Consider the following 72089-nt stretch of genomic DNA (forward strand, 5'->3'; position numbering starts at 1 on the left):
ATTTCAAAACCAAAACCAAACCAAACCAAACCAAACCGTAAATTCAGTTTTTACAAAAAGATAAAGCCAAAACCGTCGTTTTTTTTGTTCGGTTTTTTCGGTTTCATGCACTCCCTATGAAGTATAATAGTTTAATTTATGTCTATCTGATGCATTTGTTTCCATTTTTGAACATTTGCAGTATTATCCAAGTTTAAATAGGTCAAGATGTTGTTCTAAAGGAATTTGTACCGGTAAATATTGTGTGATTTGAATCTAATTGTGAACCGAATGATTAATTACAATATCTGAAGTTGTTAATATTGTTGTTGTTGAATCAGAGTGTTTCTTGCAGATGAAGACGCCTAATTCAACACGTCCTACGCAGTATCCTTATCGGTGTATTGTATTGAGAATAATATGATTAATTGATTATGATATTTGGTTTAATGTTAATGTTTTCTTGACAAAATTTAAGATGTCCGTTTTGCAAAACGTTAAACTACGCGGTCGAGTATAGAGGCGTGAAAACGAAAGAAGAAAAGGGGCAGGAGCAAATTGTAAGCATTAAACTCGCTTATTTTATACTTGTTAGGCCTGTGATAGAACCGAACATTTAGTGAACAGTACCGGCTGCTGTTTGGCGGGCAGTTCGTTTACGTATGCCTGTTTAATAAAGGAACGAATATGAACAAATTTTTTTTTCATTTGGTTAAACGAATGAACATGAACACATGTCTAGTTTGCTCATTTACGTTTGTGAACGCAATTACGTTCGTTCATTTACATCCATTTTTGTTCATTAGTTAACGTTTGCTTAAGTTCGTTTGTTCATGTTCATTAATACTTTCATTTAATTTTCTTTTGGTCATCACAACTTAGTGTAGATTTAATAAATTTTTAGGCCTGATACATTGTTCTACACCTTACATTTAACTAGTTTTAGCTTAGTTATGTTCATTCATTTATGTTCAGCTCGTACACGTTCGTGAACCGTTCGTTTATACTGTTAATGAACATACGAACATGCTCCTTTTCTTTTCGAACGAACACAATTACACAAACAAGAAAACCCCGCTTGTTTAATTGTTCGTGTTCTAGCGTTTGTTAGGTTAAAGTTAAATGAACGAACATGAACATGCTCGGCTTGTGTACGTTCGGTTCGCTTGCAAGCCTACTCGGTCTATTGCTGCATTTTGAAATTATTATTATTATTATTATTATTATTATTATTTTTTTTTTTGCGTATTCTTGTTTTGTTTACAGGAAGAGCAAAGAGTGATAGAAGCAAAAATAAGAATGAGACAACAAGAAATTCAAGATGAAGAGGAAAGAATGTTAAAAAGGCAAGAAACGGGTTCTTCAAACAGGGTCGTTGAATCAAGGGAGACTGAATATTATTCTAGAGGAGGTATGAAACCAGATATATAATTAAATGTCAGTTTAAATTGGTTATCGTTTACCTTTTGTTCGTCTTTCAATTTAGTATAAGAAGTTTTAATGTTTTATATATGCAGCAGCCTCTTCTTCTGAAGGTGAGGAAATTGTTTCCGCTTCAAATCCTGCAACCATCAGACATCCTACACGTTATAGGGAGAACAGGTGCGTGATCTTTTATTTATTTATTTTATTTTTTAATTTTTTTAGTGCATGGTTGCATTTATATTTTAAGTTGCATGCGAGCTTTGAAAATTGGTATTGTTATACCTGCATATATTGTTCGACCCAACGTCCTTGACGAGTTTAACGCTTAAAATTGGCTTGTACTATGAATAGCATATACCAGTCTTGTTTCTTTATAGCACTCACAAAAAGGCTAAAACTTTCAGAAAGTTTTTATATAAGTTAACCAGTTTTCAGATATAGGAATAATGTCAACATGGTCAACATCAGAACACATAATTTCCCATTTCATTATTTTGATCGCATAACTAGGGCTGCCCCTGAGAATCGTTAAATAATTTTGGTCCGAAGGCGAGAAAAAAATTTAGGCCTTAAGTAAAAGGTGTTTTTTTTTTAATTTTATTGGGTTTAAATAATTAAATTCTTAAATGGGCTTATTAGGTTGTGCAAAAAGTTTTTTTTTTCTTTTTTTAAAATAAAAATGGGCTTAAATGAATTGGGTAAGCTGGTTTAAAATTTAAATATTAAGAATACATATTTTTTTTCAAAATAAAATATTAATGTTTTTAAAAAAATTTTCGGACCTACCGGGGTGATCATGTGATCTTCGCTAGGTTTTCAATTTTCTTGCTTTACCAACATAGCATCTTGAAAGCTTTAGATAAATTTCGAACATTAATTTTAAGTATATTTAAAATGCCACCATAGATACAAACACACCTTAAATATTATTTGGTCTGTGTGATTTGACTGCAGAGATGACGAGTTTGATCTTGATCCTGAAAACATAATGCTCATGGAAGCCATCTGGTTGTCTTTTCAGGTACTTTTACGAGTATCGTTTACACTTTCATCGTTGTTTACAGTTGTAAATTTCTTATATATAAGTTCCAAAATGGGTAAACCGGGCGGGTCAACTGGTCAAAACAAATAAATTTTGTACTGGGTCAAAGCGATTTGTCAAAAGTATATAACTTTATCATAACATGATAACAACTCAATGATAATAGTTATTAAGTGTGTTTATGGTTATAGGAGGATAACAAGCACAAACACGATAACCATAATTACGGTGATGCCACCCAATTAGCAAAATACGCAACCGAAGTTCGTCTTTTAGCATCCATGGCCCCACAAGCCGAATACTCCGCTTCGTCGTCTTCGCCTTCCGGCGGACTCGCATGCGCGATAGCCGCCCTCGCCGAACGCCAGCAAACGGGAGGCGAGTCATCAACAAATTACAACGCTTATAGCGTGAGTTTATCAAGATACAACGCGCATCCGAACCATAGTCATCAATCAATATCACTTAATAACCATTTGCAATTTAATCATGACAATAGTTCAGAACATATGGGAGAAACCGGGTACGGGTATAATGGTAATTTGAGCCTGAGGAGAGTGGATGATAATAATATAAGCAGAGGGCATTATGGTCAATTCGATGAGGTGGAAAATGTTAATGGGAGTATAGTTCCTGAGAGCTTTGAAGAGCAGATGATGTTGGCCATGGCGGTTTCGTTGGCCGAGGCTCGGGCTAGGGCGAACAGTGCACCCGAAGTCGCGTGGATTTAGTGTATGTGTGTGTGTGTTAAGGTGTATTTGTGTTGTGGTATACAGTAATGTAAAACATGAAAAAAAGAAAAATGAAATGTAGATTTGTGGGTAGAGGTTTGAACCATGAATGCATACAAGACGGATAATCACAACCCCTTTTTGTTTTTGAAGTGTTGTATGATTGTTGTTATGGGGTTATTCAGATTTGTTGTTTGGAATCAAATTTGATTTCTTGTTTTTTTTTTTGTTTATATTTGGTTTTTATGCAATGTTGAGCCAAATTGTTTTTCGGGTTTTGGGTTTTTCGGATTTTAAAGTTTTAAATCTTGACCCGAAACCTAACACAAATCTCTCACGGTTTTTTAGGTTCGGATTATTTCGGATTGGATTAATCGGGTTTCGAGTATACCAGAAACTAATAACAAAAAACAATTTTTTTTAAAAAAAAAACTACAATGTTAAAATTAAAACATAATCTTTAGTGCTCGTGACACAAATAATCAAATAATAAACCAACATAACTTGATAAAACTATTCAAAAGAAGAGTAAATCATACTTGAACCACAATCGTCTTCAATCAGACGTGATTTGGTTGTTCGATTACGGTTGCTAATAGTAATAAACAGAAACTTAAATTAACCATAAACAATCGATACATAATAACTGCTAAGATTTAGCCTATTATAACTAAAAATATTCTTAATTTAAAAACTAAAAGTTTATTCGGGTTTACCAAGAACTTATAAATTAAACCCAATAACTAACCCGAATTACTTCGGTTCGGGTTCGGGTTTTTTGGGTCGGGTTAGTTCGGGTCCGGGTATGAATTTTCTCGGGCTGGGTTTTGGTAAAAGTGACGCCCGTGACCCGTATGCTGGAGTATTGGTCCAACTGTCTAAATAAAAAGCCCAACTGGACCGAGGGTAGGGACAAATCTAAGAGATTCAAGACTGAATCATACTATATTATCATATCAATGTCATGTTTTTGTGGTGGATTTAGAAGTAAATTTAAGAGGTATTTCAAAAATATTTGGACTCAGAGGAATTCTAATATTTGCTTAGGTGTATCCGAATACGTAAAATGGAGAAAAAAAAATTGTGATTAACTTTGCATATTGCCAAGAAAGTTGAGAATGCTACATTCGCCACTAGGCTTAATGCATGGTTAGGGGTGTAAACGGGCTGAGCCGAGCTTTGACTTGATTAGTTTGGAGCCCGGCTCGTTCAACTTACTAGAGCTTGAGCATGAGCTTGTCTCATTTTGAGCTAAATTTTAAAAATTCGAGCTTGGCTCATGACTTTTTTTTTATTATTTTTTATTATTTTTTTGCACTGGGTGCTCGTATATTAGTCATTCACCTACAAAGTTATTTTTTATATACCTTTATTTTTTTTTATATATGTCACAGTATATATTATCTAGTTATTTTATCATAAGTTTATACATAAAGATTATTATTATACAAATATATATTTAAAGAATTAAATACAAATTATATAGATAGGAGGAGTCTTTGAGCTCACGAGCTAGCTCGGCCTTGATAAGTAAAGCTTGAGGTTGGGCTCGTTTACTAAATAAGATTATTTTTAGGCTCGAGCTCATTTAAGCTTGACTCGTTTTTAGTTTTTTACGAGCCTATCTTGAGTAACTCATCGACAGTTTGGCTCATTTACACCCCTATATGTACGGCCATAATCCCTATAAATTACAAGTTGTTTTAAAAATATATATGTAATTAAAATGTAAAAATAACCATTCACTTTTATAACAATAAGCAAATACCTTTAATGAATTACAAAAATCACCAATAACATAGCACATAGACATAAGTCACATAACAAACACATCTCTACATAATATTACAAGTAGCATGAGTGTTTTCATCACTAAAAGCAGCACCAGTCTGGTGTCTAATCAAACCCGAAGACTGGACCGGATTATAAACATGGTGATCATCATAACCGTGTTTGTAGTAGTTGTAGGATGAAGCCGAAGATGGCTGTCGGGTGTAGAATGTCGCGGAGGGGGCTGGACCCGAAGCACCATTTTGTTGTTGTTGAGCATATTGGTTAACATTGTAGTTATGTGTTCGGATATCAGGGTTATAGGGTATGTTCCATATCTCGGCTCGCCTGCCAGTTTTTCTAACCTTCTTTAACACTTTCTTCTCATCGGCGATTCCGGTGACTGTTACCTTTTGTAAACCCATGTCTATGTCTACATTCTCCACCCCTGTGTATGTTTAGAGTTTGTTACAAAAATAAGTTATTCAAGTTATTAGTCTTTTTTAAGCAATTAGTGAAAATTAATGTTTTTTTCTTGTTCCATATAACATACTTCTAAGTTGTAACTTTTATTATTATTAATATATATGTAATCATGTATAACAAGTAAATGTGTGACATAACACACTACTAAACAACGGAGTATCAATGACGGATACCATTCGTTGATATTTATTAACGGAATATAGATGGATCTAGAGGGAGAGTTTGGATTTGGTTGTTTATGATGGGAAAAGTATCCCCGTAGATTAATTCATGAATTACTTAGGGGCTGTTTAGTTCATTCAGATATGAATGAGTCAGATCTGAATGAGACTCTATCCCATTCAGCAACAACAATAAGTCTGAATGATTCAGACCAAATTCCATTATGATGTTTTTCTGTTTGGAACCAAACAGTCTGAAGTCTGAATTAGATGTTTACATCTGAATGATTCCATTCAGATGTAAACAAACAGCCCGTTAGTCAAAATCGATCTACCGTTTTCACAAATTATTCATAAGCAGGAGAAGAAATGAAACATAGAATTGATAGAAAAAACACAATAAAAAAATCAAATTGAAATAATGAAAAAAATAAAAAGAATAATGGAGAATAACCCCCAAAAATTTCGGAAAATATTAAAAATAAAGCATATTGAATTAATAGTTTCGAGGATAAAAGTTTGGATTGAATTCCAACCTAGGTTTTTCAGTTGTTGAATGGTGTGGGGTTGATTATCAACGAACACGCCGTTGGTAATCTACCACGAATAAGAAGCTATTTTGATTTTATTCTCGCTCAGTCTTTTCTCAGTGTGGGCCGTTTGCAACAATGTAAAACTTTCTATAAATAGAACTACAAGCTTAGTGTGCCACCGTCGGCCTTCCAAGCCTAAAAGTGACACCTTTCTTGTATTTTAAATAAGACCGCTCATTGGTTGTGCGCACCATGTCATCAAATTACGTCGGTAACCTTGTTGAAAATGAGATCACCCACAGAGGTCTTTTCGACAAATTTTGCGTGGTAAAAGTCTAATCGACCGATTGCCAACAGAATCATCCGTTAGTGATACTCCTTGTTTTTTAGTAACACCGTTACGACTACCAAAACTTGTGTCATTTATCATTGTTGTAAAGTTACTTAAGACATAGTAAAAACTAATGCAACTTACAATAAGAAAGCAAAATATTTCCTTCTTTAATAACAGACGGTTTAAAAAATCAAATAACGTCCCCTAAATTTATACCCTCTTCGGTCCCATTAAAAGTGTTCACATTTCCTTTTTTAGTTGTCTCATTACAAATGTCAATTCTCAAAATTTATTAGCCAATTTCCAAGTTACTCTTAAACACACACAACTAACATTAATAAACAATATTGATGGACCCAATTTCTAAGGACATTATTGTCATTTGGTAAGCAAATAAAATAATAATTTAATCTACCTTAAACTTTGTGTTTTTCAAACTAAGACACTTTAACCGAGACTGAAGGAGTATATATTACCTTTGAGTCTTTGAAGAGCTTTTCGGATCTTGTTCTCACACCCGGGGCAATCTACATGAACTCGCATTTCTATGATCTACATGTTCAAGAAACCAAGAATTACTCGTTGATCGATATTACAACCTTTTTAATGGTGGAAATATATATATATATATACACGTACCGCCATCGTGGAATATGTTATGTTTGATCGATTGTTTGTGATGTTACGAGCAGATTTATTTATAAGACACTTTGTGCTTAAATTGATCTTGATTATATGCTTGCATGATATACATGTTAAGTTATATACATGCATATGTGCATGTGTATGGCCCTTGATGTGTGGTACACCGACTTGTTCCTTGTCTTTCGTTTGTAGAAACCATAATAATGGTTAAAGCAGATTAAAACTTGATTCTCAAGGTATCTTCACGGTGTTCACGTGCTACCTAAGCAAGAAACATATTAAATCAATGCTAGAGTATTTACATCCCAGGCTTTATATTGACATTTATCTCTATAATATAATAGAAAATATATATATAGTTTTCACTTATTTAGTTTCCATGTATCATTCTTCAAACTTGAAAGTATATAGCAAAGATTAATAGTAATTCTATACATATAGAAGAGACTATTTATCATTCTTGGAATAGAATGTATAGCAAAGAAAAAAATAATTAAATAAGTGTTTGTAAGTAAGAAACAAAAAATTTGAAGATGTTATAAAAGTACATACAAAATTTAGAGAAGAGGTGTGTTTTTAGTTTAGTTATATATAGAGAGATGACAAAGAGATGTTAGTGCTCTAAGAGCATTCACAACCCGCTCACTATATTTTGTGAGGAGGTTTTACAAATTGTAGGATGTGGTTGGGATTGGTTGTGAGTAGAAGAGAAAAAAATGTTATGAGGAAAGTCATATTTGAGAATACACTATTCATTCAATTCCGGACAATTTTTTAAGCTTCGCCCTTGCTATTGTAAAACTCGTTTGTAATGATATTTAGCTTGGTTACATATCTAAATGACTCATAGAGCCTCATAATGGTTAAATTTCAATTACACGCTAAATGATTAAGAGACAGTCTCTTAATCAGTCACACATCTTATTAATCAACACTTAATTGTCAAACAACCCCTTAATGTGAACTGTTTATTGTTGTAGACTAAATTACTGCGAGGACAAAAAGAAGAAACATAAATCGTTTAATTTTTCTACCAATGGTTAATATTTTAATAAAACATTTCCTTTTTAATACAAAATCGTATGTTATTTACATAGAAAATCATTAACTAGTTAATTTGTTCATATTTATGTCTACGAGACCATGGGCGAATTTAATATGAGTTCACCAGGTTCATAAAAACTCATTGATTTTTAAATTTACGTTAAAATGATATATAAAAAGGTTTAGGGAACTCATAAGTTTTTTAAAAATGAACTCATGACAAAACGTTAAAGATGGTACATTGGTAAATTCCTTTACCCTAAGGCACTTCCAATCTTGGAAGATGTAAAGTTCAAGTCTTCTAAAACCAATTTTGGTAACTTATTATTATTAATTATTATTATTATTATGATTATTATTATTATTATTAACTTTTGGTAGACCATCACTGTGTTACAGGGGTGAGTGGAAAACCGAAGTAACCGAACCGAAACCGAATTAGCTGAAAAACCGAACCGACGCATTGACCGACGTTTAACTTTTTGTTTTTTTGAAAGACCGAGTTTTCGATTTCGATTCAGTTATCCATTTAAAAAAAACCGAAAAAAGCGAACCGATTGATGGTGATAAAAATTATCAAGATAATAAGGAATAGACTAAACTTTGAAGATAAATAAGATGATAAATGAAGACGTGCACAAAATTATAATGCATTTTAATTAAAAACTTTGTTAAATTTTAAACTCTATTTAACAACTTTGTATTCGTAAAGTTTCACGTAACACGTGCCTATTTTTGTTTTTTGAATTCAATATATTTGTAGTACTCTAATACGTCTATACAAGCTATTAATATGCATTTTCATTTTTTATTTTTTATGCAATGTCTACACAATGAAAAAAACCCGAAAATAACCGAACCTAAAACGAAAATAACCGGAAAACCGAAAAATCGAAAACCGAATGGTTTGTATATTCAAATAACCGATTACTTCGATTTCAGTTTGGGTTTCCCCTAATAACCGAACCGAACCGAACTGTGCTCAGCCCTACTCTGTTATTAATTGAGATTTTAAATAGCTAAAAAAGAGCATTTTAACTTCTGATTCTTCTCATTCTTATCGACCTTGTACTTTTATTTAGTGTTTTTTAAATGAACATATTGTTTTATTATAATATCATATTATATAATATTCTTTGAGCCGACCCGTCCATAAAATTTGACGTTTGGTTGCATTTTAATTTGTACACCGAAAATATGTAAACCCGTAGGAAAAAAATTCCTGAATCCTTACGCATGGAATATATAACCTAAACACAGTAAACAAATGTTGTTAGTTTTTTCAGATTGTTAAAAGATATGAATGTACACGGTATTTTAATATATTTTTTGTATTTTATTATTTTTTTAAATAATTCAAAAGGTATAGAGTTACTTATAATATAATTATATTATGTAATAGTAGTAATGCGCAAGTTATGATCGTTGACTAGATCGAAAATTTAGATGTTCATTAAGCATGAGAGGATCTTACACTATGATCCCACTTTTAATTTGCTTCTTTATTAACGTTTCTTTTGGCAAGAAAGAACCAGGGCCGGCCTAAAGGCATGGTTGGGTAGTTGACGGCTACAGGTCCGACATCTGCTAGGCCCGGTTTTTATTTTCAAACTTTTTTTATGTATTTTTACCAAAAAAAATATATATAATCAATGTTTCAACACAATTACATAACCACTAGTTTGGTCCAGTGGTAAAAGGGGATGACATTTAACCAGAAGGTTGTGGTAGCTAGTCTTATTTGAAACAATTTTAAATTTATTTTTATACAAAAGTTTATTACACAACTCAAATAATAATCAAGTAAGCTCATTTAAAATTAAATTGCTTAAACCAACAAAATGTTTTTTTTACTTAAAGTTCAAAAAGATTTTCGTCTTTGACCCACAATTTATTTCGTCTTTTCGAAGCCGGCCTGGAAAGAACACACTAATTTAAGATTGGAGGGATGCTAAAAAGGACTACATGGCCATATTGGTGGTTACATATTGATGCAAAACGGAAACGCAAACAAATAGTTATCAAGAACACATGGTTGAAATCCAGATCGATAATTCTTAATCGAAAGCTTTGATTACATTCTTAAAAGAGAAAAGCACATTTATAAAAGGAAACAAGATAAAGTAATCATAAAAAATCGATTTAATTAAAAAAAAAAGAGATAAATGAGTCATGCCCTCTTAACCATGTCCGATCCTAACCGTTTTCCTTATCGTCCAATTCTACATACCCATTTTCACGTCACATAAGATCATTAGATACATCGAGGAAGTCGACCTGATCGACAAAATACCCCAAGGGTTTCTCATTGTCATTCAACTCTTAATCGACCAGCGTCTCTACTCGGTTCCTTTGTTTAATCACTATGTAGCTCTATCTCCCTAATCTGTTCCTACATATGTATATACACGACACGTGGATCATGGTTGTTTTTACACAGGGGGCGACCTATGGCACGCCCAACCATTTGTTGATGCAAATGAAAGTGCAAACAAATTGTTACCAAGAACAAATAGTTGAAAACCAAGTGATTCTTGAAAGCTTCGAATTCTTGAACGATATAACTTAACTAGTTTTTATCCATCGTATTACAGAAGTTGTTTTATATTATTTGTGCCTAATATTTATTTATATCTTGAATTTTAATTTTTTTATTGTATAAAAGTTAATAATATACTCATGACTTGATAATAAATTGTTTTACACATAAATGAGATGTTATAACCCGGTTTAAAAGCTAAATGAGTTTGATGAGACCTAAGACGTTTATTTTTTTACTATAAAATTGATTTTTCTAATTATAATTATAAATAGTATATATTTTTTTTAAATACATAAGATATTAATTTCATGTATATTCATATTTTATGGCATTTTTATATCAAATATTTGGTAAGATTGGTTTTTTAAATAATGAGATGTTATAACCCGTTTAAGGAATATCTGAGTTTGGTGAGACCCATACCCGTGAATTCGGGTCAAATGCATGAGAAACTTCCATTTATAAATTAAGCAAAGCTGGTTATTCCAAAAAAAAGGAAGCGACCATATCGGGACACATGTGATTTTTATGGTTTCGTCCATATATATATATATATTATAGATTATAGATATAGATGTCTAACCAAACAACAAAGCAATCCTAGATCATAGTTACATAAATCGCTCACAGACCCACGATTTTCGTATTGGTACGTTGTGTACCCAATCGCAATTCGCCGGCATTTCGGTAGCCGGAGAATTCGCGACTTCAAATTCCGGTACGTTTCGATCCCTAACAACCTAAATCGCGATTTAATTGATGCTGGTCCATCGCTTTTATTGATTAAGAATTCGCGATTTTACTGAATTGAAAGAGGAAGAAGAATAGATAGATGAGGAAGATGGAGAAGAAACAGAGCGGCTGTAATGCAATCTTTGTTATTTAGGATTTTAAAAGTTATAATTTAACATTAACTCCCTACACTTTCATCCTTAACATTTTAGTCCCTTAAATTTATAAATGTTTACATAAAAACTATTAAAAATGTAAAATTAGTTTGTGTACTCTAATAACTAACTCCCTCTATTCTCACTTGTTTACATTTGATCCTTAATCTCATATATTTATACATAAAAAGTATTAAATTAAATTTATAATATATATAAATTATAAATAGCTAGTTTTTTATTTGGGTGCATCGAACCGAACTATATGGTACACCGTACCGGTTCGTACCGAAATGAACCTACCCCCTCCGTACCGAATTCGTCTAGCCTAGCGAACCGCGTACCCGTACCGAAGCGTACCGCGATTTATGTGACTATGTCCTAGATCCTATCTGATAGTAGAAAATGATCGAATTCAAAAAGGAAACAACATAAAATAAACATGGAAATTGTTTTAAATGGTTTAAATAAAAAAAAATCAAATAGAAATAAACAAGTTCTGCACTCCTTAGCGGCGTCTGACCTTTACCGTTCTCCTCATTGCAAGCCCACATGACCGATCTTAACGTCACATAACATCACTAGAATTATCGAGGAGCTCATCTTGTTCACTCTTAGACATGTAGAAGGGGCACATGATGAATGGAATGTCAAAAACTTTATTGCTTATTGCGAAGGTTCACTAGAGCCGACAACATCTGTCAAGTAAAAGTCTCCACGCGAATATGAGATTTTCAAGGGTAAAGTCACCAACTCATGCATTATCTACAAAAAGAAATAATCGATGCAAATCTAAAACAATTTTGTTACGACTTCTTACTTGTAAACTCTTGTCTCATCATGTGTACACTACACACTAGTAAAGAAAACGCAATTCGATTTCTTGCTAGCTTGGCATTTGCATGTTTATCCTTATTGACGAAGTCTTTGAAGTTTGACGTGTTTGTGAACGACGAAGACAATGGGCCAACTGGGGCTGTCACCGATAATCTAAATATATATTGGCCAAATGCGAGATATATTTTGGGCCATAAGTAAAAAAGTCTTTTTTTTTATTTAAACAATTAAATTTTTTAATGAGCTAATTCATATACATATAATTAAAAAAAATCAGGCATACTTAAGTGATAGGACCGAGGGCCGTTGACCCGGACCAATTAATTCGCTTTATAAGTGAGTGTGAAACAAATTTCCACCAATAAATAATATTTTAAAATTTTGTTTGGAAGTTTGGGTCTCTTGCCCAATGTTGTTACGTTTCTGAAAAGAGTTCAGCGGATAACTCAATGACGTCGAAGAACGATAACTCTATTTTATGTAAGATCGGTTTTGACATTTAAAAAGAGGTGACAACACAACTAATTGTTGCCCACTTACCTGCCTTTCTATTATAATTAGATCCTTTTAATATAATATGAATTTTTATGAAACAAAAAAGTTATAAGTTGTTACATGAATATGCTATGATAAAAAAATACCTTACTTTATTTGAGGGTTAACAATGAATTAGTTGAGATGAAAACCAGACTGGCGGCAATTATCTTCGTCGTTCAAGAAACACATCAAACTTGATTCGCCTCCTTGACCCCTTATCCACAAAAGTTGAAAAATCAATGGAAGATTAGTAGAAAAGAATTCCCTTATATGTTGGAACATGTACTAGGTGTTTTGTACTTCGTACTACATGATATGTACTCCAACCTCAACCATACCAATGAATCGTACAAGAATATACATATATATAGGGGAGAGTTATTTTGAGAACCATGGTGAGTTTTAAGAACTTTAAGAACTCAATTTTGGATTACACATTTAATTAAATGATATGAAACATGTGGCTGAGATTAAATGTAATTAAAAAATGAAGCAGGAGAGTGAATAAGTAATTTTGATAATTACACAAGTTTAAACGTTAGTTACACATTTGTAAAAAGTTGATTCGGTGTGTAAAAAATACCGTAATTTTTTGTACATCACTTACACTTACGTATTACACATGTGTAAAAAAAATTCAGAAAAAAAAATTGTTACGTTGAGTTCTTTCGAGTTCTTAAAACTCAAAGTGGTTCTCAAAAGAAATCAATCCTATATATATATATAGGGGAGAGTTATCCTAAAAATAAGTAGTTTCCTAGGAAGACTAGGAATAAATCATAACCGTTGGATCATGTTAATCAATGGTTGAGATTTAAAATTACCAATAACCGACGTAGTTTTCTAGAATTATTCTTTCATCATTATAATCGACATAGTTTCCTAGAATTGTTCTTTCATCATCATTTGTAATGCCAAATGTCAAAATTTTATTGGTTCTTACCATTCCTAGAAAACTCCTTATTCTTATTTGAACCCTTATATATATATATATATATATATATATATATATATATATATATATATATATATATATAGGGTTAAGTTCAAGAAAGAAATCAAATTATTACAAGAAATGAGAGAAATGAATATGAGCCACTAGTTTTATTTTAGGTTTTAAATATTTCAAAATAAATAAAAAAGATGTAAATGCAACAATAAATGCACTCTCTCTTCCCAATTAATACAACTAATATAACCATAATAAATATCTCTAATTAATATATTTAACTAATTTAACTATAATAATTAAAAAGATAAAAACACTAATTTAGTTTTATTTTTTATTTACACATTCTTCATTTTATTCAACATAAATACAATTTATTCATATAATACTATTTCTTTATATTAAAAAATAATTTTCACTCAATATATTAGCATATATCAACGTATTTAAGTTCGATTTATATACATCCTACACAAAGTTATATAACCTACATTTGTTGTGAGCAATAAAAACGTATAATCTACACAAAGTTAAATAAATATACAACCTACACAAAGTTATATAACCTACATAAAATTATATAACCTACACTTGTTTTGAACAAGTGTAGATAATCTACACAAAGTTAAAATTTTTGTGTGTAGGTTATATGTTTTTTGTGTGTATGTTATATGTTTTCGTGTGCGTGTGTATTTTATTGATGATGAATTTTGTGTGTAGGTTAAATGTTTTCCGTGTGTAAGTTATATGCTGTCTTATTCTTATAACAAGTGTAGATTATACGATTTTGTGTAGGTTGTATGTTTTTTGTTGATATCTAATGCAAGAACATGTAAAATTATTTGTTGGTATTATTTATCATAATGTAAGTATGTGTTGATGGATATTAATATATTGAGTTGGAAGAAATTAGTTTTGGATAGAAAGAAATTTTAATGTATGAATAAATTATACGTGTGTAGGATAAAAATTCAAGAAACAAAAAGTAAGTTATAAAAATAAATGAGTTCTTAATATTTTCTAATTATAATAATTTAATTAGTTATATTAATTAAATAAATAAGTATTATAGTTTATTAGTTTTATTAATTGAAGAAAGAGAATAATTAATACTTTCTTTATTTAGCTTTAAGTATTTAAAACTTAAAACAAAACTAGTGGTCCATATTCATTTCTTACATTTCTTGCAATAATATCATTTCTCTCTTGAACCATCCCATATATATATATATATATATATATATATATATAGGGGAGTATTATCATAAAAGTAAGTAGTTTCCTAGGAAGACTAAGAATAAATCATAACAATTGGATCATATCAATCATGATTGAGATTTAAAATTACCAAAAACCGTCATAGTTTCCTAGAATTACTCTTTCACCATTATAACTGACGTAGTTTCTTAAAATTATTCTTTCACCATAGGTTTTAATGCCAAATGTCAAAATTCTATTGGTTCTTACCATTCCTATGAAACAACTTCTTTTTATTTGAACCCTTTTCTATATATATATATATATATATATATATATATATAGAGAGAGAGAGAGAGAGAGAGAGAGAGAAAGAGAGAGCAAGGTTATAATAAGAAGTCAACTTTTTCTAAAAAGTGTAAGAAGAGATCTGAACCATTGGATTTAATAAAACGCATAGGGGTAAGATGGTCAACAATCATTTATTTTAATTTTGGAAAAATTATCTATTAACTAAAATCCCTTATTTTTTGCTATATTATCAATTCATGATTCTGTTTAATATTTTTTAAATCGTTAATCATATTCAAAGAGCATATTATTCCTCAATTAATCATAACCAAACAACATTGTATTCCTTAATAACTTATAAAATTCTCCATTCAACAAAAATGAGAAAACACTCTATTCGTTCATTATACTGTGTTATAAATTACATGTTTCGCGGATATGGTAGATCCGAATTAGTTTTCTTCAAATACCCAATGTGTGTTTTTTTGGAAATTATTTATCTTTTACATTGTGTTATTCTTGACATTGTATGTATGTTACAGTGTGTTATTCTGTAATAATAAAAAACAATACGATTAACAATAAAACAATGGCTGGAATCGTTTAACTGGCCGGAATAACAAAAAACAATACGATTAACAATACCATTATCTTCAATAACAAAAAACAATACGATTAACAATAACACAGTGGCCGAAATCGTTCAACTGGAGTGTTCTTCTTCTCCATTATTGTTCAACTGCACCGTCAATTCAACACACCCAATTCAAATCGGAATTGAACGGCCAAAAAACCCACGGATGATTAACAATACCATTATCTTGAACGACCGGAATAAGAAAAAAACAATATGATTAACAATAACACAGTGGCCGGAATCGTTCAACTGGAGTGTTCTTCTTCTCAATTATTGTTCAACCGCACCGTCAATTAAACACACCCAATTAAAATTGGAATTGAACGACCAAAAACCCACGAATGATTACACAAACACACACCACGCTAGATGGCTTAAAGAATTGAATGAAGAAAAAATAATTCTAACCTTCGTCTGCTTTAGTAATCACGACGGTGGAGAGAGAATCAATTGACGGTGGTTATAATGTGTTAACAATGTACAAGATTCGTTTATGGGTTTGAAGAATAAAAGAAGATTTTATTGTTGAGTGTATTTTGGAAGATCCATAAACTGATTGCATAAAAATAGGAGCTTCCATGATTATTAAGTGCATGTTATAATACCTAATATGACTAAACTACTCTTTAACACACCAATTTAACTCCTTAAAATTAAACACTCCTCAATTTATTCCATCTTCTCATCTTAACCATTGATTAACAAGATCTAACCACCCAGATTTCTTCTTACACTTTTTAGATACACTCTTCTTTTTACAATAACCCCTCCATATATATATATATATATATATATATATATATGAGAGGGTTATTTTGAGAACCATGGTGAGTTTTAAGAACTTTAAGAACTCAATTTTGAACCACACATTTAATTAAATGGATTGGAATATGTGGTTGAGATTAAATCTGTCAAAAAAGTCAAAGTAGGAGAGAGAATAAATATGTAAGTGCTTACACTAACTTTTACGTCCGTTACACATGTGTAAAAAGTCGACTCGGTGCGTAAAAAATTTTGTAATTTTTTTACGTGTATGTAACTTACATATATTACGCATGTGTAAAAAAAAATTCGAAAAAAAATCGTTAAACTGAGTTCTTTCGAGTTCTTAAAACTCAAAGTGGTTCAATCATATATATATATATATATATAAATAATTAGTGTATTTACGTTAATACTAGTGTAATTATTATTATTATTATATAACTTTTGAATTAAAAAAATATTATTACATTATACTATTATTATATTGTATAAAATACAACTTTGGTGCCGCAAGGGTCCTTATTGGGCCATTTGGCGGCACCTTAGTGGTCGCGGACTTTTTTTTGTTTAGTTATCCTATAATAACGAACATAACATAAACCGATCGAATGACAATTTGTTAATTAAGTTTCAGTACTATAACGAACGTGAAGGAAACCGACCGAATTCGTGCGGACTCATACTGTATATTGTTTTAGTTCCGGTTTTGTAACGACGTAGCGAAAACCGATCGAATGCCAATTTGTTTTTGTTTTAGTTTCGGTACCGTTACTAGCGTGATGAAGACCGACTGAATTTGCGTTGACATACCGCCTGAATAGCCGGGATTGACAACCCTCGGGTTTTATTAATGCCCGAGTTTTACCGACCGAAAAACACCATTGATCCACCTCAATTATTATATTTGTTTTTTTCTTTAGTTTCGATACCATAACACGCGTAACTGAAATCGAACGAATTCGTGTCGACTTACCGCCTCGACGCTTGGGTTTACCATCGCCTGTGTTTTACTAACCTGCACGGCGCAACGCACCGAGTGAAAACACTAGTTTTAAATAACATAACAAATATTATTTGCAGTGGCGGATTGAAGACAAGCCTAATGGGAGTTAGTCACCCACTCAAATTTAATGAGAACATGTAATAATTAAGTTTTGTAGTGGTAATTTTGGTAATAAAATAAAATTAAATATAAATAATCAGTTAAGATTCCTTTTCTTTTTTAATTAGCCATATATTCTATATTTCTTGCAACCCTATAAAGTGATAACCAGACATATTCTATCTTGTTTTAATGGTCAATTAAACAGATGTTAACTGTTAAACGAATAAGACATACATGCAGGAGATTCATGAATATCAGGTTCGCTTGGAGAACTAGTTTTACCTGTTGGAGTGGTGAAAGATTTTTTTTTCAGCGATGAAGATGTTAATAACAGATTTGTGTAATCAAATTGACGAGGATTTTTTGAATGCTTGTGCAATTCGTATCATTGAAAAAAGCATTTAAAGTGTTTCGAATTAAGCTATAATTGACCGTTTCCAGTCGATGAAATCACATACAAAACTACTGTAATATATATTTGTCTTGTTATATTTAATGCAGTTCGTTTTTATAATTTCATGCAGTTTATTTTTATTGATTACCCCCCTCCCCAAGTTAAATATTTGGATCTGCCACTGGTTATTTGTATGTCTAATATGCTAACTTTATACACACGCACACACAATTAGTCAATAATGCGCTATAGGTAAGATGATAGAGCACTTGCTTAGTAAGTTGGAGGTATGCAAATCATATCGATTTGATTAAACAAAATATACATCAACGTTGAGATAAAAATAAGTGCGTCGTAATAATAAAAACATATTCTAAAAGTTATAAACTAAGACAAAAGGAAATTGTATATTAAGTGGGTGTGTGGGATTCCTTATTTTTTACTTAGACCTCCTTATAACTTATTTTTGGAATAAATCATGAGTTATAAGTTACATTATTGTAACTTATCAAGTTATCCCCTCACATAATAAACAATCCCAAACATCTTTTTAACTTTTCAAAAAGTTATAAGTTGGTTAAAATAAGCAATCCCAAACACCCCGTAAGATACCGTACGAAATCACTAGGGGAGGGGTAACAGATCTACAAATCACGATTGCTTGCTAAGTCGTTAGAAACACAATTTTCATGGATCTTTAGCTCAACGAGTATTGGAGGTCATGAATGTGGGGCGTCTATGACTAGTCGTGGTCCAACAATATACAGTGGCGGGAATCAACAAGGGTGGAGATGGCGAAGAGCCATTAGTAATACGTAAAGTTATATATAGGGGTGGCAAAACAAATCCAAATGGGTATTTTTGGGTCAATATGAATAACTTTTAAAAATGGAATAGTTTATGGTGGATCAAAAGAATTTTCCAAGGAGGTCAAGATGAGTTTGGGGAAACACTAGTGACTTTTGGTTATAGGCTAGAATGATTGGGTTTGCTTATCGGTTAGTATGGACTAAAACAAGCTCCGTCCAATTTTATTTCAAACAAAACCCACGAAACCGAATAGAAATTGAGAAATCGAAACCGCACAAATACCCAAACCGACCGTAATGATAAAAAGCAAAACCGAACCGGAAAAATCGAACCTGAACCGATACAAAACCGGTTTTTCTATTGAAAGAGGATGACGGGGGAACATTTTAGTTATTTTACATTTTGCGTTTTTGATTTATATTTTGAGTCATTATTTTTTTATTAAGTTTTTTGAATTTTTTTAAAGGGTTTTTGAAACCTTTTGTATTTTAACCTTCACTTGGTTCAAGATGAACCTATCTTAAACCATACCCATCCTAACCCTCTATTTTAAAAATTCATTCTGACCCATACTCATTCTAACCCATCACCCAAATTTAACCCAACCCAACCCATTTACATTGCCACCTCTAGTTATATATATAATTTTTTGAGTTTCTATTTCTATGATAGATAAGATTTCATTCAGGGGAGTGAAAACATTAGAAGATAAGTAATGGGCTTAGTAGACCATGTTTTATTGATTACCTAATTTTATTGAAAGCCATCCAACTCAAGGTGCATTAACCGGCTAAACAACATCCAGAATCACCCTTGCAAATGTTACTCAGATTCAAACGGTACAGGTTTCGGTCGAGGAACCAACTTGATTGCATTTCACCAATGGTGAGATCCTCACACCCTGCCTTTGGCACCAATGCCACCGTTGCAAACTTTTCTCCATCGCTGTTTGTGTCCTCCAACAGCTCATTTAGCCCAAACCTCGCCGCACTGCTCATGGACACTCTTTGCACATCTCCGTGTGGAATCTGTGTAAAAGAACCCGCGTATTCAGGATCACAAGGCGTCGGAAAAACATCTTTTTTATTATTAACCTTGTCGTTCACGAACACGTCGAATTTCACAAACTTTCCACAATCAAAATTTATGCCGTTTATCATTAAAACCTCATTCGCTTTAGCCTTTTCCTCTTCAGTCCTGTTCACCGCGGGTCTCTTCACACGAATCTTCAGGACCTTGTCTAGGCTCACAGGGAACCTAATTTGCTCCACCGTCTGGACATTTTCCGTGGATGCAACTTGAGCGCTTAGGCTTCGTTTAGGTGGTCGACTCTTGCTCCACGGCAACACTTCCTTGGGGTTTTCGATGTAATTGTAACCGAGTTTCTTTAAGTTAATGCAGTCTTTGTTATAAACGCGTACAAGTTCTTGATTCTCGTCATAGAACACATATGACGCGTTTAACCAATCTGGCTTGTCGATTGGGTCAACGTGTCATGGAAGGCGCAAATCCTTCCATAGTTTCCACGTTCGGTCAACGTTCGAATGATGGATATAAAACAAAGGGTCATGACCCGCGGAGTAGAAGTTACCCATGTCCTCATGATTAGGCAATTTCGAGTTGCCTACCCATCTATGCACGGCCGTGTGACTACCCGCTTCCACGGATCCAACTGACTTATCACCATTCGGAACAGGTTTGCTTCCGGCTACATATTCTCCCCCATGGAAGCATAATGTATCACCTCCGTTTCTGACCAAATCTCGGTACACTGTACTAAGATTGCACGCTATCTGCTTCTCAGGCGATCGGTCCTCATCAACGCCACGGAAGGCCAGGTCCACTATTCTTTCCTTGACACTAGCTTCATCGCGGTAAACATCATACAAGGGGTTCGGCTTTCCATTAATACACTTGTTGTGTATGAACATTTCAGGAATCGGCATGCCTTCTGGTTCGTCCCATTTCCAGAAAGGTAACGCGAAATCAGGCTCGTTAATCAACTTTCCGAGTATTCTTTCGTAGAAATAAAGGTACCAACGATGGAACGGATAGAACAGCCACGAGTTGTGAATCTGAAGAGGCATGTCAAGACCGTCTTGATTGTAACTGCCGTTACAATAAGCACAATGGATTTTAGCTTGACTAATGAAGCTGCGTGGATCGTTTTCGGGGGGATCTTTCATGGCTTGAATAGCTCTTCTATAATCATCCACTTGCTTCTTTGTTCCTTTATGCGCCGGCCATCTCATTCGCACAGTTTGTTTTCTAGGAATCTTGTAATCTTTAACCTTCTTCCCAAGGCTAGGCGGGCAGCATTTCCGTGTCCTTATAGCATGATCAATATCCGGAAACCCTAAACTTGCTTCCTTGCATGTAGAAGTAATATCAGGGGTTTTTACGGGATCAGCTAATGCCGTGGGTAAGGAAGTGAGGCTGGCCGCGGTGTAGAGGCCGCCAAGACCCACGAGAATGTCCCTTCGGTCTACATTGGGGAGTATGAGTTGGTTTTCATTGTGATCTTGTGGTGAGCTGTTGCATGAGACTCTAAACCCTTGGGTTCGGTTGGTTTGAGTCTTGAAGAGGGGTTTGGACTGTTCGGTGTTGGTGGGAGTGAATGTGGAGGCAAATGAAACTAGTGAGAAAGACATTGTTATATAATTTGGGTGCTTCTTAAACGTTTACTTTGAGCTGCTATTTATAATGGATTCATGACATGTGAAAGATGGATTACAAGATGTGTTAGATAAAGTAATTACTAGTGGTTCATTTAATTTTATTAATTTCTGCCAACTGTGTGTACTAAATTAACACACCATTATTGATCCTAAAAGAGGCTATAACTATAACTATATCTAATATATCTTGGTGCCCTCTATATCAAAACTTCTACAACTGCATTAAGTGAATTGCTCTTATGAAATGAACTAATGTTTGCAACTCCAGCAACCTTTTCCTAAGAATTCAGAAATTAAGAATTCGAACTTTGAGAAATTCGGAAATTTGGGAAAATCCAAAACTTTGTTCCGCACTTTTCTCCCAGACATATTCAAGTATTCATCTCGGGAGGAAGAAACATCACAGTATTTGAGTTGTCGTATAGATGACAAGCACTTTTGTAGCATTGTAAAGCTTTGACGACCTTTTGCGTCAAAACCCCTTAGAAAGTACGCACTTTTGTAGCGTTGTAAAGCTTTGACGACCTTTTGCATCAAAACCCCTTAGAAAGTACTCAAATTTTTTCTCTAACTCGTGTGAATGTTGGATTGTCATCTAAGACTCTTTACGATTAGTAAAAGTAAATCTTTATCCCTTACATCTTGGGGGTGAATGTTGGATTGTCACCAATGAAGTATTGTGCCATTAATCAATTATGAGTCTTTCGACAATCGTCTCCATGCACTACCTTAAATAAAATAAACAACATTTACAAAAAGAAACCTTCTTGGCGATTAAGCGTGTCTTGAACTTTGTCAAACGAGAAAGATATCATGCTACCGACTAAGAAGGAATATTTGGATCGGCTAAGTGAATAGACACGTATCACGAAGCCGGATAAGATTCAAGGATGCCGGCTAAATAACCATAGATGTAGGCTAAGTTTAGCCGCCTTTGATACGTGTCAAATTTTTATAGGCTAAAGGTGGGTCCCATTTAATTTTCATAAAATTCCGTGTCCGTAAAGTGGCGGCTAAGGCTTATCCGGCTTCGCTGATGTGTCACTTGTTTATTGGTAAAAAAATTAATGATTTGAGAGATGTGGGCAAAAATAGGGATGTCTATTTTGGAAAAAAAGTGGGTCAAAGTTGTTTATTTTAATAAGTTTCCCTTATAAATTAAGGGACTATTTAGTTGGATATAATGAATGAAAGTGGACTAAAATGGAAGAATGAATGAAATGGATAATTAGATGGAATGGATCTTAACCATTCTTTTATTTTGTTTTGCTAATATGTGAGAATTGAATGAATTATTATTATATGTTGTTTGTAAGAAAAAAGAAAGAAATGCAAGAATGAAATTGAAACGATAAGAATACTCCTATATGTTATATCAAAATATAATAAAAAAATTGACAGCGAGTGGTGGCTAGGACGACGATGGAGGTGACGGTGGTAGCGCTGGTGATTAGGTAGTGGTGGCTACGGTGACGGTCATGTGGCGGCGGTCAGTGGCGAAGTCACATTGTGGGCCGAACCCGGTCTTTTTTCGGTTTTATATATAACCTATAATATCAAACCAACGAACGAACTCATTCTTTTTCGGCGAACGAACCTAGTGTCATTCCAAAAAAGTATTCGAACCCATTAATTATGAAAATTGTAGTTAAAATTTTTTAGTAATGAATATTTGTTTATAAAATATAAAAAACTTTAAAAATTGCTAACAAATATTATAAATGTGCCAATAATAACCCATATATAAATTATAAAAAAAGATATAAATTATACATAGAATTGTCAAGTAAACCCAAGCTAATTAACATTCTTAAACATAATACCAAAGTGAAAATTAAATAAAATAACAAAAACAACACTCATCGCCTCAGCGACAGCGACCGATAAATTTTGTTTATATCGACCAAACGATCATCCTCCTCGTTGCTAGTTTACCTCAAGGCTTTAAGCATCGCCTTACATGCCGCACTTCAACCAGACGACAACAACGGTCGGCCGACTGACTCTTTCTTTGATAACACTTCAATCGATCCAGACCTCACTACGAATCTTTCTTTGATTTTGTGTAATATGACGGGTGACAACTATATATATATGATGCATGCATTTGTTATATTGAAATGAGTTATTTTTGGAGTCACGATTGAAAATGTTATGAATCGTTTTCAAAACATTAAAACGTAGTTAGATGGGCGACCGATAACATGTATAATATCTTTTATTAAATATGACTTTGGGCCTCACCCATTTGGGTCCGAAAACTTTGAAAAATCCTGAACCCATAAAATTTTTTCCTAGCTTCGCCACTGGCGGTGGTGGTGATTAAGTGGTGATGATGGATGTTAGGTGGTGTTGTCGAATGTGTGAAAGAGGAATGAAATGAAAAGGGAGGGATGGTTTTGATGGAATGAGATTATACGTGTAATCGTTCATTTTATTCCATGAACTCATCAAACATTTCTTTTTCCAGTCCCTCACAATGACTCGTACATTTCTGCCGTCACTTCTACATGCCAAACACTTATGTCCTTTACAGCTATCTAATGAGTAACATGCCATTGATAACACTTATGTCCAAAACGAAGGCTTGTTATTGCACTAACTTCTTATTGATATTTTGTACTACAGATAATCCATACCACTTTTAACGAAGAGATTTATTGTTGTACACTAGTACTATTTTAGTGGCATGTCTGGTACCATCAGATGTTATATCAAATCTTATTGCTGTTTTGTGTTGTTTCAGTTTTCATTAATAGTAATATATTAGATTTTGGTGATAAGAACATGTACCGTCACTACTAAACAAATATATTGTCGAAAATTCGCAGAATAAACTTCTTGGAAAAGATTGTTTCCCATGACTTCTATTTTGACGAAACGATTTAGCCGGAAATTTATTTGAAAAGGTCATTCTCTATGAATTTCGGACCAAATTTAGTACAGGAAATTGCCTAGTTATTGATTAGTGAAATTACCAAGAGATCATGAGAGAATAAATAGAATTTAGAAAAGGCCTGACAATAAACCCAGGCTACGTCGGTTTCGGTGGTAACCCTTGGAAGAAGTTTGTACAGTTTGGGAAGGGTTTTGATTATTAAAAAAGAAAAATCTATTTCAACCGTTATGCCATTAAACATGACCATACATAACATAGAAATCACAGAAGGTAGATTCTTCGGTAATTGGTAGCTAACTTAATATTAGAGTTATGATAATGATACTACCCACGTTTTCTAGACGATTATAGATGCGGGCCTAGGATTCGTCGCTTGTTCGCTGCAATTCAATCCCTTTGTAAATGGAGGACAAGATTTATGATAAGATTTATACACAGGCTTTTCAGGTATTTGTCGCAGTGGGGGCCTTTAGCGACAGATGACCCTTCGATAATTTGTCTGGTAAAACAGTTCGTAAATAACAACCAAAGAATTGGAATTCCAGTATTCCGCCATCGAGTATTTCATCTCTAAAAATGGCAACTTCAATGCACTTCAAATATACTCCATCTGTCACATTATAAGTGTCCGTATTTCCTTTTTTGTTTGTCTAATTACAAATGTGTACTTTCAAACTTTATTAGCCAATTTTCAAGTTTACCCTTAAACACACACAACTAGCATTAATAAGTAATATTGATTAACTCAATTTCTAAGGGCATTCTTGTCATTTGGTAAACAAAAAAAATAATCATTCAATCTACCTTGAACTTTATGTTTTTCAAACCATGCCACTTAAAGAGGGACGAATAGAGTATTATTTGTTTTAGAAGACATAAAATATGTTTTAGAAGACGTAAATTTTATCTTTGATGTCTAAGTCTAGAACCTCTTTACTTCATAGAGCACTTATGAACTTTACCTATCCTTTAGGACACTTAGCGTCTCACTCAGGAGTAGTAGGTAAGATTTTGAACTTTTTAGGACTTAGGGGCTGTTTGTTTTTGGACAAAACCTCTTCCAGACCACTTTTCGCTTCGCCGCGTAGAACACATGCAGAGGTTGTGGTCTGCAGTGTGTTTGTTTTCCCGAAGCCATTTCATTAAAAAACCTCTTCCATACCTCTTCTCCTAGAAGTGTTGTGAATGCTACTTCTCACCTCTTCCAGACCTCTTCTCCTTTGTTTTCCCGTCGCCGCTCCAACCCATCCACCGTCGCTGCCGCGGTGGTGACCGGACGTCGGTGACGGCAGTGGTCTGTGGACGGTTCAGTGGCGGGGGTTACGACGGTGTACGGTGGTGGCTGTGGAATGGGGTAGCAATTAGGGACGGTGGTGGTAGGTGGTGGTTAGGTGGATGGCAGTGGAGATGGTTATGGCGGTGGTGGATAATGACGGCGGTGGTGTTGTGGCGGAGTGACGGTGGTAGTGACGGATTGTGGTGAGGGTTGTTTGGTGGCAGAGCGACGATGGCGGTGGTGGTGTTGGATTACGGCGGTGGGTCGTCGGAGAGAAGAAGAACAAAGGAGAGGAAGAAGAAAAGTGGAGAAGAAAAGAAGATAGAAAAGTTTTATATGTCTTGTGAGATTAGATTAGAATAATTATAAGTTTTGGTAGTCCGAAGACGTTAAAAAACAAACAGTCTTTTTGTTGCAGATTGTAGAGTTTTGGTCCACCTTTTCTGCTACAGATGTTGGCAGATGTTTTTTCGCAGACTTATGACATTTTACCTCTGAAAAACAAACTGCACCTTAGTGTTCTGTAGTTGAAGTACGTAGGGTCCGAACTTCACTAACTTATACACTGAAAACATGTGACATAAAAGACTTTGAACATTTTAGTAGATCCCGACACAACATCTTGTAACTTGGTTGTTTGAAATGGAGAATATTAAGAAAATTAAGATGTTAGATTATTAATTAGACCATTAGGACTAAGCTACATACTTATATATAAAATAAAAACAGTCAATCACGTTTGCCGCCGATCCTTAACTTGACCAATATGGTTCGGATATGTAAACGAGTCATTCGACTTCAACAATGCCAAACAACTGTTTCACAAAACAATTGTTTTAAAATAACTGTTCCTCCAACAATAGCTAAAAAAAATACTGATTAGTTCTTCAAAACTAATGACCAAAACGGTTGGTTTTAACGTAGTTTGCTATAAAACAATGTTTCCTCAACAATAAAATTTTTTCCACCACCGAACACTTGGCCGTTTAGGTTCTTTTCACTAGTCTTCACCCTGAAGTAACCTCTGAAAAGTTTTCTACTTTCTCTTTCAAGTGCAACCAGGGACGGCTCTGAAAATTCACGTGCCTCGGCACAGTCGAAAAAAATATGCCCTTTAAACCTTAACATACTAAATAATGTAAACACATTTTTTATACGCCGATTAAAATTATAGCGATAAACATAAAAAATAGAAAATCATGATATTATAATGAGTTTATGACACACTTAATAGATTAATAGCTAATTGAGAATTTGTGAAGCTCTCATAACATTTTTTTATAGCAAATTGGTGAATTAACTCTTCGTAGTTTATGCTCTCTAATGTTCCCTTCTTGATAACTTTCATCGCCAACCCGCGAAGTCTTTCTTGAGGCATTTTGGGTCGAATATAGGATTATAATAACTATAATTTTGAAAAACTCATATTTTCAGATGCTATCGTGACTCCTGGTGTTCGAAGTCGACGTGGCTGCTGGTCTTTGAAGTCGATTTTGCTATTATTGCGCCTATTCGTTTCTTCTATTTATTTAACTTATATTGATTAATTAAAAGTATACTTAGCCTTTTTCAAATTTTAGTGGACCTATAGGTCTTTGGTTAATCCAAGAAAATGGGGTCTAAAAGGTGTTTGAGTAACATAAAAATAACGATTATAAACATTCGGGTATTCTACATATATAACAACGGGAATTTTTAAAAATTTTATGCCCCCAAAGAAAACGTGCCCCGGCCGGTCGCCCGCTTTGCACACCCCAAGAGCCGGCCATGAGTGCATCCATGACTCTCTAAATCCAACCAACTCAAAATCTTCTTCCATACCTAATTCAATCTGCTGATCATCCACAAATCACAATACCATTCAATGATCACTATAATCACACGATCATGATACCACAACATCCTTACCTTAATCCATCACTTTACCCTAAAACTTTGAATGAATTCTAGGAAAATGCCACATCAGATTTCAAATCAATCTATATTGATTGATTGCCTCCATTATGTTTTTTTTTTCTAGCAAATACCAATATTTTTGGTTTTGGATCTTCCAAATCATTCCCGCAAGAGATCCGAACCCTTTTTTTTGTGATCCCTCGATAAAAAGATCCATTTTTTTCATAAAAAAAATACGGAATAGAACCAATGAAACCAATAAAGATGTCGGTATCAAAACAAAGAGTCGGTGTCTATTAATTCAAAGGTAAAAGGTAACGAGGTAACAATTACTCCTGAGCTTCTGTCAATTCATCTTGAGTTAGAAGGTGGGCAAAATTTATTGAAAGAGGATATGAAGTGGCTAGTTCCTTGTTAGTAAAAAAAAGAGACTGTTTGTTGGTTAATCATCGATCTCGTTAAATATTTCGTTAGTTTGTTATAGAATAGATAAACTCTGTTAGAAACTTTGTTAATATAGTTAGGGTGCAAAATGTAAACAGTTGATATTTTGTGTAAAAATTGTAATTAGGAATACCAGAAACGATGCGACTGTTTTATTTTGGTTAACCGTCGCGACCCTTGACGGAATAACCGCCGGAGGGTATAAATACCTCCGGACACCATCATTTGTAATAATCCGTTTTCAATTACAAATCAATAATCCTAGATTCGTTCATTATAATTGCTTGTTTAGTTGTATCTTAACCCATGTGACTTATCCGACTAATGGAGAAGACCCTACGTAAACATAGTACAATAATGTGCTAACCCATGTGACTTAATCAATGAAATCCGTTCGATGGGGCATAGCATGGACTCCTTTATAAACATGATATTGATTTTTTATTATATATGAATTTTTATGTTCATAAGATTCAAATTTATAATTAAGTTTAGAATAAGTTATTTGAACCTCGATTTAACCCAAAATTTTATGAATTACGATATGAATTACTAACAAAATGATGACCGTCACGGCTGGTGGTACAGAGGCACGGGCATGGTCAGCTCTTGCAGGCCTAGAGACTTTTGCATTTTGCTTTATTGTGGATGCTAGGAACAAGCCGTGCCTATCAATGTAGTCAACTCTTTATGGGATCAGGAGGCTTCTGTTATTTGTTTTTATGAAATGGGAGGCATTGGGGGCGGTCACGACCCGTGTTTAGTGCACTTTCTTCAAAACTTCTTGATCTTCATCGTTTTTCCGTTCCTTTTGTCATTGTGTGTCCGAATGCCCTATAGATCAAAATTAAGTAAACGAATTTAGAATTAGAACTATTTTATCCTAGTTTACAAGAAAATCAAGCAAAACGAGTTACATATAATCTGGAAAATATATATTATTGTATGCACATTGGTACGTCTTAAAGTATGTTGTTATGAGTCAATGCATGATTTAGATCTACTCTGGCCCATGTGGTCGTATGTTGCCAATCGGGATGTATGTTTTCCATTTGAGGTGTTTAATAACTTGTCCTGAATTGTAAAATTGGATGAGGTTGCTCGTTCATATGGAAGGGGATCACGACCTCATATGAAATATGGGTAGCTGTAGGCAACCAAACTCTTTTGACTTATATCATAAGGTATAGTATGGCTAAAATGTTTTGTAATCTATGTTGTTATTAATCTACTTGCAATGGATAGTTGTCATGTGTGTATGAATGTTTAAAAGCTAGAAATCACTCAATGTGACTGACTTTTAACATAAACATCTTGTTAGCAAATCCATGTTTGACATGCATGGATGGCATTGAAGCGGGGCTACATGGCTGAAAACTAGCATCGCGACTTTTGTTATGTTTTTATTAAGTTATGTTTCAGACAATTTACTTTGTGTAGGATATGATGCCTTTGTGTATGAATGATGTTAACTTCCGTCGAAAGTCTTATGAATTTCTAAGTTTAAGAATGATATTGCATGTGTAAACTCAACCGCTAAGACACTCTAGGTTCAGGGTGTTTCAAGTGCTGAAGCTAGCATGGTTGTAGCCAAATGTCAGTGAAGTTTAGAATGTGTCTTGTATGGAAGAATGGATAGGTTGTCTAAGTTCAATGTATAATAATAATAATAATAATAATAATAATAATAATAATTTTAGTATCGTCCCACCAAAAAGTTTTTATTTCCAACAGCCTTTAAGGGAGGACGTCGGCACGGGGCATCCCATGACAAGTTTCGAACCCGGCCATGTGGTAATACCACTGTCACATATATATACCCATGCATAGCTTTAAAATCATACGGTAAACCTTTGGCACATAAACTCACACAATTTTCCTTTTAACTTCTAACAACCAAATTAAAAACAAGAAAACAAAAAGTTATATATAGGGTCTTGTGGATAGGTCCTACCAATGATTTTATAATTTGTGGGAATTTGAGCCTTGAAGGTAGAAACGAGGTGGCAATATTAAATTGATCAGTGCATGGTTAATACCCTGAGTGCTCCTTCCCACTTATATAATTATTAAAGTTTGGATCCTATAAACGTAACCTCTACATGTGTTCAAACAATTATTAAAGTATGGATCCTATAAACGTAACCTCTACATGTGTTCAATATTGATATTGGCATAGCCCCCTTTGACTTTATATTATATATGAAGTTTGGAAAAAACAAGGTTTGTTATATTGTGGACATAAAATTCTATTATTCTTCTAATGGTATCTAATAATTGTGTTGTAGTTTGGAAAGATAAGTCATCCTGAAAATATAATAAGCTTGACTGTAACTAAGCAAGTTTGGATCTCCCTTATAATAGATTCAATCCAAACAAAAATATGATTGCAACAAACCAAACAACCAATAATAATCTTCTATAACTTCCATCAATGCAATATATTATTAAATTGTTTATTTGGTTTATCCAAAAACCAAGTGAATTGATTCAAATTTGCTTCAAGTTAATGATGTGTGAATAAATGATGTGTGTGAAATGATGCACTTTTAATTGTTTAATACTTTGTGTTTTAGTTGTTTATATATATCAAACATGAGTATTTTGAGTGATTTTATGATTACAGGTGCTCAGAGCTTAAAGGAACTAGTTTGAAGCATTAAGAATACCAATTGGAGGTTGTTAAATGCATGCTTTGAAGTCCGGAGGAGTTTAGAAGTGATTCGCGAGCATTTTAAAGTAAAAACGGTCATATCCGAGGCTAGAACATGAGTTATAGGACCCATAATATATGAATTTTTGGTTTCTCGATGAGATGAGTTTGAAAATGAAAGAAAGTGTTCCGTAAGACAAAGGCTGGAGGCCGTAAGCTACGGGTGTTCCGTAAGCTATGGTTCCCAGGCCGTAGCTTACGACGGGGTCTTACGGAAAAAGTCAGTTTGAGTGATTTTCTTCCATATTTAAGCCGGGTAAAACCCTAGAACAATAATTCTTGATATCCTATCATCATTGGGTGATTTGGGGGCCATCACACACCATCCTAACACCCCTTGAATATCCACAATCATCCATGTAATCATTCGTTCAGCAACCAGTGAAGATATTCAAGATCAAGATACAAGACTAAATCCTTCGTGAACATCCCCGGGAGTAGGGTTGTGTTTGCAGCTAGACTTTTGGTGTTTTAAACCTCATTATTGGATTCGGATTTGACTAACCATTTGGTTAGTTAACTTCTGATGTTTGTTTGTGCATTCAAACAGTTTTTCGTAATTGAATGCTTTGAAGTTTTATAAGTTAATTGATTTGTGGTAATCAACTTTTAGGATTAGGTTCTTAGACTCATTGACCTATTTATCTTTAACCATTAAGTTGATTGCATTTATCAAATCTTAAAATTGGTTCAATTATGTTATTATTCATCCAAACCAATTGTTCGGATTCAATTCTGTCAATCAGTAAGGTCAAATATCTAATATTTCGATTATAGGTGTAATCAAACAGGTTTTCCATATAAGTTAATCAATTGGTCTAGTTTGTTGCACAACCTGAAACATGAAGTTTGGTTACTTTTCTCTAATTGTTTTACAATCAAATCAATATTTAATCTGCTTGACATCTTTTGCCCGCCTAGCATAAATAATTATTATTAAACTTGATTGGCACTTTCCACTGATTCCACTTGATTGGCATTTTCCACTGATTCCTTGTGGATTCCATACTTTACTTGCTCTAGCTAGTAAAGGTAATTTTTATAAAAAAATTTTATTACCTTTTCAACATCGAATATTTGACAACAATAGGGGCTTGGTTTTAGTTGCTTAAATAAATTGAGTAAACAAGTCATTTATTTGTTTATTTTTGTTTTTCAGGTATATACAAATGAGTACATACTTTGAAGTTCATGAATGATACATAGGCTATAAAGATACGAATAGCCTCCAACCTAGCGACGGGAGCATGAACTTCATCATACACAAGACCTTCACATTGAGAGAAACTTTGTATCACCAGCCTTGCTTTATTTCTTATAATAACCCAATTGTCATCCTTCTTGTTATAAAACACCCCTTTGGTACCAATTAGTCTCTTATTCTCAGGCTTCTTTACAAGCATCCATATATTGAGCTTCTTAAATTGCAACAACTCTTCTTGCATAGCTTCAACCCATGATTTCTCCCTGAGAGAAACTCGATAATCTTTAGGTTCAACCTGAGAAATAAAACAAGCAAAAAGACATTTGTTAATGGTTCCGTACTGACTATATGTCTGGATGCCGGCAGGGGAGAACCAATAATGTTCATAATTGGATGAGATCGGTGAATTGGTAATTGAGGGGTAGGGTCCACTTGAAAAATAGGTTCCACTTAAAGTTCAATAGTCATACTCACAAAATGATGGAAGATACTAGGAGCATTGATGAGAACATCCCAGATCAACCACATGTTCAGATGCAATAGGGCCATCCCAAATATTTTCCATGAATGGCATGACAATTGTCGGAATTGTTGTAGAATCTATAGTGTTGGAAGAATCAGCGGGAACTTTATCAGCAATAGTCTCTTCAACAGCAATTTGTATGTTTTCATTATTTGAGGGTGGTGTGGGAATAGAGTCAATCACAATAGGCTCTAGCTAAAGTTTCACTACATGCTCAGTATAATTTGGATCAATCTTATTAGCTGATTTGAAAGAAGAATAAGAACCAGAAACATCTTCAACAAGTACTACATCGGTTGAATCTGCTAGTTGTGGCATAGGATTGACTTGAGCCACACATGGAGCTGTGAGTAATAGGTTTTTGTTTGAAGGACTAGCAGATAAACTAACATCAACCAAATTGTTTGATATAGCTTGAATTAACACAGACTGAGGAACTATATCGGAGGCTGGAGCAGCTACAACAGAAGGGGTAGACAGACCATGAAACTGATTGAATAAGTAGTCAAAATCAAATATCCAGTTTGGACCCGTGCGAGCATCTGTCGGGTTGAGCTCTTGCCAGTAAACGTTGAAGATTCGATAATTACTCTTGTTTTCTTATTATAAACTCGATAGGTGATTTTGTTGGCAGCATATCCAACAAAATAACACTCATATGCCTTCTCAGTAAACTTGGGACCTGAGTTAGCATTTGTATGAAGCATGGTGCATGGATATCTAAATGTATTAAAATAGTTAACATGCGGCTTCATTTTGTAGTAGACTTCATACGGAGTCTTCCTCAGATGTTTGTTTAGCAGCACACGGTTCTAGATGAAACACGTAACATAAATTGCTTCACCCCAAAAAAACCAAGGAAGCTTTGAGTAGGTCAACATCATTCTTGTAGCTTCGATCAGTGTTTGATTACGTCATTCAGCAACCCCATTTTGCTGTGAAGTGTATGACACTGAATTGATGGCCAATTCCTATTGAATGATATAAGTCATTCACAGCTTTGTTGCAGAATTTGGTTCAATTGTCGCTTTGTATACACTTCAATTTCTTGTCAGTTTGGTTCAATACAAGAGTAACTTGATCAGAACTTGAGTGGTTTCATTCTTATGCCTTACAAGGAAGGTCCGGCTGAAACGTGAAAAGTCATCAGTACAAGAAGACAATAGGCTTTTCGGCCTATTGCCAAAGGATGATTGAACCAAACAAATCCATATGTAACAGCTAAAGATTGGAATATATAGAATTAACAGTTTTGGGTATGTGAGGGTATTTGCGTTGCTTGCATTTAGAGCAAGATATAATTTTTTTAAATCAAGAGAAAGTTTTAACAGACAAAACCCTCACATGCTCACAAAGTTGACATGACGGAGACGTCGATGCAAAATTGATGAATCGTTCTTCGAGGCCTTATACATCATACATGAAGCAGTTCGTTGTGAATACGAACTTCTCATATCTAATATATAATCATTGTTATGTCTCGGAGAACGTATCGAAATCCATTCATCTGGGACTTTAAAACCTAGTTTCAAGATCAAATATTCATGTTCAGTGAATAGTGTGGAGTATTGCTTGTCACAGATATGAGACAAGCTGAGCAGATTGTGGTTGAGTTGTTCCACGAGGTTGACATCATCAAAAGTTAGAGTGCCGTTTGATACTTTTCCTCTTTTCGTTATTTTCTCTCCCATGTCACCAGCAAAGGATACGGATCCACCGTCGAACGGTTAAGCATCAAACAGCAAGGATTCGTCTCATGTCTTGTGTCGGGTACAACCACTGTGTAAGTACTGAATACTGTTGACAGGCCTTCTTGACTGACGCTACACATTAGCAATATAATTAGACATGGTTTCCCGAGACAAAGTTGTCTCGGGAAGATTAATGATAAAGTCACCAAATTTTATTTTATTTTCAGAAAACATGAAGCATTTTGGTGAATCATCATCTGAAAAGTAGTCCTTAGGAACCCATGTAGAAACATGTTCCTTGTTTTTAAATCTCTGGGACCTAGTCTTCTTTGTTTCAAAACAAAATCCTCAGATTTTTCAATATTTGGATCCTTTTGCTTTCTTTTAGAAATTGTTTTTGGTTTATTCTTGGACTTCTCAGTCTTTGAATCCATTTTGGCTTTATCCTTTTTGGTTACCCAAAAAGGCTTTCTAACTTTCTTTCTTTTATTGGATCTCACGTCTATTTCACTGGTTTCACTAGCAGCTTGATTAGTCCTTGATCCCAAGCAGCTAGCAGCAATAGACTGAGACTGATTACACTGCCTTTTCAAATCCTTTTGTTGTTTATGCCAATTCTTGTGGTGTCTTGCAAGGTGATATGGATTACCACACACATACCAACATTTTATTTTGTATCTTTATAATGCTCATCAAAACTATAAGATTGGTGACTATACGGAGAGGGCAGTCTTTAGAAAGAATGAACATGATTGTGATTCCAGTTTTGTTGATGACCACGATCATCAAAAACATTAGTGAAGTGTGACTCAACATAATTTTGTTGATTATAACCATAGTAGTTGTTATCATAAAAGGTGTATGGCTGAGGATTTCTTACATGATTTGATGTTTGAGAAAATGGAATTTTTCTTGGTGGAATATATCTACTAGAAGTACTAGCTTGATTATCATTTTCAAAAACTTTGTTTTTATCTAATTAATCCTCAGGCTTACAACTTGAAGATGAACAACTTGGTATGTTTACATCAACAGACTTACGCACGTTTTTTCACAATTTTAACAAAAGTTTCATCATACACAATTTCACGGTCACTAACTGAAACAATAATTTCATCCACATAATATGATCAGTGCCAACGTTAACACTGTCATAATTTACATCAACATCCACACATGAGTTTAATGTATTTTTCACGGAAACAGACTTAATATTATTACAGACAGAGTTGATATTTGATATAAATTCACATCACACTCAAAAATTGAACTTAAAACTTTGATTTTATCACAACTCATGCCATTATCCTACAACTTCCCTTCCTTTACATCACCTGCTGAACAAGATGCATCACTATTAGCATTAACAGGTTCAAAAACTGGATCAACTACCTTAGGCACTACATGGACAAATGTCTTAGGTTTTGGTACGTGACCAACTCCATATACCATTGCGTCCTCATGTGGGGTGTTGAAACTAAAGTGGGGTATGCAAGTATAATTGTTAATATAAGGTGGTGGAATGACAGCATATTCATATTCATATCCCAACCCCAACTTTTGTTTCACCCCATTTGTGATCCAATAATACCATTAAGTTTATCAAATGCCATCTCAAACTTATCTACAATTATTTTTCTTTAAGCAATAACTAATTCTAGTTCTTCAATTTTAGCAGTTAAAATGGTTATTCGCTTTTTATGAGAATCAACTAGCAAATTAGATTTAAACAACTTTAGATTCAAGTTTTCCATGTCGTCATGATGAGTTTAATTCAAGTAGTAAATATATTTTCAGCTTTCCTGTACTCAATAATATGATATCTAATGCCAATGTTTCTCTTATTAAAGCGACATTATGAGTTCTATAATTTTCTACTTTATCAATGCAATTTGAGAGAATAAATGTGTGTGTACCTCAGGAATGTCAAGAGTGTCTTGGCTGCTTGCTGATATGAAGCTTGATTTCCATTGACAAATGCCATCCCAACAAAATTCAACAGGTTTATCAGCTCGCCAAATTGACCCTCTCAATCTAGCTCAACAGTTTCAGAAGATTCTATGACTAGAGCCCTTGCGTTTGAGCTTCTTGACCAATGTTCCCTCACCGATCCTTGGAAGCCCTTTACTAGATGAACTACTTTGACCAACCGATCTTTTGTCACTCCTATTTCCCACTTCACTATCCAATACATCCACAATCTTCACATCACCAGCAGGTTGTCTTGGATTCGTGCATTCTCTTGCAAAGTGCCCCATCTCATTGCAGTGGTAACAACATAGCTTATATTTGTCAAACCCAGTGTGTTTGCTGTGAGAATTCTTGAAGTTGTTTTTCCCTTACTTTTTCATGAAGTTTATGGTCCTATGAACTGCCATTGCCATGTGGTACCTGATATTCATCTTCTCAAGGTCTTTCTCGTTGACTTTGGAATATCTCATTGTTGAAAATATGGAGGCAACTGGTTTCCTTGTAGCAGTTGCTCATGACTAGCCATAAAGGCATCGAATAAAGCAATGTGACAGTCATCAACTTGAGTGGTGGGTTGGCTAGAACTGCTTGTCTTGTCGCTTGAAGATTTGTTGATCCCATGGGCCTTAAGAGCTTGCTCAAATACTTTGTTTACTGCATCTTGAAAAGAATTAGTTTTTCATGATCCTGACAGACTCACACAGACTCACAGATGATTTGAAGGCATTGTTCTGTTTTGGCTGAGCAGAATACATTTTCACCCCATTAACTAGATGAACAGCTGGATAGGACTAAATGAGGAAAGCTATGTTGACTCTTGAACCCATAGAGACCTAACATGGTTGAGAGAACTGATATGGTTATTCATTTTGAGCCTGTCATCCATCTCAAATGACATGATGGTGGAGGTCAAGTCAGATAACGTTGTTGTGTTCATATTAGTTGTTCTCTTGATGGTAGTCACAGTACTATTCCATGTGTAGGGAAATGAGTTTGATAATTTCTTGTTGATCTTAGACATGTCATAGATAATTCTAGCACTTCTCATCTTTGTATTAAAGGGTTTAAATCTTTGAATGAGAGATATAACTGTTTCCCTTTGGACATGATTAAACATGTTGAACTCTCCTTTCAACATCTCCCTTCTGCTTTCCTTCATATCTAGATTACCTTCAAACTTCTCAAATAAGGCATCCCAAAGGCCTTTAGCAGTTGTGCATTCCCTCTGACAAGCACACACTAAGTACGCCATAAACCTTTGCATCATCGAGTGTCAACTTTTTAGTAATTATGTGTAACTCCCAATGGTAATATCAACTAGTCCATCAGTAGAATCTGTGGTAGGCCGGTGAGGTCCACTCTCAATGGATCTAAGTAGTGAAAAATAAGTTATTCTCACGTAGTTCTTAAATCTCCATTTGAATTCTTCAAAGTTACTTTCAAATGTCAATATTTTTTTAGGAGTTTTGGTTGTGGTACCAGCCTCATTTTCAAGCATTAAATAGCTATTCAACAACTCAGGATCATGAGACATCTTGACAAGAAGATTATCAAACCAAACAGTTTTGAAAGAATGAAGTTTTAACGGTGATTTGTAACGAAGTAGACTACCTTTTTTATCAACCTAACGAAGTAGACGTTTGAGGGCATGCCAATGAGTGGTGCTAGGAGCATGCATAAATTGTGATAGGTTGTTGATTGTAAACGCCATGTCAGGCCGTGTAAGTTAGAGGTATTATAGAGCACCAACTAAGGCTCTATAATCAGTGGGTGAAGGAATGGGTGTGCCACTATGAAGTGTGATAGGCTCGGAGCAAGTAATTGGTGTGGCCATGGGCTTGCATTCACTCACATTGGCTCGTTGAAGAATATCATGAATGTATTTAGTTTGGGAGAGCAACATGCCATTGGAGTGTGGAAGAACTTCGACACCAAGAAAAAAGGATAGGGTACCAAGATCCTTAATGGAAAATTTGGTGCGAGAGAAGAGATATAGGAATTAATTACTTGAGAATTTGGTCCAATAATGATGAAATCATCAACATAGACTAAGATATAGATAGTGGATGGACCAAAACTTCGAATGAACAAGGAAGGATCCGAGGTGGTGGGTTGAAAACCTTTTAGACTAAGATGCGATTTTAATTCTTCATACCAAGCACGAGATGCTCGTCGAAGCCCATATATGGCTTTATTGAGCTTGCATATATGAGATGGAAAAGATGGGTTTATGAAGCCCGATGGTTGAGCCATGCATGTATACGTTTTCGGATAATGTGCCTTGTAGGAAGGCATTATTGATGTCGAGTTGACAAAGAGTCCAATTTTGTGAGACGGCTAAGGAAAGAACAAGGAGAAGAGTGGCAGGTTTGACGGTCGGGCTAAATGTTTCGGCATAGTCAATTCCCGGACGTTGGTGGAAACCTTTGGCTACAAAGCGGGCCTTTAGAATGGAACCATCGGGTTTATACTTAGTACGAAAAACCCATTTAGAGCCCACAAGGTTAGAAGCATGGGTGGAAGGGACAAGAGTCCAAATATTGATTTTCTTCAAAGCATCATATTCTTCGGTCATGGATGTTCTCCAAAGAGGATGTTTTAAGGCATGGGTGATGGTGGATGGCTCGGTGATTGAGCCGTTAATAGCTGTATATAACTGAAAGTTAGAGTTGTGATATTTTGGGTTTGGCTTGTGTGTAGGGGTTTGAACATGAGGTTCAGTGGAAATGCTTGGATTTGTTGTGTTTTGGGCTGATGGTGACGGATTGGTAAGAGATTTGGAAGAATTATTCTAGGCTAGAACTGAACTGTCGCAGTGGGATCGGGTTGAGGAGGAGAAAGGGGGGTTATTGTGACAGGTGGGCTGGAGTTATTGCTGGTAGTGTGTGGGCTTGAATATGTGTACAAGTGTGTTTGTGTGGAGCTTGAATTAATTGGTTGGTTTATTTGGTTTTGAGTTCTTGTGTTAACCATGACGGTTTTAACAATGGGAATTGTAAGGGGGAACCAATCAAGTGGGTTGGGTGGTGAGACGGTTTCTGTGGTGAGATCTTGGAATGGAAAATTATTTTCATTGAAAGTGACATGTCTAGAGGTATAAATATTATTTAGATTTTGAAAGAAGTTTGTGAGGAGATTATCTTCGTAACCAAGGATAGCAAAGGCAACCAAAACTTCTTAGTTTGTCGTAATTTGTTTCCTTGTTGAATAATTTGTGATGTGGGGGGGGGGGTATTTTGGAGAGTGGGAGTAGGTAGTCGGTTAATGAGATAAGCGCCATGGCTATAGCAAATGGCCGATATGTGGTTGGTAAATTTCCGTGTGTAAGGAGAAATAAGCCGGTTTCAACGAGGTGGTGATGTTGTGGTTTGGCATATCCATTATGTTAGGGTGTATGTGGTGGTGAGGTATAAGGTGAGAAATTACCCGAGATTGAAGGTGAGATGAGAGTTTAATGTATTCACCGGCATTGCCGGAGATTAATTGTTTAATCGTTGTTTGAAAATAATTCTCAACTAAGTTTTGGAAACGGATGAAAGTAGGTAGATAAAAAATCGGATTTGTTTTTGAGAGGGTATAACCATATGTATTTGGTAAAATGATCCATCAATATGATATAATATTTGTGACCATCAATGGAAGTGATGGGCGAAGTCCAAACGTCCGAAAAGATTAATTGTAATGGAGCATTTGAGGATAAAGTAGATTTATAAAATGGTAGTTTATAACTCTTGTTTATATGACAAGAGTTACAATTATTATGCGAGTGTGAAATATAGTCAAGGGCAGAAGAATTTTTTTTAGAAAATATTGGCATTGGGTGGCCCAATCTATGATGCCAAAAGTTGGAAGTAGTTTTATGAGTGTGAAGGTAGATGGTGAATTATGAGAAGTCCCGGAAGGAAGTTTATAAATCCTGTTGAGAGCTTTTCCTTTAAGGAGTAGGAGATTGGAACTTGAGTCTCTAATAAAAAATGTATGATGATAAAATTGGATAAGAACATCATTATTATAAGATAATTGGGAAATAAAAATAATATTTTTATAGATGGAAGGAACACAAAGAAAATTGTTTAATATAAGAGTAGTGCTTTGTGTATGTATGAAGAGTGAACTAACATGAGTGATTTTAAGAGATGAACTATCATCAATTATAAGCCCGTTGGTTCCATCATATGGTACATGGTTAGCCAACACGTTTAAATCATTTGTCACATGATGGGTAGCCCCACTATCCATTAGCCATTTTGTAGTGGAGTTATTTTGCGTGATCATCATGTTTGCTTGCGGTGCGGTTTTAGTTATTGTGGCAGCGGCTGTGTATATATGATGGCAGACAAAGGAGGGGCTGACAAAGAGAAGGGTTTGCGGTGACTGGAATAAAAATAGTTGCAGGAATGAAAACCAACAATATATTTTACTTTTTGCTTTTAAATCAATATTACTGACGAAATAGGTAATTGATGACCCAATGGTAGATATTTTGACTGATTGTTGGCTTAACTAAGATGGTAAAAACTATGTTGCTATAGAAGGTTGAATTTGTTCAACACAAACTCAATTTTATGCCAACAATGAACACCCTTTTTTAACCATGGATTCCGCCGTGAGACTGTTGTGTGCCACCAAACATGCCAAACGTGGCCAGATCATAAGGAAATAATATGCAATCCTAGTATTAGTTTTTAATTTGAGTATTGGTAGTTAATTGTTTTGTTAGTATATAAGTAGTGGATAGGTAATTTCTTTGATAGACTAGTGAGTCTTTGTTAGTTTTCAATTTGTAGCCTATAAAAGGCATGTCCGATTAGGAATGAAGTTATGAATGAAGAAATTAATTAAATTGATCTAGTTATCTCTTTAAATTTCTAGTCTGTCTAGCGTCTAATTTCTTTGGCCAACGCTTAAACCGTTGGAATCACATTAGAGACTTGTCGGTAGATTATCTCTCGATAAAATCTACCAGTAAGTTCTTTATCTGGTCCGTGTTACCTAACGTACTATAATCAACTTCTTGCCAAGGCTATCACTTTTACCGAGAGATTTTTGGCACATGTACGTCGCTAAATTAATGTCCTCTTTGAGTTTTTAATTTTCTGTAGTGAAAGATCTTAAGATTCATTCAGTTTGGTGTGGCTTTTGACTTATTTTGCCCGACCCGTGTTTGATAAGATCCACTTTTGAAGTTTATGGTGTGGTTTTACTTTGCTCAAAATAAAATGGTTTGAGCAATCTCCCCTATGGAAGGTTAAAGTTTATAAGGGTTAAATCTACTTTTACTAAATGTTGAAGATAATAGAAGAAGAAAGTACTTGGCTTAGTAGCCAATTTATTGATCACATAAGCATAATGGAAAGCATGCAATTGAAGTTGCAATTCTGGCTAAACAACTTAAAATACGTAGGGTTTTAAGCCTTAGATATTGGAACCAATTTCTCGATTCGGATTTCCCCAATGGTGAGATCCTCACACCTGCCTTTGGCACCAATACCACCGTTGCATACTCGTCGTCTTGGGAATTTGTGTCATGGAACAACTCTGTTAATCCAAGCCTAATACCACTCTTCATAGACGTTTTGTTCTCATCGCTGTGTGGAATCTGTGCAAAACAACCCGCGTATTCAGGATCACAAGCCGTGGGTAATTTACCACCTTCATTAACCTTGTCATTTACAAACACGTCGAACTTCACAAACTTGTTGCAGTCAAACTTTATCCCCGTTATCACCAAAACTTCTTTCGCGGTTTTGTCCTTACCCTTATCAGGTCTTGGCACACGAACCTTTAGGATAGTGTTTAAACTCAATGGCTTAGGCACTTTATCCACTGTTGGCACCTCATCTGGGGTGGATGCAACTTGGGAGGCTTTGCTACGTTTGACCGGTCGACCAGTGCGCCAAGGGAAGACTACCTTGGAGTCATCGATGAAATTGTATTTGAGTTTCTCTACTTTGACGGAGTCTCTATTATAAACACGTACAAGCTCCTTGTTTTCGTCATAGAACACATATGATGCATCTAACCAATCTAGCCATTCTGGCTTATCTGGGACCACATTTGTTGGGCTCAAATCATTCCAGAGTTTCCACATACGGTCAACATTTGCATGGTGGCAATAAAACAAAGGGTCATAGCCCGCGGAGTAGAAGCGGCCCATGTCCTCATTGTTAGGTAGCGTACTATCGCCTACCCATACGTGTATTGCAGTGTGAGTACCAGCTTCCACGGATCCGATTGACTTGTCACCAAATTTATATTCATCATCTCCAGCCCCGTATCGCCCCCCAAAAAAAGCTAGTGGATCGCCTTCGGTTCTGACCAACTCTCGGTACACTGTTGAAAGATTGCAAGCTTTCTGTTGCTCTTTTGATAAGTCCTTACTCGGTTGACCGGGAGCCCAACTCAGATCCACTATTTCTAGGAGATGAGTAGACTCCCAGTGTTCATCATAAAGCGGGTTGGACTTTCCATCAATATCTTTGGGTACAAAGATATCTGGCATTGTCATACCCGCTGGTTCGTCCCATTCCCAGTAAGGTAAGGCGAAAGTGGGATCGCCAATCAGCTTTCCGAGTATTCTTTCGTAGAAATAAAGGTACCAACGATGGAAAGGAAAGAAGAGCCATGAGTTATGGATTTGAATTTCCTTGCCGGCTTGAGTGTAAGCTCCATGGCAATAAGCACAATGGATTTTAGCTTGGCTAACGAAGCTATGCGGGTCCTTATCGTCGAGTTCTCTCATGGCTTGGATGGCTCTTCTATAATCATCCACCTGTTTTTTCGTTCCTTTATGTGCTGGCCATCTCTTCTTCACCATTTGTTCCGTAGGAAACTTGAAATCTTTAATGTTCTTCGTAAGCTTAGGCGGACAACATTTGGTAGGCCTTATTTTTTCTTCAGCTGGAAAACCTGTTGTCACTGTCTTGCATTTACCTTCCACCGTGATCTCAGGAGCTTTTATGGGTTTAGATATTGCCGCTGTCACGGAAGTGAGGTTTGCGGTGGTGTAGAGGCCGCCGAGTCCCACGAGCAAATTCCTGTACAAGCTTTTGGGCCAGGGACGGATCTATATTGCAAATGGGTGGTTCCTCGGAACCACCCGAGCTTCGAAATAATAATATATCGATATGTAGAAAATATTAGAGGAACCACCATAAAAATTAGAAAGGAACCATGTTAATTATACCATAGGCACTGAATTAGTTGGTAAGCTGTTGGTCTTGTAAACGAATTTTTAACTTTCCTTTTTTAATTCAAACGATAGTATGCAAACATACAAGGAACGCAAACATAGAAGGGCTAAATAATTATTTTTATTGTAATCTGTGATACAAATTAAATGTAATAAGATGACATGCTCATTTTCTTTTCATCATTGTAAGCTGCATTTTTTTATTGGGACTCACTAAAAATTAAAGACAACATGTTTTAAACCTAAGTACCATATTTTAACTACCGCTTCTTTTTGGTTAAAAAATTCTATATGGTTACATTTTTGTAATTAACGCAAGAACAATTATGTATTCATCATCGAATACACCTTATAGCATGTTTAACTCAATTACGAAGATGTGATTTTTTGAACAACGATAAATAATTAACAAAAAATCGTCATAGGGGAGTTTGGGAAGTACAAGAGAACGGAAATTGTAAATCAAAGAGAAACATACATCAACCCACCAAGTAACACGAACAAACAAAACCGAAAAACCAAAATAGAATGCTAAAAGTTAAAAGAGTGTAGACAAAGGGCAACACCACTTTGACCAATTAATAGCTTGTAATATGGATTTGTGGTTAATCCACCAGAACTTAGGGATGAGTTTGGAACATAATGTAAGGATTAGCGGGTTTTTTTTTGTAAATGGAAGGTCACGAGTTTGAATTTTTAAGCGTTGGACTAGCTAGTAAGTTGCGGTTCGCAGACCACCGCCGTTCACCGACCACCGCTGTTGCGTTTTCTTTTCCAACCGACCATACACCACTATTGGTCCGTTGCTCCTTCCTCATGCTTTGCTACTCTTCTTGGAATTCTCCCAATGTAAAGGTAAGTTTATATTCATTTGTTAAATGTTTAATTGTTCTTGTTAATTGCTAAGTTATTTGTTACGTTTTAGTTTTAATTTGTTAGTTTGTTAGTTTTAATTTGTTAGTTTTTAATTTGTTAGTTTGTAATGAACTTTGCCCAAACCATCGAACTGATCCGGAATTTTTTATGCCTGATTTTATGAAATTTGAAGAATCTAAAAGTAGTGCACCACCTAAAAAAAATTTCTGGATCCGCCACTGTTTTGGGCTTCGGGTAGTATTAGTTGGTTGTGTTTGTGATCATCTTGTGTACCGTTGCATGAGACTTGGAACCCATGGGTTCGGTTGGTTCGAGTGTTGAAGGCTAGTTGGGAGATGGATTGAGTGTTTGATGAAGGAAAAGGAGTGATTGTGGAGGCTAAGGAAAGTAGTGAAGAAGTCATGGTTAATTAACTTAGAAAAGAAAGAGGTGTGCCTTTAAATGTAAAGCCTAACTCCTATTTATTATGGATTCATGTGTGAGAAATTGTGATAAAAAATATGTAAGGAAGACAAATAGGGGGTAACACTTGTCATTTACCCACATTTTATAATATATAGACCCTCTCCTTTTTTTATTATATTCTTCCTACAAAAGTGACATTTCGTTTTATTTAAAAGAAGTGCGAGTAAGTCCAATGATACCAAAACCACTACAAAATACAAACAATAGTGTAAAAGTAATGTTCATTACATTTAGTCCTTGATCTTAATTAGCTTTCATCTTTTTATCAACTAGAATTATATATGAATGATTACTTGTAATATCCTACTTTTGATTATTATAATAAAATAAATGTCGTTTATTTTATGTTGTGTCGTTTATCAGTTTAGTTAACAAACTGTACACGGTTGGGTTTGGACTTTAGAAGATGGAAAATAAGAAATGGAATGGGCCTTAAGTCCATGGACTTAAGGGAGTGTAAATACTCTTAAACCCTAAACCTTTCCAGGAGTGTAAATACTCTTAAACCCTAAACCTTTCCATTTTTATCCATTCTATACACCATAGCCTACACCTTGGAAAACACATACAAACACTATACTATAACCCGAGCCGAGATTCGAAGGTGGAAACCCGATCCCGTTGGTTCTAGATCGTCGTGAAGAACCAAAACAACGTCAAGGCTTAGCCGTGCTCGTAGTTCGACTCGTTTAAGGTACGTTTATAATTAGAAATCGTTCGTTTAGGTTCGGATTGGCTTGGGAAATCACAGATCTGCTCTTGTATTGTAACATCCCGAAATTTTCAAAATGATATTAATTATATTACTTAATAATAGAGGGAAAGTTGACTCGGGTTCGGGAAATAAATAATAGAGTAGGAGTTAGTATGAGTCGGGCTAGTGCTAGATTAATTGAGATGGGTTAAATGAGAATGGGCCTTAGGTCCATGGGCTTTAAGGGATATAAATATCCCCTAAACTACCATAAAACCCAAAACCTCATCTCTTTCCATTCTAATCTCTACACATTCATAAAAACACACACACCATAAACGAGCAGAATCCGAGAGAGAGTAAACATTAGTTGTTGCTAGATCGTCATGACGAACCAAAGCAACAAGACCAGCTCGTGTTCGTAAGTTCGACTCGTTCAAGGTACGTTTACGGTTAGAAATCATTCGTATAGGTTCGGTTTGATTTGAGAAATGGTAGATCTGAGTTTGTATGGTAAAAACGAATCCAACAAAGCTAAACTTACTGAAAATGGTTATGATTTGATGGGTTAATCGATTGATAAAAAGGACCCGTAACCTATATGCCTAAATCGCACCCTCTAAACATCGATGTTAGGTCGATTTGATAGTTGGGGTTTGTAGGCGCTGGTCAGACGATTCCATGGGTACCTAAATCGAGTTATTTGGTTAAGGAACGAAGGATTTAAGAGCGAACAGAACCTGCAGACGACAACTTCGCCTGCAAGCTAAGTTCGCCTGATGAACTTCGCCTGCAAGCTAAGTTCGCCTGATGAACTTCGCCTAAAGCTAAGTTCGCCTAAGGTTTAACTTCGCCTACAGCTAAGTTCGCCTAAGGTTTAACTTCGCCTAAAGCTAAGTTCGCCTATGGTTTAACTTCGCCTAAAGCTAAGTTCGCCTAAGGTTTAACTTCGCCTAAAGCTAAGTTCGCTTAAGGTTTAACTTCGCCTAAAGTTAAGTTCGCTTAGAAAATAAATTAAAACCTAATGGAAAATGTGTTAAGACAGTTAATGTAAATAAAATTTTTCCAAGCTGACCTGGCAGCTCGACCCCAGCCAGGGGCTCTGCCCCTTGGACCCTGCTAGGGGCTGCCGCCCCTAGACCCCGCTGCCAGGGGCGCTGCCCCCGGACCCCCGTTCGTTGTGGGTAGTAGTTAAGACTGGAAAGATGATATGAGTAGTGATAGTTATTTGATACGTATACTTGTTATACAGTCAGCCGTGCACAACTGAAGAAAGGGATTACGATTAACGGTGAACGTAACCGTGTTCAGGTGAGTTTCTAGCCCTATTCCTTGTTATGTTTTCGGGGCTGTGTGCATACTCGATGTGTTGTTAATACATTTATCCTAAGTGATAAGTGTATGTCATATGTGATATGTGTGATAGATATGAATGATTGTTTGTCGGTACGCGAACGATCTTCGGATATTGCGCGTACTGTCAGGTTAAAAATAAAGGTACGAATATTATATATCGTAGATGTATGAATATTTCAAATGAATACTTGTCGGGGCGTGAACGATCTTCGGATATTGCACGTAACGACAAGTGGTATGGTTGTTAAATGAATGAGGTAAAGAATGCCTAGAGTGTTCTTATGTTATAATGTAAGTATGTGTATTTAGGTACACGAATGGCATGTGAGTTCTACGTTCGACATAGTAAGTTAGGATGGCAAATCCCTCTAGCTTCTGTCGGACATAGACTCGGCTGGTGATGGCGTAGTTAAGGACTGCGAGCCTTATACTTAGATGATATATGTAAACGTAGATAAGGACTGCGAATCTTATACGTAATGTAGATAGGTGTCAGCATAGGAAAGGACTGTGAACCTTATACGTGCTGATTTTGTAGCATAGGGGAGGACTGCGAACCTCGTACGTGCTATGAATTAGGTTGCAACATAGGGAAGGACTGCGAACCTTGTACGTGTTGTGGATGTATTTCAGCATAGGAAAGGACTGTGAACCTTATACGTGCTGATTTTGTAGCATAGGGGAGGACTGCGAACCTCGTACGTGCTATGAATTAGGTTGCAACATAGGGAAGGACTGCGAACCTTGTACGTGTTGTGGATGTACTATGGTATAGGGAAGGACCGCGATCCTTGTACGTACCATAAATGGTGAACATAGGTAAGGACTGCGAACCTTGTACGTGTTCACGACCTTGAGTACAGGTATAGACGGTAAACTATGAACGTACTCTCGGTAGACTGAGGTTAGTGATTGTAGATATGTATGTATGTATGGTAGCAAGTATGTATGTAGAACAGAAGGGTAACTAGTGAAGTATGGATATGTATCTACAGATATGTATGTATGTGTATGTATTGTATGGCGTTCGATTAACTAGAACTCACTCAGCGTAGCTGACTTTTAGTATGCACGCAGGTGAGCTGATTATAGAGTTAGCATGAGGATGACACACGGCATGGATTGAACGACTGGCATCTGAAGAAAGAAGTAAATATGTTTTAAATATAAAGTTTTGTGTTATGGTATCAAAGAAAAGATTTAATGTTTTGTAACAAATGATTGATGTTTTATATTCCGCGAAAAGTTTTAATAAACTCTGATTTGAAGAATTGTGTTTATGAGTAAATCCGACGCTAAAGTAGGGTCACCGGGTTCGGGGCCTTACATGTATGTTGAAAACGAATCAAACACAACAAGTAATACTGAAATCCATTACGTTTGATTTGTTAATCGTTAACCTAAAAGAACCCGTAAACTGTATGCCTAAATCGCACCCTTTAAACACGAGTATTTGGACGAACTAAGGGTTAGGGTTTGTAGGCGCTGTAATTCCGACTCCGTTGATACCAAAATCGTGTTATTTGGTTAAGAAGTGAAGGTTTAATCGCATATCTAAGGTCTGTTGACTGTTATTGTTCTTGACGATTTTGACTTTGACCCTTGAGTCAAAGTCTGGATAAGTATATAGGCTAATTCGTCAAGGTTGGATAACACGGAGCCAATTCGTTACGCTAACATAACGAATCAGGTGATTCGCAATTCGTTATGATTACAACAGCGAACTAGGTCATTCGCTACTGGTCAATTCGTTATAATAAGACAGGGAACTAGACATCGGATCAGGAGATTCATTAATGACCAATTAGTTATATTTAGATAACGAATCAGTTAATACGTTATGCAGAATGAGTTAACAAATTATAAAGTAAATTAAAATCCTAATAGAAAATGTGGTAAGACAGCTTAACCCCAGCCAGGGGCTTTGCCCCTTAGACCCCGCTAGGGGCTGCCGCCCCTAGAACCCCGCTGCCAGGGGCGCTGCCCCCGGACCCCCGTTCGTTGTGGGTTATATAAAGATAGAAATACGATATGAGTAGTAATAGTTAATTGATACATGTAAATATTATACAGTTAGCCGTGCACAGCTCAATAAGGGAATAAGTATTAACGGTGAACGTAACCGCATTCAGGTGAGTTTCTAGCCCCATCTCCTTGTTATGTTCTTGGGGCTGTGTGCATACTCGATGTGATAGTTAATACACTTACCTTAAATGGTAAGTGTATGCCATGTATGATTTATATGTTAATTATGTATATCTTGAATGTGATCGAAAGCTTGTCGGTACGTGAACGATCTTCGGATATTGCACGTATTGACAAGGGAGGTATGTATATGATAGATGGGTGTGTATGATAGATGTATGTATGAACGTGTATGAAAAAGTAAAGAATGTTATGTATGTTACGAGTACGTAATGACAGAATGTACGAAGATGAAGAAGTAAGGGATCAGACCCTAATAATATCTGAGAAAGAGAAGAAAGGGATCAGACCCTAATAATATCTGAGATAGAGAAGTAAAGAGGGATCAGACCCTAATAATATATGAGATAGACAAGAAAGGGATCGGACCCTAATAATATCTGAGATAGACAAAGGAAAGAGGGATCAGACCCTAATAATATATGAGATAGAAAAGGAATGAATCAGACCCTAATAATATCTGAGATAGAATGGACAGTTAATATATAGTATGAAAGTAATAAAGCATGTATGTATGTATGAAGTTATGTAATGAAAGTAAAATAGTAACGTAATTATTATGTGTCTTCGGATGCATAATGGAATGTAAGTGTACGTATTGCATGTTATGTGATTAACTAGAACTCACTCAGCGTAGCTGACTTTTAGTATGCACGCAGGTGAATAGAATGAGGCAGCTGGCTTGAACGGGGACATATGGCGGTAGAATAAAAAGAAGCTGTCATCTGAAGATCTATTTGTTATGCTTTGAACTAAAAGTCATATTTAAGTTATGTTTTAAAGACAAGTTATGAATGTTTGTAATGGCTATTGATGTTTTATGTTATTCCGCGAAAGTTTTAATTAACTCTGATATTTAGAACTGTGTTTATGAGTAAATCCAACACCAAAGTAGGACTACTGGTAACGGGGCCTTACAAGTGAATTGTTAGTGAACTAGTGAAATAAATAGTGTGTGTTACGACGGGTTGTTTCATAAATAGAAACGTAAATGCGTCATTATATTCATAAGACAGAATAGCAAAACTATCCCTTATGTTTGAACGCTTTTTCCAATGGTTATCATTTAGTTAACTTAATGACATAAAGAATCCTTTATGTTTGAAACTCTATCACATTCTGTCATTTGACATTATCTCAGTTAATTTTTCTCGTTAAATCTGATAATATACAAGATACATGAATTCTGTCTTTTTACCTTGTTTGTTTAAAACAAATTAAAATTTCATTAATTTACAAATAAAAAAATAAAATAAATTTAATATTTTTATTAGAATGATCAATGGGTCACAAAATTAATAATAAAATTATATATATGGAAATGATCAAGAGAGAACTCCTCCTTAAATAGAGAACTAGAGAACTAATAAAAATATATTTTTAATTTAATTAAAAATATAATTTTAATTTTTTTTCTTTTATCCTTCTTATATGTTGTTATTCTTCACCACAAAAAATTAAAAATAAAAAATATTAAAGAAAAAACTCGCTGTAATGTATATATGCAACACGTCGACTTTTTTATAATGTATATGTGCAATAGTGTGTATTTTGATATGTGAATAGTGATGAATAGAATATATGAAGTTGTTTGTATTGTATATTTGCAGTAGTGTTATATTATATACAAAAATAAAAAAAATCGATATAGTGCATATGTGGATTGTGTTGTATTACGTATATGAATTACTATGCATTGCATACAATAAATAGTGTTGTATTTGCATATATATTCAATAATGTGAATTGTATAATGCAATTGGGTTGTATTACAATAAAACACTATTGTATATATGAAATACACATTATTGTATATATGCACTACATCAACAGTTTTTTTTAGGAACAATATCAACTTGTTAGAATGAGGACACAAAAAGAAATCAAAAAATAATTTTTAAAAAAAAGTTAAAAATAATTCTTTATTATTGATTCAATTGAAGGTTTAGATGTATTTTTTTGGATGAATTGATGATTAATTTGATCAATTTTGAAGTTTAATTGATCAATTGTTAAACCAATTGTTTAAAAACAAACTTGTGAACAAAGGGGAATGCGTTGCACTTTTCTGGCGAGTTGTCGGACACTTAATGTCGACGACGGTGATAGTGACGGGGAGTGTTGATGCCAGGTGAGTGGTGGTCAGTGGCGTTGAAGATGGCAGCGACAGTAGCTGGGTAGAGGAAGAGTGATTCTAGGGTTTAGTGTGTTTTGAAATCAAATGGTGGAAAGAGTCGCGTAAGTTAATTTACGATAAGGATTTTGTATTATATATATATATATATATATGTTTAAGTTTAAGAGAGAAATGAAATTACTGCGAGAAATGCGAGAAATGAATATGAACCACTAGTTTTATTTTATGTTTTAAAAGCTTAAAAATAAATGTAAAAGATGTAAATGCAACAATAAATGCACATTCTCTCTCTAATTAATACAACTAATATAACCATAATAAATTTCTCTCTAATTAATATATCTACATGATTTAACTATAATAATTAAAAAGATAAAAACACTAATTTAGTTTTACAATTTATTTACATCCTCTTCATTTTATCTAACAAAAAATACAATTTATTCATATAATACTAGTTCTTTATATTAAGAAAACAATTTCTTTCCACTCAATTTATTAGCATATATCAACGCGTAATTTTTAACAATAAATATCAAAACATAATATATTTTTTTCAATTGATATATCTAGAAAAACTATTGTTATAAATAATAAAATAAATGTCAATAAAATGTGTCCATTACATATAAAAAATAAATATGCAAATTATACAAAATTATATAACCTACACTTGTTTTGAGCAATAAAATCGTACAACATACAAAAAAGCATACAACTTACATATTAAATTCGACATTAACAATTATATAAACTACACAAATATACATATATCCTACACGCTTGTAGGTTATATGTTTTTCATGTGTAGGTTATGTTTTCATATTCATAGAACAAGTGTGGGTTATATGTTATTACGTATGTTGTATATTTCACATTTAATGCAAACATGTGTAAGATAGATTTTTGTATTATTCATCACAATGTAATCACGTGTTGATGGATATTGATAAGTTGAGTTGGAAGAAATTGGTTTTAAATAGAAATTTTTTTAATGTATGAATAAATTGTATTTGTGTAGGATAAAATTTTCGTGTGTAGGTTATATGTTTCCGTGTGCGTGTGTATTTTATTGATGATAAATTTTGTGTGTAGGTTATATGTTTTCTTATTTTCAGAACAAGTGTAGACTATATAATTTGTGTAGGTTTTTTTTTGTTGATATTTAATGCTAACACATGTAAAATAGTTTTTTGTATTATTTATCACAATGCAACTACGTGTTAATGGATATTTATATATTGAGTTGGAAGAAATTTGGATAGAAAGAAATTTTAACGTATGAATAAATTGTACTTGTGTAAAATAAAAATTTAAGAGACAAAAAGTAAGTTATAAAAATGAATGAATTCTTAATATTTTTCAATTATAGTAATTTGATTAATTATATTAATTGAATAGATATATTAATTAAAGAGAGAGATGCATTTATACTTTCTTAATTTATCTTGAGCTTTTAAAACATAAAATAAAACTAGTGGCTCGTATTCATTTCTCGCAGTAATTTTATATATATATATATATATATATATATAAACAGGATCAAATACATTTTAGTCTTAACATGGTAGTGAGAACCAATTTGTTGTTATTATTAGGTTAATTTTTGTAAGAGTTTGTTGTTATTTTTTGTTCGTATTATCTAGTTTTCGATTATGAGACGTTATAAGTATTTGCTGATTTATATTTTGTTGTTATTATTAGATTTTTTGTTTTGTTGTTATAAGTATTTGTTGGTATTTGCTGTCATTATTTTGTTCTTGATTTTGATTATTTTGTTGTATTTTTTTATGTTTTTTTCTTTGTTATTATAAATCATTGTTTATGTAGATTGGTAATGTAGTTGGTATTGTTTCTTACGTTCTTATTTTTTTATAAATTATAATTATTTCCTACGTTCTCATGTTAAGATTAAAATGCACATGAACCTTCCCATATATATATATATATATATATATATATATATATATATATATGTATGTATATGCATTTATTATATACTACATCGACCATCATGACACCCTTTCCATAACATTTTCGGCAGCACCACTTTGTACCTAGTCAACGACCGTTACCATCTTCGACAACCACCACCTTCGCCAAAACTGCCACCATGTAAGGCCCCGTTCCCGGTGCCCTACTTTGGCGTTAGATTTACTCATAACCACAGTTCACGGAATAACCCTACTTTCCCGGTGCCCTACTGTGTGCATATCATAGTTAATGAAAACTTTCGCGAAATAAATAAAACTTCAATCATTCGTTACAACATTCAAATTTGTCTTTAAAAACGTAACACAAAGCATCTTATTGAACATCATGACAAATCTTTTGCAGATGCCAGCTTCTTCAGATCCTGCCATGTGTCTCCCTCAAGCTAGCTACTTCAGTCTATTAACCTGTGTGCATACTAAAAGTCAGCTGTGCTGAGTGAGTTCTAGTTAAAACAGGTAACATACAATACATTTACCTACTTACTCATACGTATCCGTAGATACACATTACCTGCTTATCTTTATTTCGTACATACATAAGTATACAATTTCTTTCTTTTATTCTTTCTTTTTTTCATACTTTCATATTTTATCTTGCTTTATATACATACTTATACGTTTTAAAGAGCCTTTTCGCCCTATAAACTCACATATATTATTAGGGTCTGCCACCCTTCTTCACAAATATTATTAGGGTATGCAACCCTCCTTCACAGATATTATTAGGGTCTGTCACCCTCCTTCACAGATATTATTAGGGTCTGCCACCCTCGTACCATACAACCATACATACTTATATATATATATATATATATATATATATATATATATGATTGATTTCTTTTGAGAACCTCTTTGAGTTTTAAGAACTCGAAAGAACTCAACGTAATAAAATTTTTTTTTTGATTTTTTTTACACATGTGTAATACGTAAGTGTAAGTAATGTACAAAATATTACAGTATTTTTTACACACCGAATCGACTTATTGCACATGTGTAACTAATATTTAAACTTGTGTAATCAATAAAAATACTTATTCTCTCTCCTGATTCATTTTTTAATTAAATTTAAGCTCAACCACATATTTCATATCATTTAGTTAAACGTGTGGTTCAAAATTGAGTTCTTATAACTCATTAAGTTCTCAAAATATATGGGATGGTTTAAAAGATAAATCATTTTATTGCAGGAAATGAGAGGCCTACATTGCTTGTGGCAGTTTTCTAATTAATGGTTTAATTAAATGAGTGATATTTTAATCAAAAGGGCATTGCAGTAACTTGTTTGATAGAGTAAACGTTGCAAAATGGCAGTTGAATATCAAATCCCATGTGTTTCGCTACCGTCATTAATAGTCATTTATTCCCAAAATTGGCACATCCAAAATCAGTGATAATAAACCCAATCTTTACCATTATTGGTCCGATTTTACAAGACATTCCTAATGTAGGAGAAGCTTAGTCTCCATAAAACTTCGTATGTATAAAAGGTGGTTTGTAACATAAACCTAGCTTTCTACAGTCAAGAACGCAAACATGTGTTTTTTTTAATTAATGAAATTTCGTCTTGTATTCCTACATATAGAGAAACCTAAGCTCTAAATGTGTCGTTGATAAATTGGATTATGACGAAAAACGAGGGTTTTTTTGCTAATCAAATGTTGGTTTTTTTGTGTCCCTACAAGTGTATAAACCTACAGCTTAATTACATGTTCTAGTAATTTGATTATGATAGTATATTGGCTAGTAACTTTCATCTGCTATTTGGTCATTTGTTTAAAAAAAAAAGTGAGCTTGGCTTACAAGGATTGAGAATAATTTATTTATAATGAGTTTAGGATAGTTTTGGGCGAGATATTGTTTTTATAGGTTTGTTTATATGTTTCTGTTTTTGTGTTTGTTTAGGTAATTGGGTTATGAAGGGTAAGATGTCACTGAAAATAGTTAATGTTCTGGTAATTAGTGATCAACCTTATCTGTGAAGTAAAATATGCATAGTGTTCTATTTTAGTATTCTAATATAGTGTACATGATAAATTATAACTGGCAAAAACGGGCTTTTGTCCACTGCCTAAGTGAGGTTGGACATCTAAGAGCGGGTTTAAAGTATTCGTTAACACCCACTAGGTTGACATTAAAGTAGCAAACAGGAAACAGTTACAAAGATGCTGGGATAATTCTTATGCGACATATGGAGACCTACATGGGGAAACGAGATAGGGAATGTGGGCTAAGTGGTGATCGTAAGACGCAAAAGAAAAAAAAAACAAGTTGGAAGTTTAAGGATTAAGTAGGTTGCGAAAATTCTGTTGTCAGACGTAAACTTGAAAAGAGAAGACATTTTGAAACATTTGAATTCCGAATGAATGATGGTTCGAGACAACAGTATGGAGGCGATATAAAACTGGTGATTTAGTACCTTTGTGTCTTTTATTTTATTTATGTTATGGTACTCTATGAACAAGGGTATGTGGAATTATTATGCTTTGGTTCTAGTTTGTTTTGTTTTGTTTTGTTTTGTTTTGTGTGTCCCGGTGTAGGGGGTATTTGATTCGAACGTATTACGTTGAGCGTTTGTAGACGGTTTTTCAGGAATTATAAAAGTCAGTATTTTGTTTGGTTATGAAATGGTTTAGTGAGTTTTGTTGGGTGTTTATGTTTTGATATAAACCGTGTGTAGGTTAAGTTGCACAATAATAATTTGTTTTGTTGTGAGGATGATCGAGTTTGTTAATGATGTAATGGAGCGTATGGCGACACTAAAAATAATATGGTCGGGTAATTAAGTGTATGGTTACTGTTGGGTATAGTTGTGAATGGATGTGTAGTTTATGTTTATATACCTGGTAAATGTGTGTTTAGTACTGTTGGGTATGGTTATGCTAATGTTAATGGTTAATTTTTTGCGGTGTAGGAGTGGGTTAAATACTTCGAAAATGTTTGGTTGTGTATGTTAGTAGAAGTTAAGGGTTGTGTAGTAGAAGAATGCAATGTTCGGTTTTTTTGAACTGAGTTTCGGACAAAGAGTAGGTTTTTTACCATGGTGAAAATGTGACGTCTGAGAAACGAAATAAGTTTGTCGGTAACTCAATTTGTAGGTTTCTGGAAGGGTTAGGGGTGTGTAGGAAAAAATAGCTAACTGTGTAGGGATGTGTGTGTGTGGGGGGGGGGGGGTATGGTTACATAAGAGAAAGTAGTTCATGTAGTGTGGTGTAGGAATGGGTTAAAAAAAACTTGGTTTGTTTAGGATTGTAGTCTGATGTAGGAGTGGGTTAAAAAACTTGGTTTGTGTAGGGTTGTGTATATTCATGTACATTAAGGGTTGTGTAGTATAATGTCTGTTGATGAAGTTGTGTATGCTATTAGTGGAGTTTTGGACAAAGAAAAGTTTTGTACCATGGTGTGCGCAGGATGTATGTAAGGTAATTTATAGGTGTAACGAAGGGTTATGGGTGTGTAGGCAATGCAAACAAGTTGTGTAGGGGTGTGTGCGTATGGTTGCAGAAAACGAATTAGTTCGTGTAGGGCGGTGTTTGAATGGATTACATAAGAGTAGTTCATGTAGTATGGTGTAGGGATGTGTCTTAATAAATCGATTGCATAGGGTGGTGAGTAGGTTCTTAGTGTCAGGTTTTTATAAAGGAGTTTTTGGCGTAAAAAACGCGTAGGGAGTACCTATCGGGGATTTGCTCGATAAATTCGGTTTTGAACACGCAAAATACGTATCTGCAAAGACAACCAATTCGAGTAAACAACCTACATGAACATTAAATGAGTTTTTGTCCGTGTTGTTAGTTACCTACATCAAAGAATACGATAATTAATGGTCAAGTAAAATATGAATATGGAGAATCTGGATAACGGTAAATCTGGGTTAAAAAACCTTAAACTCGCCAACCAAACGTTTATTGTTATCGTTGTGAGTAACAAAGTGAGTCTTCGATCCATTATATGACTCGACTCGATCACGGGGGCAAATATAAAGGCCTTCATATATCTCTTTTTGAATGTCTTCAAAATTCGTTATTGTGAATGCTTGGAATGTATGATAATCAATTTAGGGATATATAAAACCCAATATTCGTCTTTGTTCTAATCAATTTATGATGTGCTACTATCTTCATCATCATTTATAAAAAAAAAGCCCTACTTATCTGATAAGTATGATCCTAATAATGCTAATAAAAACTTTTTTTAAATTTAAAAATTAAAATACAGATAAAATAATTGCAAGTAAAAATAAAAATTAATGTTTCCAAATAAAACGATACTAGTTACCATATATATCAGTTTGGATGTTTTACCTTTTTACCCTTATATTAAATTAAAAGATAAAAAAGAAAAGAAAAAACATGATTGGCTAGAAAGATTTCTCACAGTAAAATCATTTCTCTCTTGAACTTAAACATATATATATATATAATATATATAAACGAAGACATAAAAATCCTACGTGTCGCAATATGGTCGCTCCCCCTTTTTTTGGAGTCACCAGATTTGCTTGATTTTTAAATGGAGGCTTCTCATGCATTTGACCCGAATTCATGGGTATGGGTCTTACCAAACCCAGATATTCCTTAAACGGGTTATAACATCTCATTAAATTAAAAATTATTCTCACCAAATTATTGATGGAAAAATCCTATAAAATAGGATATACTAAAAATTAATATATTATTTATTTTAAAAAATATATATATATTATTTAAATTAAAAAACCAATTTGATAGTAAAAAAAATAAACGGGTCTTGGGTCTCATCAAAACTATATAGCTTTTAAACCGAGTTATAACATCTCATTTATTTGTAAAACAATTTATCATCAAACCATAAGTATATTATTAATATTCATACAATAAAAAAATATAAATTAAAAAAATAAATATTAGAACAAACAATATAAAACAACGTCTGATCAAACCATAAGTATATTATTAGCTATCATAAATATTATTTATAATTAAAAAAAACAATTTTATAGTAAAAAAATAAACGGGTCTTGGGTCTCATCAAAACCATATAGCTTTTAAACCGAGTTATAACATCTCATTTATTTATGAAACAATTTATCATCAAACCATAAGTATATTATTAACTTTCAGTTAATAAAAAAATATAAATTTAAAAAATAAATAAATATCAGAACAAACAATATAAAACACCCCCGTAATACGGGGGACAAAAACTAGTATATATATATATATATATATATATATATATATATAGGGTAAGGATCCTAAGAGAACCCTTTGCAAATTGAGAACTTTGAGAACCATTTTGGACCACTAAAAACACATTTGAAAAGAATATTTTAAAAAATCATAAAACGAAAAATAACAAAAATTTTAAAAACGTAAAAAAACCAAAATTCTTATATTTCATTCCGGTTTCATTAAAAAAACAAAAAAAAAACAAAAAAAAATGTTGTATTATACACATATGTATAATTTTATTTAATCTTTAGTTACGTAATATACACATATGTACAATGTCATTTATCTTAAATTATACACATGTGTATAAAAAAATCATGTAAATGTACATATATGTATATATTATACATATGTGTATATAATTTGGCTAAACCGAGTTTTTTTTATGAAACCGGGATGTTAAAATAAGAATTTTGGTTTTTTTACTTTTTTCATTTTTGTGTTTTTTTTTATTTTATGATTTTTTTTATTTTTGGGTTTTTTGTGATCCAAAATAGTTCTCATGGTTCTCAATTTCAAAAAAGTTCTCTCATGATCCTGATTATATATATATATATATATATATATATATATATATATATATATATATACTCTTAATCTTTTCTATAGCATTGAAATATCATTCATACATCATTTATAAAACAATCACATATCATACACTTACCACTTAAGTATTAACTAATCACATCGAGTATGCACACAGTTCCGAAACAAAACAAAACAAAACAAGGAGATGGGGCTAGAAACTCACCTGAGCTCGGTTCCTTTCCGATTTAATGGGAACCTCTCTTTAAATGGGTGCGGCTAACTGTATAACAATTACACGTATCAATTAACTATCACTGCCCATATCGTATTTATAGTTTAATATAACCCTCAACGAACGGGGGTCCGGGGGCAGCGCCCCTGGTAGCGGGGTCTAGGGGCAACAACTCCTAGCAGGGTCCAAGGGGCAGAGCCCCTGGCTGGGGTTGAGCTGCCAGGTCAGCTTGGAAAAAATTTATTTTCATTGACGATCCTTTACTAAAATTTCATTAGAATTCTTAAATGATTATTTTATTTGCTAACTCATTTGTTAAGACGAATGGTCTCTGGTTAAGCATTATTCGCTATCTCATTCGTTATGACGAATGGTTCCATTCGTTATCTCATCAGGACGAATGAATGAATAACGAATGAGTAGACTATTCGGTATGTCTTCGAGACGAATGAGAGGTTCACTCGTTACAAGAGCATACGAGTGTATATTATAACGAATGGCTTGATTCGCTGTCTTATCATGACGAATGAATTGATAACGAATGAGTAAGATCATTCATGACTTCTATATGACGAATGAGAGGTTCATTCGTTACAAAGCACGCGAATATATCTTATTCGTTACGGTTGTTCGACGAATGACCAACCATTCGTTTATCATAACGAATGAACATCAGTATTATCCAATCTTTGACTCTAGTGTCAAAGTCAAAATCAATAAGAACACTCAACAACACCATATTTGCAATTAACACTCGAATCACGATGAAACAACACGAAATTGGTATTATTGGGCTCGTAATTACAGCGCCTACTAACCCCAATCATCCAAACATCCAAACACCGAGTTCTAATGGTGCGTTAGATCGGTATACATATGCGGTTTTATATTCGATTAATTAACCTATCAGATGTTAACGAATTTCAACGAGAATCATTGCGTTTGATTCGTCTTAACTATTTATACAGATCTAGGGGTACTAAACGTGTCGAGCATAAACGAACAATTTTTCGTTATAAAACATACCTTAAACGAATAGATTTCACAAACACGATCTAATCTTGGTATATGTCTTGCTCATCAAGATGCTCTAACATCAACAAGCTCGGGTCTTTCCCTTCGGATCTTGGTCCGAGATGAAGGAGGGTGTTTGTGTGTGTTTTTGAGAGGGTATAGAGGCTTAGAGATAAGAATGCGGGTTTTAGGGTTTTATGGTGGTTTAAGGGGTTAGAGAGATAAAAAGAGTTATATAATTAATTAATAAGACTGTCAGGTGTGGTCCTCGATTTTCCGATGGAGAAGTGTACGTGGCAGGCAGTGCCGGCGGTGAACACCAAGCCCCACTCATATTGGTGCCGCTGGTGGTGAGGTTTTGTTGGAGATTTCACCGATACACATGCCGTTATGTTTGGCAATTTTCCAAACCAAAAACATTATTTTATTGGTCATAACCATTCCACTTCGGTTAAATTTCTTTTTGGAAACAAAGACTTAAACTTCTATCTAATTTTGTGGTGAAGATGAGAAGATGGTGGATGTTCTATGAAGATTCACAGAGGGCATAGAGATGATGGGAAGGTGTGGTGTATTATTATTTAATGTTATTTTTAGTTATATTAAATTAAATGTGTAATTTTATTTTATTTCTTTATTTAGTTTTAGTTATATAAATTTAAATGAAAGTAATTTTGTTTTTATATAGTTATATGAATATAATTTGATTTATTAATTCTAAATTTTAGTTGCATTAACTTAATTTTAGTTATATTGATATTATTATTTATTTAAAAGGAGAGAAAAGTGGTGAATTGGTGATCATTATTTTGTTATCGTTGAAGAAAATGAAGTAGAGTGAGGTATGATGTATCGCTAACGTAACACAATAGAGTGGGAAGTAAAATAACACCCACACCTTGTAGTCTAATAAATCAATCGAGTTAAAAATGAAAAACTCAAAACAAGAATCAATATATATTGTTTCAACTTGTTCACATGAATATTCCCACCATAAGGTCCACGTGTAGAGTTGGAGATGTGACAAATCGTTTAAAAAACTCGTAAATGCGAAAGGCGTGAAATACGTGAACACATAATGTATATTATCCCGTGACTTTGTATATTATCTTTTGATAAGGACAGTATTTTAAATTTATCTTCACTACGAAAGATGTTCCTTCTTTGGGGCACGCGCAAATTCAATAATTTACTCGTAAAAATGTGTGCAATTGACTTTTTGGTTAATTGTACGAGAATGATGGTTAAAGCTTGAGATCTTGAGGTTTCAAGTTTGAAAGCCGACATAAGCTTAGGTTTTTTTTATATTGTTGAGTTTCTTTTTTAATGGTATTTTTTAGTGAGTCAATCCTGAAACATCGAAATTAGTATGAACAATTGACATCCCACCTCTGAAAAACTCAACCGAGTGCTTCCAAACATTGTTCATAAAAAACCTTCTTTAAACAAATTATTGAAACAATATTTATTATTATTATTAAAGTAAAAAAGGAAAAGGGAAAGAAAAAGAATCCTTAAATATCCATTTTACCAAGTCAAGATTTTATACATTAATTATTATGAAGGTTTTTTTTATTATTATGTATCTAGTTGGCTCCAAAAATATACCCCAAAAGTGTTCAAAAAAGAAAGCATCAATAATTGTGTTCACTATTTGCTAGCTGTACAAATAAATTCCTTAAAAAAACCTTAACACAAACAAAAGTTAACAACACAACTAATATTGTAGTTTATCATATTAATGTTATCAACTATTTTGTCAGGCCCTGATTCGCTGTCCTAAGTCACCAGTCAGGCCAAATTTGGTATGCTTAATACACAAAAACTTCTTTAACGTTAATCATGCTCACGGTTAATGGTTATTCGACGGTTGTGTGTTATATACATAGATAGATTCCACTTGATCATATGGAACCAAAGGCGTGGAAATCTTATATTTTTTTAATATATACAAAATATGTCATATGAAAAAAAAAACGTTCTTATTGAAGATGGTCATTTGACATGTAGAGCAAATGTGTTGATCTAACCTGTAGCCGTCGGATCTAGAACAAAATTTTCAGAGGTAACACTTCAATTTTTTTTTACCGTATTTCATACAATGTAAACGAAACACAATAAGAAATAAATTTAAGCACATGCCTAATAGATTTCACCTCTTCCGTCTTTGCAAGCTTGATTGCGTAAACCGTTTTGATAAGCTTCATTTTATAAAAACATATTTTAACAGTTTGGGCCGATATCATTGTTTATTTGTAATTCTCGTTTAAAAGATTGTTAATAAGACTGGTTTGAACTATAAAATTTGAGCCGATATCTTCCCATCTTTCAAGGATTTGGGTCGATATCTTCCCATCTTTCAACGATTTGGGCCGATAACTTCCAAGTTCCTTAATTTTAGAAGAAACAAAATTTGAACTATAAATCCTAATCAACTCAAATTTCCACATAAACCATGAATCCCTATTCAATTACGATTTACACACATACCCTAAATCCATAATCAATTCCAATTTTCACAATTCCACATAAACCATTATCTAAATACCCATTGTAACCAATAGTCAATCATTCAATTTCCTATAAACAATTCCAAATTAACAATTTATATAAACAAATAAACCATTACATTTTTAATAGAAGTGGAAAAATACATAATTGTAGTTGTGGAGGTCTGAATATCAAAGGCTAGAGCAACGGCTGCAACAGTAGAGGTCGGAGGGTAGAATAGGGTGCGTGTGTGCATCGATGGTTCTTCTAACAGTGGAGATTGTTGTTGTGTTGTTTTGTCTGTCGGGCCTTTAAAAAAAAGAACAAATGGCTTGGCACTGAACTTTTGAATTAGTTTAGGCGTTTAATTAGAGTAGGTGTGGGCTTTTAATTAGTTTAAGCTTTAATTTTCTTGGGCTTTTAATTAAACTTTAAGAGTATACGGTGTTTGATTATTGGCGAGGGGCAACATTATGTTTTTCCAGAGGATAGCGAAATTCAAAAACTATCAAAAAAATAAATAAAAAATTTGCCCTTGCGGTTAAAAGTTGAAAGGTAGCAGAAGCTACCCCACTCCTTAGGCAGGTCCGCCCATGGATCTGACGTAAGGTGGATCCATTGGATTAGGTGAGTTTGTGTTAATCTTATGTACAAAGGATTTGTATTCAGTGCCGACTTTTAAGGAGGGCATGGTAGTCGACAGATGCCGGCTCAATCACCCAGTACACCCCAAATTTTTTTAAGATTATATATTATGCAAAAAAATATGTATTTTTATTATTTAAACTCAATTATTCAACTCATGTAAGCCTATTTTTATATCTACATATTCTAATAAAATAAAATAATTTTAGACACGTGTAATTTTGTGGTTAATCCTTACAATTTGTTCACTCCAAAACTGATATATGTTATAGATCAATTATTATTCACTTCCCTTTTACACTCTATTTATATTATATCTATAAAATACATAAATCTACCTATTCTAATAAAGTAAAATAACTATAGACGCGTGTCACTTTGTGGTTAATCCTCATAATTTTTTCCCCTAAAACGAATATATGTCATAAATAAATAATTATTCACTTTTCTTTTAGACTCTATTTATATTATATCTATTAACTGGTTAAATTATTCACTTTTCTTTAAACTCTATTAATATTATATCTATACACTTTTATAAAAATAAATATAAAATGATTAAATCTACTTATTATAATAAAGTAAAATAATTATACACAAGTGTCGCTCTTTGATTAATCCTCACAATTGTTTTCTCTCCAAAACGAATATATGTCATAGATAAGTAATTATTCACTTTTCTTTTACACTCTATTTATATTATATCTATAAAATGGTTAATGTACAAATCAGAGTTAATTAAAATTTCGCGAAATAATAATAATCAACCATTCATTACAAACCTTCTTAACTTGTCTTTAAAAACATAACATAAGTGATAATATCAATACATCATGACAAATCTTCAGATTCCAGCCTCTTCGATCTTGCCATGTGTCCTACTCAAACCAATTGTCTCAACCTGTTAACCTGCGTGCATACTAAAAGTCAGCTACGCTGAGTGAGTTCTAGTTAATCACATATCTTACTTTACATACACATATACGTGCCCAAAGGTACGCATTACATACTTAGCATGTCCATCAGTCCTTTATAAACAATCATAACTGACCTTACATTATAAAGAACATTCGCCCTACATACCTCGGATATTATTAGGGTCCGGTACCCTTCATCCTCGGATATTATTAGGGTCCGGTCACCCTTCATCCTCGGATATTATTAGGGTCCGGTACCCTCCATCCTCAGATATTATTAGGGTCTGGTACCCTCCATCCTCGGATATTATTAGGGTCCGGTCACCCTCCATCCTCGGATATTATTAGGGTTTGGTACCCTTTCTTCCATACCTCCTTAACATTCTTTCTATATACATAATTGTAAGTTTCGCACATACATGCATCATTCATTCTTCATCTTACAACATGCATATAACATCAACCATTTCCTGGCAGTACATGCAATTCCGAAGATCGTTCATGTACCGGCAAGAAACCATTCATACATTTCACATAATACATATATGGCATACACTTATCACTTAGGATAAGTGTATTAACTAATCACATCGAGTATGCACACAGCCCCGAAAACATAACAAGGAATGGGGCTAGAAACTCACCTGAAGTCGGTACGTTCACCGTTAATAGTTATTCCTTTCTTCAGTTGGGCACGGCTAATTGTATAATAATTACATGCATCAATTAACTATCACTACCCATGTCACTTTTCTAGTTTAATTAATACCCTCAATGAACGGGGTCCGGGGCAGCGCCCCTGGCAGCGGGGTCTAGGGGTGGCAGCCCCTAGCAGGGTCCAAGGGGCAGAGCCCCTGGCTGGGGTCGAGCTGCCAGGTCAGCTTGGAAAAATTTTATTTCCATTAACTGTCTTAACACATTTTCCATTAAAATTTTGGATCATTATTTAATTTGCTACTTAAAAGTTCAAGGGCTTCTTTGTAATTAAATCATTCTTTTCTAAGTCAAGGGACTGTTCTGACATTTATCAAATTTCTAGTTCGTTACTTGGTTCTTAACGAATTGGCTTGTCTTCACGAACTGGTTATTGTAGCGAATTGACCCCTCTAACGAAATGGATCTCTGACGAATCAGTCCATATAACCAACCAGTCCACATAGCGAATCAGTCCAGGTAACGAATTAGACCTTCTAATTCGTTATCTCCTTAACGAATGACTATAACGAATTGGGGGTTAATTCGTTATTTTTTCCTTAACGAATCTGGACGCGAACTAAGACCAGTTCTTTATTCTTTCCTCAGCGAATCAACTTAACGAATTACCTCTAGTTCGTTAACTCTCAGTTAGCGAATTAGGGTTAGGTCAGAGAATTTCAGAAACATTCTCTGACATGCTAACCTCGTACCAGCCGCCTTTCCGGCGCCGCCGTCGAAAAAACGCTGTTTCACCGGAAAAACGAGATCTAGCTCGTTTTCCACCGTTTTTCACCATTTTTCGTCTCGTTTGATCCAGATCTGAGCTAGGGCGATCCCTAAGCTCATCTTAGGTTCGGTTTATACCCGATTCCATCCGGATCTCGTGACTTAAATGGTTTAACGGTGTCGGCTCGTCGTTTCGTTACCATATCTAACGGGTTTAAGCTAAAACAACATCATACTATCATTACCTCGGGTCGGTGCTCGGTTTCTTTCTTGGTTTCGGTTTAGATAGGGAGAGAACTAGAGAAGGCTTAAGTGTGTGTTTTGGTGGTGTATGGAATATGTGTAAAATGAGGAATTAAGTGGTGATTATGGTTTATATATTTATGGATCATGGGCTTAAGCCCATGGTCTTTCCTTCTTTCTTTCATAACCCAAGTCCATAACCCATATCCATTTAACCCAACACTAGCCCAACTCGTATTCTATTTATCTAAACCGATAACGACCCGCTATAAAATAGACGAAATTTATTTTATTATTATAACCAAAAGTAGGATGTTACAGTTAAATTATTCACTTTTATTTAAACTCTGTTTATATTATATTTATACATTTTTATAAAAATAAATATTTACATATGATACTAGTATACGTTGTTAGAATATATTTCACAACATACTTGGTGAAATTCAAATCAACAACAAACCGTGTTTGTTAAAGATTGAAAAAATATAATTTTAAAAGCTATCATTTACATATTATATTACGTATATTGTTGAAGATTTTTTAAAAAAAAAACTCTAATATGCTTTCATTTTATGAAGTGATTTTTAATCATTAAATTATAAATATATATGCTTAAAAGTTGATCATTTTTAAATAATAAATTCATTTCTCTATTAGTTTTTTTGTACATTGTCATATAAATTTATAAATTATAAATTTTTGATTTAAATACATCAATTTATTTTTCTTTTAATTTAGTAAATTATGTATGTGTGTGTTAAATTGTAAGGATAGTATATGCCAATCACTTTCAAACATAATAAAGTTTATCATAATTAGTTTCTTGGTTTTTTTATCAAGGATTGTTTCGGGTTTTTTGTTGAACTTAAATTTGATTGTTACGGGTTAAAAATTGGTAAATAGATCGTTTGGTACCAGTTAACTACATTCGACTCAAATTTGTTACGGGTAAAAAATGAGTAATCTGAATATTATTAAAAGTTTAAGAAAGCAAATAGATATATCGTCAAACTTGTTACGAGTTCAAGTTTTGACTTGAACTTGTAAAACAAATGAAAGTTAAATTTTAAAATGTGACCGGGTTTTGAATTTATTTTTAAAGACATTTTTAAATTAGTCAGAAGATTTGGGATTTTGCACATTGAGTATTTTTCTCATGACTATTAAAATTTATGAAAAAATGACAACGCTTCCGACATGCCGCCTCTAGGCCTATTGCTCCTAACTTTTATCAAACTTGAAACATTTGTGTCAGCATTGAATTTTCCTTGAATAGTGATCAGAATGTTGGATGTGAAACATGTCATACAAAATTATGCTCAAGTGAAGCAAAACATTCACAAATATGAACAGGTTAACATGTTATTTTTTTTGTTGAAATTATGACAAGGTCGAAAAGCGCTCTCAAACTAATCAAAATCTTTTTCATGGTGTAGCTCAAAACCATTATTATGTGAGAAGTATTCTCTAAAATTGTTTCATAACCAAAATTCTTTCAGTTATGCATATATGATACTGAGAATAAAATTAACAATAGATAGAGTGTTCTTGGTATGTTTTTGCATGTGCATTATTATTTATTATTCAGTTCATTTTTTTGGGAACATATCATTTTTTGATATAAATAAAATCAATTTATGTATATTGTATAATGATTCAAGCATAGATGTAATATATTTTTTCAAATAAATTATGTATTGTTTTATTTGTAACTTTATTATTTAGATTATCATGTGTGTTACACGGGCTCTAAAGCTAGTTATGTTTATACACTTTAATAAATTAAAATAAATGTTTACATATTATACTACTATACATTGTTAGAATATATTTCATAACATACTTGGTGAAATCCAAAAATTAACAAAACATGTGTTTGTTAAAGATTGAAAAGAATATAATTTTAAATGCTATCATTACCATACTATATATACTGTTGAAAATTGTAAATAAAAAAACAAAAAATAACTCTAATATGCTTTCATTTTACAAAGCAATTTTTTAATTATTAAATTAAATATATATTCTTAAAAAACCATTTTTTAAAAATAATTCATTTTCTATTGGTTTTTTTATACAATGTCATATAAATTTATAAATTATTAATATATGATTAAAATCAATCCATTTATTTTTTTCAGTTAATTTAGTAAATATATATATGCGTGTGTTAAATTGTAAGGATAATATATACCAATCACTTTCAAATATAATAAAGTTTTATCATATTTAGTTTATTGGTTTTTTTATCATGGATTGTTTCGGTTTCCTTGTGGAACTTAAATTTGATTGTTACAGGTTAAAAGTTGGTAAATAGATCGTCTTGTACAAATTATATATATTTGGCTCAAATTTGTTACAGGTAAAAAATGGGTAATATGAATATTTTAAAATTTTTGAAAATACAAATAGATTTATCGTCAAACTTGTTACGGGCTCAATATTTTGACTTCAAAATGTAAAACAAATGAAAGTTAGAAATTTAAATGTGAATAGGTTTCGAAATTATTTTTAAGGACAGTTTTGGAAATAGTAAAAAGATTCGGGATTTTGCACATTGAGTATTTTTCCCATGACTATTAAAATTTAAGAAAAAATAACTAACACTTTCGACATGCCACCTCCAGGCCTATCAATGCTTCTAACTTTTATCAAATTTGATGCATTTGTGTCAGCGTTGACTTTTCCTTGAATATTGATCACAATGTTGTATGTGAAGCACGTCATACAAAATTATGCTCAAATGAAGCAGAATATTCACAAAATTGAACAGGTTATCATGTTATTTTTGTTGTTGTTACTATGGCAAGGTCGAGAAGCCTCCCTCAAACTTATCAAAATCTTTTTCATGGTGTAGCTTAAAACTATTATTATATGAGAAGTATTTTCCGAAATTGGTACATAACTAAAATTCTTTCAATTATACAAATATGATACAGAGAATGAAATTTACAATAGATGGACTGTTATTGGGTATGTTTTTGCACATGCATTTTTTTAAAGTACATTTTTTTTGGAAAAAATCATTTTGTGATATATATAAAATCAATTTATGTATAATGGTACAAGCATATATGTAACATCTCGTTTTCTCGTTTTATTTAATAAAATAAATTATGAGTTATTATGAGTCGGACCTGTGTTGGGTAAATAGATATGAGTTATGGACTTGGGTTAAAAATGAAAGAAGAAAAGATCATGGGCTTGAGGCCATGACCCATCATATATAAACAATAATTACTCCATAATCCATTCATTCCACCTATTCCATACACCATCCAAAACACACACTTAAGCTCTCTCTAGTTTCTCTCTTTCTCTTAGCTGATCCAAGAAGGAAAACCAAGCACCGGCCCGAGGTAATGAAAATGTGATAGTGTACGGATCCAAATCCGTTAGATTTAGTCACGAAACGACGAGCCGACACCTTTAAACTGTTAAAGTCACGAGATCCGGATGGAATCGGGTATGAACCGAGCAAAATATGAGCCCAGGGGTCACCCTAGCTCAGATCTGGATCGAACGGGACGAAAAAAGGTGGAAAACAAGCGAGATCTCGCTTTTTCGTTGATATCCCGGTTTTCTGGCGATGACGACGCCGGAAAGTGGGTACCAGGTTAGGGTAATGTCAGAGAATGCTATGACATTCTCTGATCTAACCCTAATTCGTTAACGGAAGTTTAACGAACTAGCCCTAATTCGTATTCAAATTCGTTAAGGAAAGAATGACGAACTAGCCCCATTCGTTAAGGTCCAATTTGTTTTGAGGACCAGTTCGTCATGAGGTCCAATTCTTTATGAGTACCAGTTCGTCATAAAGTCTAATGCGTTATGAGAACCAGTTCTTCATAAGGTCCAATTCGTTATGAGGACCGGTTCGTTATAGTAGCCAATTCGTCATGAAGGCAGATTCGTTATGATAGTTAATTCGTTATGAAGTAATGAATGAGTTCATTCGTTATGAGTCCCCATTCGTTAAGGACTGGATAACGAACTGAAGTTTGAAGAATGATAGAAAGGTCCCTAGACTTGGAATAAAATGGATAAATTACAAAGAAGCCCTCGAACTTTTAAAGTTAGCAAATAAAATAATAATTAAAATCTAATGGAAAATGTGTTGAGACAGTTAATAAAAATAAAATTTTTTCAAGCTGACCTGGCAGCTCGACCCCAGCCAGGGGCTCTGCCCCTTGGACCCTGCTAGGGGCTGCCCCCCTAGAACCCGCTGCCAGGGGCGCTGCCCCCGGACCCCGTTCGTTGAGGGTAATAATTAAACTAGAAACACGATATGGGTGGTAATAGTTAATTGATACGTGTAATTGTTATACAGTTAGTCGCGCACAGCTCAAGAAAGGAATAACCATCAACGGTGAACGTAACCGAGTTCAGGTGAGTTTCTAGCCCCATTCCTTGTTATGTTTTCAGGGATGTGTGCATACTCGATGTGAATTGTTAATACACTTATCCTAAGTGATAAGTGTATGCCATATGTGATTATGTGAAAAGTATGAATGATTGTTTGTTGATACGTGAACGATCTTCAAATATTGCACGTGCTGTCAAGTTATAATGCTATGTATAATGTATGAATGATATGTACGTATGTTATGAATGAATGTAAGAGATAGCCAGATACAGAAGAAAGGGATTGAGCCCTAATAATACTCAAGGTAGAAAGGGACCGGACCCTAATAATATCCGAGGCAGAAAATGGACCGAGCCCTTATTAAATCTCGAGGCAGAAAGGGACTGAGCCCTAGTAATACTCAAGGCAGAAAGGGACCGGACCCTAATAATATCCGAGGCAGAAAGGGATCGGACCCTAATAATATCCGAGGCAGAATAGAATAATGTAAAGTATGAATAGATGTAAAGAAAGTAAAGAAAGAATGAAAATATATACTCTGGTATAAACTTAAGAAAGTTAAGCAGGTTAAGTATACTAAGTATCTACGGATGCGTATGTATAAGTATGTGAAAGTAATGTACGTAAATTGATTAACTAGAACTCCCTCAGCGTAGCTGACTTTTAGTATGCACGCATGTGAGTAGGATGCGGCAGCTCGCTTGAGGCGAACACATGGCATGAAATTGAAGATACTGGCATCTCAAGGAAATGTTATGTTATTCTAAAGACTAAGTTTCATGTTTAAACTACGTTGAATGTTTATTTTGACAAGAATTGAAAGCTATGTAATATAATCTGGTTGAAGTTTAATATTCCGCGAATGTTTTAATTAACTCTGATGTTTAGAACTTTATTTATGAGTAAATCCAATGTCCAATGTAGAGCACCGGTAACGGGGCCTTACAATAGATGTTATACATTTTCTCATATACATTATGTATTGCTTTGTTTGTAACTTTAATATTTAGATCATCTCGTGTGTTACACGAGCTCTAAGTCTAGAAAAAATATACAACCCAAATCATAACCAAGTGTAAGCCCATTTAATTGTTTAAACGCAACAAAAAACACTTATACTAAAGGCCCAAAGTTTTTTCGCCTTTCGCCCAAAAAAACTTTAATGATTCTCGGAGACGGCCATGTCGTCATTAGTTTTCACTTATAGTTCTATTAAAAAAAATCTTGATTTACTCCTAAAAATCAGAGTAACAATTCCAATACGTTTTATTTGCAAGGCTATGAATTTTACTTAAGGTTAGAAATAAGACCTGAATATGTAATCTATGTCACAACTCCATGTTTTATCAAAAGAATTTTGAACAAGATGTCATTGTTGTCTTTTGAAATGAATGATGATGCTTTTAAAGTTTCCCACTAATTTCTTGTTTTATTACACACATTTAATTAACCTGCGTTTTGACTAGTCAAATGTAGGTAGAGTGAGCTTGAGAATAATTTAAATTTTAAAGTGTCATATACCATTTGCATCCCGAAGAATTTTACAAGAGGTTACCAGAAGCAAATCACTTTCACAAAAGTAAAATGAGCTTGTGAAAAATTCAAATGTTCCCATAACTCGGAAAAAGTTAATACACAGATTTTTGGTACAACTAATAAAAAATGTGGATTCCTGAACAAATGTTACACCACTCTCCCATT

General features: G+C 33.9%; 1 protein-coding gene and 3 pseudogenes across 2 annotated transcripts; 1 reads left to right on the plus strand and 3 right to left on the minus strand.

The window, feature by feature from the left end:
* Positions 1-130: 130 nt before the first annotated feature.
* Positions 131-3364, plus strand: LOC143579604 (E3 ubiquitin-protein ligase DA2-like; the record flags this gene model as incomplete). The annotated part of the gene is made up of 7 exons (XM_077062858.1): positions 131-233; positions 321-366; positions 458-539; positions 1246-1390; positions 1500-1581; positions 2359-2437; positions 2638-3364. Coding segments are annotated over 7 exons (1077 nt in total), but the record flags the coding sequence as incomplete, so codon positions are not given.
* Positions 3365-5001: 1637 nt separating this feature from the next.
* On the minus strand, positions 5002-7019 carry LOC143579605 (heavy metal-associated isoprenylated plant protein 28-like; annotated as a pseudogene). Its single transcript, XR_013143492.1, has 2 exons — positions 6938-7019; positions 5002-5395 (listed from the first exon to the last, which is right to left on the minus strand). The product of XR_013143492.1 is annotated as a heavy metal-associated isoprenylated plant protein 28-like (transcript).
* A 12791-nt stretch (positions 7020-19810) lies between these two features.
* On the minus strand, positions 19811-21752 carry LOC143579606 (polyphenol oxidase I, chloroplastic pseudogene; annotated as a pseudogene).
* A 20052-nt stretch (positions 21753-41804) lies between these two features.
* LOC143579607 (polyphenol oxidase I, chloroplastic-like) lies at positions 41805-44867 on the minus strand (annotated as a pseudogene).
* Between the last annotated feature and the right edge of the window lie 27222 nt (positions 44868-72089).

This window comes from Bidens hawaiensis, unplaced genomic scaffold (assembly GCF_021521415.1).
Source record: "Bidens hawaiensis isolate Kalapana, Puna unplaced genomic scaffold, B.hawaiensis_p1.1 tig00029884_1, whole genome shotgun sequence".
NCBI classification, from domain to species: Eukaryota; Viridiplantae; Streptophyta; class Magnoliopsida; order Asterales; family Asteraceae; genus Bidens; species Bidens hawaiensis.